At 35.2% G+C, this 61,101-nt stretch overlaps 2 protein-coding genes across 3 annotated transcripts; one reads left to right on the forward strand and one right to left on the reverse strand.

Moving 5' to 3' along the window:
• Nucleotides 1–33,023: 33,023 nt before the first annotated feature.
• On the forward strand, nucleotides 33,024–37,945 carry LOC132303062 (probable nucleoredoxin 1). 2 transcript variants are annotated; one of them, XR_009481067.1, is made up of 5 exons: nucleotides 33,024–33,153; nucleotides 35,073–35,552; nucleotides 35,661–36,140; nucleotides 36,240–36,719; nucleotides 36,943–37,945. XR_009481067.1 is itself a non-coding variant. In XM_059800132.1 (3 exons), the coding sequence occupies exons 2-3, from the start codon at nucleotides 36,267–36,269 to the stop codon at nucleotides 37,624–37,626; spliced, it is 1,137 nt and encodes a 378-aa protein (XP_059656115.1). In that variant the 5' UTR covers nucleotides 35,861–36,140; nucleotides 36,240–36,266; the 3' UTR covers nucleotides 37,627–37,942. The 2 variants fall into 2 exon arrangements, 1 of the variants encoding a protein (XP_059656115.1); XM_059800132.1 differs by lacking the exons at nucleotides 33,024–33,153; nucleotides 35,073–35,552 and having other exon boundaries at nucleotides 35,861–36,140; nucleotides 36,943–37,942.
• A 674-nt stretch (nucleotides 37,946–38,619) lies between these two features.
• Nucleotides 38,620–54,263, reverse strand: LOC132303063 (pantothenate kinase 2). The gene is made up of 10 exons (XM_059800134.1): nucleotides 53,954–54,263; nucleotides 52,883–53,095; nucleotides 51,566–51,612; nucleotides 50,559–50,675; nucleotides 49,645–49,764; nucleotides 49,452–49,546; nucleotides 49,273–49,366; nucleotides 40,529–40,660; nucleotides 39,585–39,697; nucleotides 38,620–39,180 (listed from the first exon to the last, which is right to left on the reverse strand). Exons 1-10 carry the CDS (start codon nucleotides 54,057–54,059, stop codon nucleotides 39,069–39,071), a joined length of 1,149 nt encoding a protein of 382 aa, XP_059656117.1. The 5' UTR covers nucleotides 54,060–54,263; the 3' UTR covers nucleotides 38,620–39,068.
• Nucleotides 54,264–61,101: the final 6,838 nt, after the last annotated feature.

A 61,101-nucleotide genomic window follows, 5' to 3' on the forward strand; every position in this document is an offset into this window, starting at 1 on the left:
AATGTAACACAAGTATTGACTTATTTGTATATTCTAAGGCTATCCTTACGAAAAAGGCTTATTAATTATTTTTTACTAAATTAATGAAAATAATAGATTTATGCATGAAATAAATAATATTCATTCCATATGTAATATGTGATAAGAGAAAATGAATATATATATATATATATATATATATATATATATATATATATATATATATAAAATACAAGTTAAAGCACAAAAAAATTATGAATCATAACATATATATTATATAATATGTATATGTATAATTACTTATGGTTAATATAATTAAAATTTTATGTTTGTTGTGTTTCGGGGAAAAAAATGACAAGTTTTATTTAGATTAAATAAATAACAAATAACTATAATTAAGTAGAGTGGAGGTGCAATGTGAAAAAGTTAGTATTACTTACCAAAAAAAAATTGTGAAAAGGTTAGTACAAATGTATCTCAATGCCTTCTTGCATCTTTTATCAGTTTCAGGCAACCATGAATTCTAAAATTTAGTACAAATTTATCAACTGGACAATTTTATATCCAAATCCATTTATGACCCGTGATAGATGAGTTCACTGGCAGATCCAAGAGTGGGCTTGACTCTAAAAATAAAAAAAATAGAGCAATACTAGCCCACTCCAAAATAGATTACCTCTTCCCATTATGCATTTCTAGATCAATCCTTAGATGAGTTGTTAATAGTTTTATGACCCATTCATGACTTGCCCATTTATAACTCGCCCACAACAACTCAATTGCCACCTATAGTGTAAACATCCACATGGCCGCTCAAAGAATGTTAAATAAAGTCGTGACTGCACAACTGTGTTCGGCACAGTTTTAGAATTGATAACTAATTGAAATATTAATTAGTTTGTGAGGTTCAGATGGAAACATAAAGGATGGTGGGCCAAAGCAGATTAGATTATAATTGAGCATAAAATTATAACATGTTGGGAATGATTTCAACTTGTGATTAGTTAAGCAAGAGTAGGTAAGGCCAAAGTAGATAAGATTAGAATTTTTTTTGTTTTATATATATATATATATATAATTATATAACATGTTGGGAATGATTTCAACTCGTGATTAGCTAAGCAAGAGTAAGGAAGGCTTTGTCATGCAATGGGAACATCCAAAGACTTGAGAGCAAAGAAAGGTACCGAATTAAAAGCACTAAAGAGGACAACAAACTAGGGGTAATAAAAGAACATTATTCTTATGCAGGACCCATTCTTTATTAAATGAAGTGTCGGCCAAGTCACAAATAGTTTAGGTAACAAGACGCCAAATATTGCACTAGTTGTCAAGTCGTACACTATACTACCATCTTTTGTTTCTTTTTAAAAAATCATACTGCAATTAATTTCCACGTATAGTATGCAGTTTATTGTTGAGTTAATTCTGTGATTATTAAGTGTTATTTATGTAGTTCTCGAGATATATATATATAATCATAAATGAGGACTAGCCTTCTAAGACTCTTTAAAATAGTTGGTCAAACTACATGGTTGCAGGGTAGACCAAAAAAATTATTTATATTTGGAGTTATATTCTCTTCTTTTTCTATATAAATGTAAATTTTCAAAAATAAAACACAAAAGAATTAAATTGAAATTATTTGTTACATTTGGTGTGTCCAATTATTTTGACTTGTGTTGTAGCTCAATTTAATGTGTATGTTATGAGTTGTGAAAAAAAAAAAAAATTAATACCATTGCCCATTTTCCATGTGTTAACAGTGTTATTTTCCATGTATGGTATGTGGTTTATTGTTGAATTAATTTGGTCATTATCAAGTGTTAGATTTTTATAGTTCTAATCATGTGTAGATTTATCTAAGTGTTATTTTAATCATAAATGAGGACTAGCCATCTAAGACCCTTAAATACGTATATAAAGAACATTATAATAATATAATATAATATAGGGTAAATTATACAAACCTCCTTTATAGTTTTTCATAATTATAGGCATTCCCCTATGGTTTGAGAAATTACACAGACCTTTTTTCTAAAAATGAAACTATCCTACACGAACCTCCCCCTATTATGGTCAACGCGAGTCAATGACGATTTTTGTTAATGCTATGTACGGAATAAACTGAAATTTCAACATTACCCTACGTCCATCTCATCTCTGTCACACATACAGGTGGTAATGCAATCATTAACCATAATAACTTGAGGGTATTTCAGTAAATTAAATAAATATATTAGTATTTTTGACATCGCGTCACTAGGAAGTGTCGTGACCCATGACTTTTTAACCCGGTGCATAGTGATTTCCCGAAGGTTAATTTGGTAACGGATTCAAAATGCGGAAGCAAATGATAAACTAAGGTCTCTAGGGATATAAATCATTCCCAAGACACCAATGTGACCTTCCATGAATTCACGGAACTTAAAGAAAGGCGAATGAACAAACGAGAGTCAAAACGATTAAAAATCGTCAATTAAAGGCAAAATGGTCAATTCACAATTTGAAAGGAGAAATTGACTCTAAACAAGTCAAATAATTAGAATAAAACCTAACCTAATCATTTTACAACATTCCAAGAGATTCTAAGAACTTTGGACAAGAATTCCACAACGCGCCCTTTCCCGGTTTAAATGAAAACTGATACTGTCCCACTAAAACATGAATTACTCCCACTGTCATTTGAATCTGACAATGGCATAGGTACCATTAGAAAGCTGACTCAAAATCCTTGAGTTTAGGCTCACGAATTTCCCATTTGGATTAGAAATGAAGAAATTATGATCATTTGAAGTTGGAACTTTAGTGCTGAAACATAATAGAGAGACTGTGAGAATGCATGATATTTCGGTTGATCGAAATGGAGTTTCGGTCGACCGAACTGGGTAGAGATCTTCCTGAAACCATGTTTTTGAGGGGTGGTTACTTCGATAGACCGAATTGAGCCATCGGTCTACCGAAATAAGCCATCGGTCGACCGAAATGGCCCTGAAATGTGTTTTTGGCTACTGGAATGTGCATTTTTACAAATAAAAAAGGAACCGGCCGATCGAAACACCTTGAAAAGCTAGTAAAGGACTGTTATATGCCAAATGTGTTAGGGTTCAACCCATGCTTCACATCTCATCATGGATTGGTTCAAAAATGAAAGTTTAAAACTGATTTTTAATAAGATTTGAGTATATAAACATATCAACAACCTTAATATGGATCATTGAAGGTATTACAACAACTCATGGCCTTATACATGTTAGTTACAAGAATCTCATATGCCCAAACCCCAAAGTTGGTTTAAATACATTTCTAAAGCAAAAGATGGTACCAAGTGACTACAAGTACTAGATTAAACATGTTTGGCCCTTGGCCTTGTTACACACACATCCAAAGGGTGTCAAAAGGTGCACTTAAGTGCACATTACATAGTTTGAACAATAAATACATGTTTTGATACATTAAACCAAAATGAAACATGATATGCTAACAAGTGCATATTGCAACATAACAAAAATATTCTAAGTAGTCAAGCAAGCCTAAGAATGTTGTGTATCCCACGATAATGCTTCTTTACCTGAAAAACACCCAGTAACTTTGAGGTGAGTAAACAAGTTTACTCGTATGGAATGAGCATGCAAAGGCTTATTCTTTATACAAAGTTTGCAATTCAATATAATTTAATCCATGCTAATAAAGTGATATTTGAACTTTCAACATAGCACAATGAGATGCAATTTCACAAAGTTATCAACTTGGAAATTAAAATGTGAAATCAAACCAAAGTGGATACTTGGATATTACCCGGATTAAAACCATACTCTTAAGATCACTTTAGGGCTATTAACACATGGGTACCTTCCCCTAGTGCGCACTATAGTGTAGGGAGCTCTCTATCTCCCGTACTAGTCACAAGTCCTAGCTGAGTCATGTTCTTGATAATATCTCAAGTTTCCAAAATCAACAAGTTGAGCAACAAATCATGATATGTGATAAAAATATAATAAAGCTCCATGAATTACATCACTAAATCATTAGATCAACACGATAGAAATTAAGTAGACTAACTAGTTAATTTCTCTAGGTTTCAAGGATTGTTTAAATGATTCCAATTTAATATATAGCAAAGAGTAAGTCATGGCCATGCCATATTTCAAGTCTAGAATAGAATTTGAGCATGGTACAATTAAGTAGAATTTAAATCAATTTATATCAATTAATTCTCTAAATTTAAAAGCTCATTTAAATCATGCCAAATTAATATACAATAAGGATCAAGTCATGGCCATGCCATACATCAAGTCTAAAATGAGTTATATGCAAGCTACCATAAATCATTAGTTACTTAATTTAATACAATCATGCATACAACTTATACATCATTATAAAAACAATAATTGACTTGAATAATAAACTAGAACACTCTCTACCTCACAAGAGGATTGTTCCTCTTGAATCTAAAGGAAGTAAAGGAATTTCAAGTTTTTCTTTTAGGGTTATGAAGAGGAAGATAAGGCAAGGCTTTTGCATTCCAAGCTTAATGGTATAAGGTGAGTGGAAGGAGGTCAAAAAATGAAGTCAAAGCCTTATACAAGCTTTGTCTTCGATGGTGGCTAGGTTGGAGTTCTTGAGAGGAAGAACATAAAGTGAAGTAAAATGTGAAAACCCTAAGTTAAATGTGATGGAATCCTTCACTCACTAGGTGCTCTTGCACTACCTCACACACACAATGTAAGACTAATTGTGAGACCTACACTTGTCATCATCCTAAGTAAACTTCCAAGACTTAATATTGAGCCTACACTTGTCAACCATCCATGCCAACAAGTGCTCCTATCCTAGGCCAACAAATGAGTGAATCTCCACCCTCCATGTGTCATAAGATTAAGCCTCCAAGTGGTTCCACCACAAGATCAGCAAGTGGCACCATAGGAATGTGACACTTGTCACATTTTTCAAAAATTATAAAAAGGTCATTTTTAAAAATATCTTTCAAATTAAATTGCAAAATGGTCCCTAAGACAAAAAATAATTACTTTAATTAATTACACTAAAACCCCAAAAGTCATGAATAATTACAAGAAGTTATGCATCAATACCCTTTACAAGAAAAGTAAACATTTAGCATGCTTTTCTAGAAAAGTAAAAATGCAAATATCATGGAATTTAAATATCATGAATGTATGCAAACCTAAAATCAAATTCGAGTACAAAAAGTGAAGTATGTAAGGAAAATAGGAAACGAGAAAAAGACAAAATAGGGAAAAAGAAGAAAAAAATAATTTTGTTGAAAAAAAAAAGAAGGAAAATGATCGGGTCATTACAACCTACCCTCCTTAAAAGGAATTTCGTCCCCGAAATCGAATCGTACCTAAAAAAGAGAACAAATAGGGATACCGAGAGCGAACCTCCTATTTGAGCTCCCAGGTAGCCTCCTCGACGCCGTGGTGTCTCAACAAGACCTTAACCAATATAATAGTCTTGGTCAGTAAGACCTGTTCTCGTGAATCAAGAATCTGGACTAGACCTTTCTCGTAGGTCACGTCCTCATCAACAACAACATCTGTCCATCGTAAAACATGTGATGGATCTGGCTCATACTTCCTCAGTATAGAAACATGAAAGACGTTGTGAACCCTATCCAGGTCTGGCGGCAACGCCAAACGATAAGCAACTTCACCGACGCGCTCTAATATCTCAAAATGGTCCAATGAACCTAGGAGGCAACTTGCCTGTCTGTCAAAATCTCAGAAATCCCTTACGCGGAGAAATCTTAAGAAAGACATAGTCCCCTACCTCAAAAGACAAGGATCGTTTCCTCCTGTCAGCGTAACTCTTCTGTCTACTCTGTGCGGTAGCCAACCGCTGCCAAATCAATTTGATTTTCTCTGTAGTCTCGATGACAATGTCGGGACCCAAGGCAACGGTATCACCAACCTCGGTCCAACAAACTAGAGATCTATAAGGTCTGTCATACAACGCCTCAAAAGGTGTTATGCCAATAATGGTCTGGTAACTGTTGTTGTAGGCAAACTCAACCAAAGGTAAGTAGTCCTCCCAACTAGCTCCGAAATCCAAGATACAAACCCGTAACATATCTTCCAATATCTGAATGGTGCGCTCCGACTGACCATCAGTCTGAGGATGGAATGTTGTGCTGAAGTGAAGCCCCGTATCAAGAGCCTCCTGAAAACTCTGCCAAAAGTAAGACGTGAACCGCGGATCCCTATCCGAAACAATGGATACAGTAACCCCGTGAAGCATGACAATCTGCCGCACATACAGTTCACTCAGTCTCTCTACACTGTCTGTCACCGTTATGGGCAAAAAGTGAGCCTTCTTAGTCAAGCTGTCAACTATGACCCAAACGGCATCATTTCCTGCCTGAGACCTCGGAAGTCCCGTTACGAAATCCATAGTGATATGATCCTATTTCCTCTCAGCTACTGGTAATGGTTGCAACAATCTTGCCGGTCGCTGATAATCTACCTTCACTTGTTGACAAGTAAGGCATCGAGTCACAAACTATGAAACATCCCGTTTCATACCCTGCCACCAAAACTGTCGTCGCAGATTGTGATACATCTTCGTACCACCAGGATGAACTGCGAGCTGAGAGTGGTGAAAATCCCAAAGAACGTCTTCACAAGAAGACAAAGGAACGAACATCATCACCTTGTACCTAAGACCACCGTCTGAATGTAAGGTCCAACCCTCTACATTCTCACCACCAGAAATCTGAACATGGATGGCCTTCATCTCCCCATCCTCCAACTGAGGCTCAACAATTCTGCTGATAAGTGCGGGTTGAGCCACAAGGCTAAATAAAGTAGCCCGTGAAACATCCTCGTAAGACTGTAAACCAAGATCTGCAAGCTCTTCTAGCATTTTCCATCTGTGAATGGAAAAGCTAGTAAGAATCCCCCATGACTTTCTACTCAATGCATCGGCCACTACGTTGGCCTTACCCGGATGGTACTTTAACTCAAAGTCATAGTCCCCAATGAACTCGACCCATCTGCACTGCCTCAAGTTCAAATCCTTCTGAGATAATAGATACTTGAGACTCTTATGATCGGAGAAAACCTCAAACTTTTCCCCGTACAAATAATGCCTCCACCCCTTCAGGGCAAAGATAACTGCTGCCAACTTTAAATCATATGTTAGATAGTTCAACTCGTGAGTCTTTAATTATCAAGACCGATAAACAACTACCCGTTCTGTCTGCATCAAAACACAACCCAAACCTTCCCGTGAAGCATCACAGAAGATCACATAACCCAAACTACATTCAGGAATGATTAAAACTGGAGTTGATGTCAACCTGAACTTCAACTCCTGAAAAGCAAACTCACAAGCTGTAATACCCCTAATTTCAAAAGGGATAAAAATGAAATTTAAATTTTATTTTTGTGCATTTTAAATTGATTTTGTATCTATATGCTTATGTGTCCAATTGTTTGTTTATTTTAATTCATTGTGTTATTTTTTTTTAATTGTTTGTTTATTTTAATTAAGGGTCTAATTCTTTATTTGTTTGTTTATTTTAATTAATTGTTTTATTTATTTTATGTGTTTTAAGTGATTCGTTGCTTGCTTATTTGATTTAATTAATGGGTTTTATTAAATTAATTATTTATTAAGTATTTAATTTTTGAACAAGGTAATTATGTAATTCCCATTAACTGGGGTTTTAGATACGTTTTAGTTAGGGTTTCTGGAACCGTCTTATAAGCATCTGATATGTAACTAAACTGGGTTACTTTGTGGGCCGACGAAGTTAGGGCTCTGTGGATTAGGGTTTTAATCTAGCAATTATAAATACCTCAGTATATGTTAAACCTAGGGTTACATATTGTCGTAGCTTTTACACGGAAAAGTCTGCCAAATAGAGAGAGTTACAGAGGGAGTTTTGGTGAGAACAGAGCAGTTTGTGAGAATTTTGACTGGGGTTCCAAGGTTTAACCAAGGAGAAGGAAAGAGCAGAGGTTCTAGGAGGTTAGACAAGTTTCAGTGGATGTTGAAAAAACTGAGACCAACGGCAACAAGGGTTTGTTTGCAAACCTATTCAGGCAAGTTCTATCTTCCTTTTTCCCTTTGGGCCGTGTTCTGTGCACCTAGATAATCTCTAGGGTTTAATCAAGCAGAAACTGGAATTGATATGTTTATTATGTGTTATATTGTTGGTCTGTTTGTGTTGAAATCAATATCTGTTACAGTGTATGTAAGTGTTGTTTCAGTTTTCTGTACTTTAAGCATATGGTTTCTATCGTAGCCTTAGTTTTTGTATTTGATTGCAACTCTTGTAGACACAATATAGGAACTCTACTGGGGTTATACAAAACTCATAGGGATGTTATTATTCTGTTTTAAATACGTGTGCAATCTGTTCCGTTTCTATTTCTGCATATAGTTTCAGTTTTGATACTAAAAGCTTGGTAAGTTCAATAGCAACCTTAAGCTTTGTAATTGATTTAAATTACTGTAATCAAACCTTGGAGATGTTAATAGAGTGATAATAAACCCTTAAGATCAGTTTAAGAAATAAACAGAAGGGTAGGGACTAACCAGAGAACGAGCAGATAAGTAAAAACGGAGCAGAGATGAACTGGAGGCTCTCAAGAGGGAGAGAGCCGGCTCTAGAAAGTCAAGAGCCGGCTCTAGAAAGTCATGAGCCGGCTCCCCTTCAGCAAGAGCCGGCTCCTAGGGAATTGGAGCTGGCTCCAATAGGGGAGAGCCGGCTCTTCCATTCTAAGAGCCGGCTCCAATTTGTTTTACGTCCAGAAAGTGTTTTCTAGGGCTCTGTTTGGTGTTTTGAGCACTATTTGAGCTTTTGAGTGATTCTAATGAACTGTAGGGACTTAACAGAGGATCTAAGTAGTTAATTCTAAGTGTTATTAAACTTATTGTTGTATGGTTTAAGTCTCTAAGACAAAGGATGAAGCAGTGTAAAAATATACAACGGTGTATGCTACTAACAGATAAAGGAACTAAATGGCTTGATTAAATTTTAGAAATTTAATGAGACTTCACGGAGGGATTAAATAGTTAATTTTTGGGTGTTATTAAGACCTTAAATTGATTTAAGGTTAATTCTAAATTAACGAATCAAACTGTATAACACTTATGTACATTGTATGCGGTTAGTGGATAGAAGAAGTTTTAAATATTTAAGCTTATTTTTAGGCATTCCAGTGGGATCAAGTCCGAGCACAGACCTGAGGGATACCAGACAATTAATATGTAAACAAGCAGGAATAAAACTGAATTAAGAATAAAATAATGATATGCTGAAAAGAATTCTAATTGTAAAACCTCCTCCAAAAATAAAAGTTTTAATATAAACTAACTTTCCAATCAGTACAACTCGGGAATCCAACTAGTGGACCCCTAATAATCTCAACTGATAAAACTTTACAGAATAAAATCCAAAACTAAAACCAGAAAGAAAAATCCTATTTAGTCGGAAGAGTAACTGACTCACGAACACCTGAAAAATAAAGGCGGGTCAGGCCCACATGCAAGTTCCATCCTACTACAATCCGTACATAAACCCGATACGCAGATACATCCTAGATAGCTCAACAATAGCTATAATAGTCCATAGATATATAAATACACACTATAGGATGCTCACTAGCCTATAACATAGTTCAGCCTGGGTAGAAGGTGACATATAAAACACGTTTTTCAGCGGCCAAGTACCTAGACCTACCAGGGAACATTTGCTATATCTAGCTACTCAACCTTTGCGATATACGCACCCTAACCGTGATCAGGAGACTCAAGCTCGTATCACAATACCATAAATATATATATAAATTCCTTCCTAATGCCGAAAGATAAAACAAGCATCCATTATGTCGTTCAACTGTTTTAGTTGACAGGACATGTATCCATGTAGGAGTTAACTATTTTAGTTAATCCATTCCGTATGTAAGAAGGGGTAGGACTTAACTTTTTGATCTAATCCATCCCTGATATGTCACCGTCCCATACCGGTATATATAATGCAAATGATCCATAAACGATGCACATTCATTAGAACATCAAATAAATTCAGAAACTAGCATAATAGAAAACCGATATTATTAAGATCTTATTATGCATCCAGTATATGATTATAATCATTAATCCTCCAAACAAATTGTTAAAGTATTGATAAACAATTTATATTATCCACATCCATACAATTGATAAAACAGAAGTTAAACAGTTCATCAATTAACATCCATAACCTGTTATAATGATCAGCCAGAAATATGAACTAAATACATTATACTAGATATCCCAAACCATCCTCTCATACTATATTATTTAAATTGCCAAAACAAAGACAAGTAATGAAATCCTCCACAATCCTTAACAGCATGAAAGTTAGCATTTACACCACATGACGTCCCTTTGATCCTCCACTCCAAAACCTGTGCCTGATATAAGATGACACTCTGAATTCCAAACTGTTCATTATATGAAACCTCAACAGTATTCCCATACTAGTCCATTTAGTTCGCTAAACCAAAACTAGCAACTAAAATTCCTACCACTCCTGACAGCATACCATTTAATATCTAAGTTAATACTGTCTATGCCCATATCCTACACCGAACTTTCTGGCCTCCATTAAAGTATATAAATAATTTATATAACATCCCAAAAGTAATTCGATACCAGTCAGTTTAAGTTATTAAAACAAACTTATTAACTTAAACATTCATCCTTCCTTGACAGCATGCCTATTCTATGTTTCTGTTTCCTGATGCCCCTTAAGATTAGCATCCTAGCATAAACCAACTATTTAAGGGTCTTAATAGGTTAATTTTAACATATTTGAAACCCCCTTTAATTTTTAGTATTTGCGTTTAACCCCAGAACTTCAGAAAAATTACAGAAAACACCCCGTATGGGTTTTTTCCCATAGGAGCCGGCTCCCCTTTATTGGAGCCGGCTCCTAGGCTTCTAGAGCCGGCTCCCCCTCATGGAGAGCTGGCTCTCTCTTCATGGGAGCCGGCTCCCACTATTTAGGAGCCGGCTCTCACCCCTGAGAGCCCCTCTCTGCTTCACTGCTTCGTCTTTGCTTCCGGCAGAAGTTCCAACTGTCTGTCCTAAGTTTCTTAAGGATTTTAAGAGTTCAATTTAAGCCCTAATACTCCTAGAAACTCCTTTGATTTCCATAAGAATTGTTTGGCAAAAATCTAATTTGAAGACAAAAACAGTTTATGCAAACAACCAATTCAGTTCTTCTTCGCTTCCGGCGAAGTCCAGTGTCATATCCCAAACTTTTGTAGCATTCTTTGGATTCTATTTAAGTTCTTATAGTCCTAGAACCTCTCATACTCCAGTGTAAATCAAACGACAGAAATTAAACTCCCAACAGAATAGTTTAAGCAACAACGGGTTTAAACTTTAAAAACACAGAACAGATTTCAGAAATCATCTAGCAATGCATAAAATCCGTTTTTAATAGTTTAATTAAGTTCCTGGAGTCTGTATAAGATGCACAGAACACAAGTTTATGGGGAAAGATATAGTCTGAAACTTGCCTTTAGGTTTCGGTTCGAAACCTTTCAACGCGGTTGCTAAATTCTCCAAGACTGTTCCCTCCTCTCATCACTGTTCTCTACCTTTGTTATGTCTTGGTTCAACCCACGCACAATCCCCTTAATTCACCTCTCACCTCTCTTCACATTCCAGAGCCTCTGTTTGTTTCCTTTTCAAGATATTACAAGAATAGGGTTGCAGACATAAAAGAATATATATATATATATATATATATATATATATATATATTGCCGTCCCCAATCCTAAGTCTGCTTATAACTTTATATATATATAGCCTTCTATGAAGCCCTAATCCTAGATCCAGCCTAATGATATGTCGGCTACTATATGAAATAAAACCCTAACCCTAAACTATAAATACAACACACATAATTTTATAAGCTACCCAAAATTAAATTAAAACAATAATCAAATATTTAAATTAACCAAAAATTAAATTAAAACAATTACAATCAATTTAAACAAACACAATTACCAATTAAGCAAATAAAACAATTAAGCTAAACAAATAACAAATAAGTCCAATTATTAAATATAAAAAAAATGAAATACAAATAAAAATTGAAAATTAAATTCCCATTCTCATTTTATCCTTTTGAAAACTAGGGTATTACATTCTTCCCCCCTAACAAAAGGAATTCTGTCCTCGAAATTCACAAAAATCTGAATTAATGACTTTGCAAAATTCATTTCCGTTTTCGTGTGGCACAGCCCCTTTAGATGAGCACCACCCAAATTCCAACACATCCAACCATATACAAGATAAAATGGGAATGGGAATACAATTAATATATTATAGGGTCATTGATGTGTTAGATGTGATCCATGCAGGCTCTGGATGTTAGTTGTTGATTTATTAAATCATCTCCTGCAACTATATGGTTAATTGTTTGGATTTAAATTGCTGAAACACTTAAAAATCTTCTGTAATTATTTGGATATTGGTTTTGGATTTTAAATTATTGTACTATTATTTATAGCCTGTAATTTACATGGTTTTGGATTTAAGTTATTGGAATACTAAATACTATTCTGCAATGATATGGATGGTTGGTTTTGGACTATAAGTTATGTGCTTATTATTTATGCCTTGTAATTTACCTGGAATTATGTATTGGAACATAATTGCTGAATTCTTAAACTTAATTCGGTCAATTATTTGGAATCATATATTGGATTATAATTGTTGAATTCTTATATTAAATTTGACCAATTATTTGGAATTATGTATTGGATTTTAATTGCTGAATTCTCACATTAAAATTCTGTCAATTATCTGGGTTTGATTTTGCATTGTAAATTACTTGCTTATCATTTGAATGTTGTAATTTACATGGATATGGAGGATGGTATGCACCGGTATGGGACGGTGGCATACTAGGTATGGTTTAGCTCAAAATGCTAATTCCTACCTTATGGATTTTAATTGGTGAACAGCTTTGCCTGTTCTATCAATTATATGGATTTTGTGGATTGTATGTACCGGTATGGGACGGTGACATACTAGGGATAGACTGATTCAAAATACTCAATCCTACCTATTTTGGGAAGAAGAGTACGAATTATAAAAACATAATTCTCCTTATATTTAAGTTTGTGCAGTTGAATAAACTGAACGACTTACTGGATCTCTTATATAAGTCTGTGCAGCTGAATAAGCTGAACGATTTATTGGAGTTCCTATGGATGGATTTGAATGGACTTTAAATATATGGTTATGGTACCACGAGATGAGCTTGAGTCTCAGACTCGTTGGTTAGGACACGTATATGCAGTGGATGCGTAGCTAGCTATAGTAGGTTGAGGTGTACCCTGTTAGGTCTAGGTACTCATGCCCACCTTTGGGTACGTTTTCGCATGTTACCTTCTATTCAGGTTGAGACCCCTATTGTAGTTCAGTGAATGTCCCATAGTGTGGATATATATATATGTATGGACTAGATAGATATTGTGAGGTATCTATGGTGTATCTGCGTATCGGGTCACTGTATGGATTGCAGTTAGATTAGAACTTGCTCGTGGGCCTAACCCACTCTTCTATTATTCTTTACAGGTGTTCGTTAGTTCCAGGCTGCAGAGCTTGATCGTGCTGAGCAGATACAGTTGTTCACTCCACCGATGACATAGGAGTATATTTTGTGTGTAGACTTGGGTTTTGTTTTCCGTCTTTTGAGTTCAGTGGGTTATTTTAGGGGTCCACTAGATGGATTCCCGAGTTGTATTGGAGAACGATATGTGTTCGTGGTGAATCAGTTGTATCTGAATATCTTATTTATCAATGGAGTTATTTTTCTGAGGTTTTCAAATATTGGATTACTCTTTTAGTTTTCATTTCAGCAAATTTTATTTATCTCTTTTGATATAATTATTCTGTGTTCGTTAATTGCTAATTTGTTTGATATCCTCGGGTAATCGGGCGTGGGCCTGGCCAACCCGCATCCGGAAATCCGGGGGTATCACACAAGCCTCATTCCATACGAACTTGACCCCCTTGCAGGTAAGCCGAGTCATAGGTGCCGCTAAACGAGAGAAATCCCGAACAAATCTCCGGTAGTAGCTAGCTAAGCCAAGAAAACTCCGGATCTCAAACATTTTCTTCGGAGATTCCTAATCCATCACCGGTTCAATCTTTGATGGATCTACTGCAACACCACCCCTTGACACAACATGTCCAAGGAACTTCACCTCTGGTAGCCAAAATTCGCACTTCTAGACCTTGGCGTATAACTGATTATCCCTAAGGATCTGTAACACTGTCCTCAAATGATATTCATGTTCTTCCACCGAAGCTAAGTATACAAGAATGTCGTCAACAAAGACTACAACGAACTGATCAAGATGGTCACTAAATACACGGTTCATCAAGTCCATAAAAGCTGCTGGAGCATTGGTCAAACCAAATGGCATCACTAGAAACTCATAATGGCCATACCGTGTGCGGAAAGCGGTCTTGGATATATCCCCATCCTTAACCCTCAACTAATAGTAACCCGATCTCAAATCAATCTTCGAAAAACAAGTGGCTCTCTTCAACTAATCAAACAAGTCATCAATCCTAGGCAAAGGATACCTGTTCTTGACTGTGACGGGGTTCAGCTTGTGATAATCGACGCAAAGTCTCAAAGACCCATCCTTCTTCTTCACAAAAAGAACCGGTGCTCCGCAGGATGAAGCACTAGGACGAATAAAGTCTTTAGCTTTTAAATCATCCAATTGACCTTTCAACTCATCAAGCTCTGTCGGTGCCATACGGTACGATGCCATAGAGATCGGCGCAGTATCGGGAATGACGTCGATGGCAAAGACAACTTCCCGAAGAGGAGGAAGCTCCGTCAACTCCTCCGAAAAGACATCCAGAAACTCGCCTACAACTGCTGAAAAAACACAGCCTGAACTGTTGTCCTCGTCAGCTAACACGCTAGCCGAGTAGGACCTGTGGCGACTCCAGCCACCAATACTGAAAATCATCGTCGAGTGGGAATCGCTCCGATCTCCCACGAAGTGAAAACAATCTCCCGTGGGAGTGCAAACAGACACTCGCCCATGGAAGCAATTGATCGTGGCATGGAAGAAAAACAACCAGTCCATCCCAAGAATGACATCAAAGCCCGTCATGTCAAAAATTATGAAATCAAACTCTAAGGTCCGCCCAGCTATCTCGATAGCACAACCCCGACAAACACGGTCCAAAAACACTGGACCCCTAACTGGTGTGTCAACACAAAGGAAACCATCCCGCTGCGTGACCTCCAGACCCAAAGAATGTACAAATGGAGTAGATATGAATGAATGTGATGAACTTGTGTCAATAAGAACTCTAGCCCAAGAACTGAAAACTGGAATGATACCTCGAACTGTAGAAGTTCCAGCTGAGGTATCAACCTGTGGCAGTGCGTAAGCTCGTCCCTGAGCCCCCAACTATTGTGAACTGCCCTGTTGAGCTGACTAATGTCCGGAAGCAGTAGGCGTAGAACCCTTACCCGGATATGAACTGACTGGTGCAACTGGTTGTGGTACTTAAGGCACCCTGAAACCTGGCTGCACAACTACTGACTGTGCCAGTGTGGCCTGTAAACCTGTGCCACTCTATGCCCTGCTCCGTGGATGAGGGCAATCCTTCCTCATGTGACCGGGCTGCTTGCAGTAGTTGCAAGTCCCCTGAAACCCCTTTATCGAAGCTATGGGCTTACTAGCCTGTGACTGACTGGCATGTGGCTGAAGTTGTGGGCAGCAAGGCTTGATATGTCCCGGCTGCTGACAATGGTGACAAATCACTCCCCGGGCTGACCCCGAAGATACTGGGACTGCAGATGTAGACCGAGCCTACTGTGACTATCCCTGAGTACGTGAACTATCCCCAGCCTTAGCCTTCTTCCATTGACCCCCAACAGATACTGATGGAGCCTCTACACATGGCTGCTTATACAAACCCTTGATCCTGTGCTGGTCTCGGTCCTCTGCCTCAACCATTATAGCCCTCTGGACCACCTCACCGTAGGTCCTCAAATCCAACACTGAAATCCATGGCCTAATATCAAGATGTAACCCATCCTGAAACTTCTTTGCCCTGAGTTCATCGGACACTATCATCTCCGGTGCATAGCGGGAAAGAGAAGTAAAACGTGTCTCATACTCAATGACACTCATCATGCCCTAATAGAGACCTGTGAACTGTACTCTCATATCCTGCCTCATAGCCCTCGGAAAGAAGAGGTCGAAGAACAAGGTCCTGAACTCCTCCCAAGTTATCACCCCCACATCGTGGATATTGGTCATAGACCTCCATCAGATATCGGCATCTCCCATAAACATAGAAGCTATCAAGGAGATCCTTAATCAGTCTGTAGGTACTCCCATGTTATCGAGCTTGCGTACCATGAGATCAAACCAAGCCTCTAAAGTAAGCGGATCCACAATCCCTGCAAACTGGTCAATCTTTACCCGATGTAACTTCATGAAATAGTCCAATGCCTCATTAGCAACTGGTGCCGGTGCTGGTGCCGGTACCGGAATTTGCATCCCTGCAATGTGCTAATAAAACATCGCCTGAATAGACTCTGACATCCCCAGAGCCACTCCCTACGCAATCTGCTCCTCATAAGTCGGCACTTGTGGTGGATTAACATTCACGCCACGAACTGGACCCCTCGTAAACTCGGTGTCATCCACCTGCTCTTCAACGCCCTGACGTGAAGACTCTCCACGTGTGACTACCATGATGTTAAACGCACGAAAAGAAAGAGGTCAACAATAATATAAGTTATCCTGACCGAATGTAACTCAAACTATGAATGTATGAAACAAAAAGCATGTCAATGTATGTGACATACAATCAAACTAAAGTAGATAAGCATATACAACATGTTAAACGGATACTAAAAACTTCTAGGTATTTAAGCACATAAGCACATAGACATGTTATCAAACTAAGCACGTAAACATGTTATAATACCAAGTATGTTACCAAGAAACACGTAAACATATTATAATGCCTAAACATGTTATCAAGGACATGTGAATAAATCAAGTACACCAACAAAAGCATGATATGCACCCAAAACCCGTCGTCCTAAAGTTTTCGAACCTAGGACCTCTGACCACTTGTCGTGACACATGTTTTTTTAACCCGGTGCATAGTGATTTCCAGAAGGTTAATCCGGTAACGAATTCGAAATGCGGAAGCAAATGATAAACTAAGGTCTCTAGGGATATAAATCATTCCCAAGACACCAATGTGACCTTCCATGAAGTCACGGAACTTAAAGAAAGGCGAATGAGCAAACGAGAGTCAAAACGGTTAAAAACCGTCAATTAAAGATAAAAATGGTCAATTCACAATTTGAAAGGAGAAATTAACTCTAAGCAAGTCAAATAAGGTAAATACAACCTAACCTAATAATTTCACAACATTGCAAGAGGTTCTAAGAACTTTGGATAAGAATTCCACAAAGCGCCATTTCCCGATTTAAGCGAAAACTGACACTATCCCACTAAAATATGAATAACTCCCACTGTGATTTGAATCTAAGAATGAAATAGATACCATTAGAAAGCTGACTAAAAATCCTTGAGTTTAGGCTCAAGAATTACCCTATTTGGATTAGAAATAAAGAAGTTATGATCATTTGAAGTTAGAACTTCAGTGCTGAAACATAACAGAGAGACTATGAGAATGCATGCTATTTTGGACGACTGAAATGGAGTTTTGGTCGACTGAACTGGACAAAGATCTTCCTGAAAACATGTTTTTTAGGGGTGGTTACTTCGATAGACCGAATTGAGCCATCGGTCGACCGAAATAAGCCATCGGTTGACCGAAATGGCCCTGAAAGGTGTTTTTGGCTACTAGAATGTGCATTTTTACAAATTAAAAAGGTACCAGTCGACCGAAATGGTGTTTCGGTCGACCGAAACACCTTAAAAAGCTACTAAAGGACCTGCTATATGCCAAATGTGTTAGGGTTCAACCCATACTTCAAATCTCATCATAGATTGGTCCAAAAATGAAAGTTTAAAACTGATTTTTAATGAGATTTGAGTATGTAAACATATCAACAACCTTAATATGGATCATTAAAGGTATTACAACAGCTCATGGCCTTATACATGCTAATTATAAGAATCTCATATGCCCAACCCCCAAAGTTGGTTTAAATACATTTCTAAAGCAAAAGATTGTATCAAGTGACTACAAGTATTAGATTAAACATGTTTGGCCCTTGGCCTTGTTACACACACATCCAAAGAGTATCAAAAGGTGCACTTAAATGCACATTACATAGTTTGAACAATAAATACATGTTTTGATACATTGAACCAAAATGAAACATGATATGCTAACAAGTGCATATTGCAACATAACAAAAATACTCCAAATAGTCAAGCAAGCCTAAGAATGTTGTGTATCCCACAATAATGCTTTTTTACCTGAAAAACACCCAGTAACTTTGGGGTGAGTCAACAAGTTTACTCGTAGGGAATGAGCATGTAAAGGCTTATTCTTTATACAAAGCTTGCAATTCAATATAATTTAATCCATTCTAATAAAGCGACATTTGAACTTTCAACATAGCACAATGAGATGCAATTTCACAAAGTTATCAACTTGGAAATTAAAATGCAAAATAAAACCAAAGTGGATACTTGGATATTGCCCAGATTAAAACCGTACTCTTAAGATCACTTTAGGGCTATTAACCTATGGGTACCTTCCCTTAGTGCGCACTATAGTGTAAGAAGCTCTCTATATCCCGTATTAGAACCAAGTCCTAGCCAAGTCATGTACTTGATAATATCCCAAGTTTCCAAAATCAACAAGTTGAGCAACAAATCATGATATGTGATAAAAACATAATAAAGCTCCATGAATTACATGACTAAATCATTAGATTAACAAGATAGAAATTAAGTAGACTAACTAATTAATTTCTCTAGATTTCAAGGATTATTTGATTCCAATTTAATATATAACAAAGAGTAAGTCACAGCCATGCCATATTTCAAGTCTAGAATAGAATTCAAGTATGGTACAATTAAGTATAATTTAAATCAATTTATATCAATTAATTCTCTAAATTTAAAAACTCATTTAAATCATGCCAAATTAATATACAACAAGGATCAAGTCATGGCCATGCCATACATCAAGTCTAAAATGAGTTATATGCAAACTACCATAAATCATTAGTTACTCAATTTAATACAATCATGCATACAACTTATACATCATTATAAAAACAATAATTGACTTGAATAATAAACTAGAACACCCCCCACCTCACAAGAGGATTATTCTTATTGAATCAAAAGGAAGCAAAGGAATTTCAAGTTTTCCTTCTAGGGTTATGAAGAAGAAGATGAGGCAAGGCTTTTTTATTCCAAACTTAATGGTTTAAGGTGAGTGGAAGGAGGTCAAAAAATGAAGTCAAATCCTTATACAAGCTTTGTCTTCGATGGTGGATAGGTTGGAGTTTTTGAGAGGAAGAAGATAAAGTGAAGTAAAATGTGAAAACCCTAAGTTAAATGTGATGTGATCCTCCACTCACTAGGTGCTCTTGCACTACCTCACACACACACACACAATGCAAAACTAATTGTGAGACCTACACTTGTCATCATCCTAAGTAAACTTCCAAGACTTAATATTTAGCCTACAATTGTCAACCATCCATGCCAACAAGTGCTCCTATCCTAGGCCAACAAATGGGTAAATCTCCACCCTCCATGTGTCATGAGATTAAGCCTCCAAGTAATTCCACCACAAGATCAACAAGTAACACCATAGGAATGTGACATTTGTCACATTTTTCAAAAATTCTAAAAAGGTCCTTTTTGAAAATATCTTCCAAATTAAATTGTAAAATGGTCCATATGACGAAAAATAATTACTTTAATTAATTACACTAAAACCCCAAAAGTCATAAATAATTACAAGAAGTTATGCATCCATGCCCTTTACAAGAAAAGTAAACATTTGGCATGTTTTTCTAGAAAAGTAAAAATGCAGATATCATAGAATTTAAATATCATGAATGTATGCAAAACCGGAATCAAATCCGAATACAAAAAGTGAGGTTATGCAAGGAAAATAGGAAACGAGAAAAGGACAAAATAAGGAAAAAGACGAAAAAAAGAAAAGAAGGAAAATGACCGAGTCATTACAGGAAGGGACGTCCGTATAGATTAGTTTTATTCTTAGGAGAGGTCCGAGTAATTTTTCAAACCATATGAGGTCCCTGTAATTATGATAAACCATAACGGAGGTTCATATGTGGGCAAAGTACAGAAAACCCCCCTCGACTTGTAGCCTTTTCTAGTAAACCTCCCTTGTCTATTTGTATGTCATGAGATAATTAATAATATGTAATGACCCAGTCATTTTCCTTCCTTTTCTTTTCTCAAATTTTCACGGATATTTTTTTTTTTTTTTTTCGTTGATCCTTTCTTTTTTGAGTTCAATTCCACGTCACTTAGTGTCGTCTCGAGTGCTCTGGAATGGTTTCTGAGACTCCTTTCCTTAAATTGACAACTTCCTTTGAGGACCGCGTCAATTCCACATTTTTATTTTTCGACACTATTCACCTTCCGTCTTTTTCCCGTTTATCATTTTTCTTTGGATAACCTCACTTTTTGTGCTCGAATTTGATTCCGGCTTTACATGCATCCACTATATTGGAATTCCATGGCATTTTTATTTTTACTTTTGTAGAAAATACATTCTAGTTGCTTACTTTTTCGTAAAAGGGTATGGATGCATACTTTATTATAATTATTCTTGATTTGGGGGTTTTAGTATAATTATGTAAAATAATTATTTTTCGTCTTGGGGATCATCTTGCAATTTAATTTGGAAGATATTTTCAAAAAGGACCTTTTTGCAATTTCTCAAAAAGTGTGACAAGTGTCACACTCTTATTGGTCTACTTGTTGACATTTGTATGGAAATACTTTGAGGCCTTGGATGAGGATATGTGGAGGGTGGAGATTCAACCACTTGTTGACCTAGGATAGGTGCACTTGTTGGCTTGGGTGGTTGACAAGTGTAGGCTTAGGATTAAGCCTACAATGGATGCTTAGATGAGTGACAAGTGTATGCTCCAAATTAAGTCTTGCAATTATCTTTGGGCCACTTTGGGATTATAGTTTAAGGAAGGGTTTTTGTGCAATTAATCATAGATGTGTGTGTTGACCATGGTGTAGGATCACCTAGTGAGTGGAGGATTTCTATTTCCTCCACTCATACTTTTTCACATTATGTCATTGTCTTTCTCACCACAAACCCTAGCCTCTATGGATGAAGCTTAAAGCCTTAAGCTTTGACTTGGATTTTTGAGAACCTTCCATTGATTTCCAAGCTTGACCTTGGGAATACTTTTTGTTCCCCTCATCCTTCTCTTCATAACCCTAGAAGGGTTTGCCATTTTGTGTTGATTTGCCTTGGATTCAAGAGGAACATTCCTCTTGTGAGGTAAGGGATGTTATAGGTTTATATTTTTGTTATCTTGCATGCTATTGATACTTTTACAACTTGTATGCATGCTTTTGTTTAAGTTCTAGACATTAATTTAATTTGATTTAAATTCTACTTAATGGTACCTTGCTTGTATTCCATTTTAGACTTAATATATGGCATGATCATTATGTAATCCTTGTTGTGTATTCATTTGGGATGATTTAAATGAGTTTTCAAATCTAAAGATTTAATGAATTTAATTTGATTTAAATTCTAGTTAATTGTGTTTTGCTTGTATTCCACTTTAGACTTGATATATGGTATGACTATGACTTGGTGCTTGTTATATATTAATTTGGGATCATTTGAATAACTTTTGAAATTTAGAGATTAATAAAATCCTACATGATGATGTCTTACTCATTTTGCTCTTTTGATTTGATATATGTAATGAGCATGACATATAATAATTTGAGATTATTTAGATTTGATTTGAAATCTAGAGAATTTAATTATTTTGTTTAATTAAATTCTATCTAATGGCTCCATGGATCTATTTGTGCTTTAGAAGTTGTTTCTATATTTAAATCATAGACTTGGACTTGTTGTGTTTTGAGTATTGGATAACATTGTTGTTATATTTATATTCATGAGAACATATTTTCTTTATGAAATATATTGTTACCTTGTGCAATGAATTACACACTTTGTAATTGATATTATATATGCCATTTTAGAATTTAAACTCTAAGGCATGGATTGTGTGGTTTCAACTTACTTGTGCGTGGAAGATGATTTCGTGCATTATATAAATTATATATAAGTTGTGAACTTATTTGGTTTATTTTGGAGTCTTGGGACATTGTTGTTACAAGTAACATGGCTAGAGTTTGACTCTAGTGCAGGAAGTATAAGTTCTCCCCAATTGAGATAGTGCGCACTAGATGGTCTTCCCAGCGGGTTAATGCCCGGAATAACCATTGAAGTCTCGGCAGAATTCCGAGTTTAATGTCCAAGTCTTCCACTATTTGATTTCGTATTCAATTCCAAGTTGACAATCATGTTTAATTGTGATGTTGTACATCTATGCATTATGATTTTGAATGAATCATGGTATGCTTTTAATGTTGTTAAGTACATTTATGTTTTATGATTTTTAATGAATCATTGCGAATTTTGATGTTGTTAAGTGCATCTACGCTATAATGTTCAAATGTAGTTTAGGAATGATCATATAGATTCATTTGGAACATAGACGCTAGGTGGCATGACCCACTACAGTTGTTTTCATGTTTTAGATTTCAAGTTGATAACTTTGAGAATCTATATCTTATTGCTTTGTGTGGCATGCACTTATGTTTTCTGGAATTGCATGAATGATGTGATTATGCTAGAAATGATCTAAGGTAGCTTAGGATGCTCCCTGAGTCTCGTTTTGACATAGACGTTAGGTGGCATGAGCCCCTTTAACATGTTTCACCTTAAGGTGATAAAATTGTAAAAATGCTAGGTCGATGTATGCTCATTTCCTACGAGTAGCTTTAAGTTACTCACCCACGTAGTGGGGACATTTTTCAAGTACATGAATCAAAGTTGAGTTTCTCATTACGCTTGGATGGTTTGTGGACTTGAAGATTTCCATTTTTGTAAAGGTTAGTTTAAAATGCCATTTGTAGCCTTATTTGTCAAATGTGTATATTTAAGTCTAAACTTGTAAAGTGTGCCTAAGCACACTTTTTGATGCCTACTTTGTATGTAAGACATGAGGCCAAGAGCCATTAACTTTAAAGATTACAAGTATGTTTTTCCTTAAAACTCAAGTATTGCCATTATAGCTTATATGTGAGAATTTGGGGCTTAGAATGCCAAAACTTATAAATGTATTATGATGAGGCCATAGGCCATTGTAGCACATCTATTTTATCATATTACATACACTTGCATGCTCACTTTGGCAAACAATACCCTTTTTGATGAAATAAAAACTTAAGGGTCATTTTTTTTTAGTTTTTTTACCCTATTCTGTTCCAAGGGCATTTCGGGTATTTCAACATGTGTTTTTTTCAGAAAACTTGATTTCGGAGGGGGTTTCTTCTTTGTGTTTTTCCAAAAAAACGTCATCTTGGCCCTCAAAAACCCATTTTTTTCTGAAAAATCCCTGCTGCCAGGTTTTTGTTGATTTTTATTACAAGTGTACTTGGTACTATTCATCGACTTATTTTTGAAAAGTGTGATGACCGATTCGAAACTTCCGGGGGTCTTGTGGGTGTATTTTAATATTGCATTTTCAATTTAGGCAATTTAAAAACCTCTCGAAGCCCCATTTCCTTTTCTTGGGCAGTAGCTAGGACTCATTTTTATCCTCTTGACCTGATTTTCTTGCGGGCATTTTAGGAATTTTTCAATGCATTTTTTTTGTTTCCGTCTGTATTGCCGGGTAGAAAACTTAATTTTAAGGGGGGTTTATTCTTTGAGTTTTTCCAAAAAAGTCCGTTTCGATGCCCGTTTTTACTCTTAGTTGCAGCAGCACTGGGTCAGCAGCACTGTAGCTGTCGTGACCCTCTTCTTGTTTTTGACCTTTCTCCCTCGTCCGGACTCCAAATCGAGTAAAAAAAATTTTAAACTCGACTATTCTTTTGTTGTCTTTCCAACGGTGTACTCGGTTGTACCTAGATCTTCCTAAATAATTATCATTTTACCCTTTTTGCTTTATACGTCTGTTTTTCGTTATTTTGCCGTTTCTCCTTCGTCCTGACTCCGAATCATGCGATTCTTGAGTCCATCTTGATTAGTTTTTTTTTTATTGTTTCTCCATCGATGTGCTCAGTAATATCTGAATCTATATTTTCAGAGATGACCATTTTGCCCCTATGTCCATTCTTGTCCGTTTTTGAGACGTCGTTTCCGCATTCATTTTCATTGGGTTTCGTGACCTCATTGAGGATCACATTGGTATTTTATAAATGTGTAGTATTCCTAGAGACCATCGTTACACCTTTTGCTTCCGTATTCTGGATTCATTATTGGATTTACGTTAGGTTTATCTTAGGACGCATTGACCTAAAAACCAGGGCCGTCACATAATATGCTAAGAAATCATAATTAAATATGCAACTCTATATTTAATTAAATATGCAAAATAAAGCAATAAAATAATAATAATAAATAAAGAACCTGGACCAAAGTTAGTATTGGATACTATATCCTTAAGACAGATTCGCCCCTCTATGATGTTAACGGACTCAGTGGCGTCTATCTCCCATGATACAACAGTCTACATCCACCAGTAACAGCACTACAAACTCGTAGACACAGCGAACCTCTCCGTGTAATACTCTTTCGGACTCAAAAATGCATCTATAATATATAAATGCTAAATTGGATGCAATCCAAACCAAATGTTTTGGACCAATCTTAATATGGCTCGATGAAATTGGATTAGGGTCTAAGTGGCTCAGACAACTTGGCCTATGGTTTGAACCCACTTGGGTTGGGTTCAAGTCTAGAGAGAGAGATAGAAGAAAATGAAATGAATTTTTTTTGAATTGGTATGTTAGCAAATGACCCTAAAGGGAGGTATTTATAGGAAATAAAGTGCCTTTTCGAGTATGGGTGCAACCATGGGTCATGTTAGTTCAGCACCAGTTGCAACCCTTTAGAAACAAACGTAACTTTTTGGAAAACAGATGCAACCCTTTGGAAATAGATGCAACCCTTTAAGCAAGGTGCCTATTCAGATTGGGTATGTCTCTTCATCATTGGACACAACCATTTATATGTGTCTCTTTATCATTGGACACAACCATTCCAAATGGTTACAATGGTTCACATAGTGTCTGTTTACCAATCGACACATCCACTCCAGTAAGTTGGAATGGTTCACATGGTGTCTGTTCTCCACTAGACACATCCATTCCAATAGGTTGCAATGATTCATATTGAATAGGTTATGTATGTTCAATTATACCTTTTCAACTAACACACCCATTCACATATGTATTGTAATCCAATGCATCCTTACAATTTATTAACCGTTTCTAACCAGTCCTCAACATAGGCACCTATTAATTACTTATGAAACAATTTTCATTCAAAAATTCTAACACTTGACACTCTCTTGGTTGGCCACAGAGACTCTACCACTAGACTTTGCTACTCTTTATGGGTTCTTTATTCCGGACCGTGTGGGATAACTATGAGACTGTGTTCCACAACTCTTTTTGATTTCATTATCATAGCATCTTAACATGAAATTTGTGAAAAGAGATTTCTTCTTATATCTGATTAATCTGTCTTGAAATACGACTTCCCAAAGAACTTACGTTGTAAAGATTCTGGGCATAGCAGTTCTAGCCGCTGGGACGACAGAGTTGGCTTAGGAGTTGACGTTCTTTACGTGATATATAAAATATTAATAAAATATTTTTTATGTGATATATATTAATAAAATATTAGTAGGTATTTTAATCAATTAACAAGATTGATGGCCGGAATAAATGTCGATCAGTTTAGAGAGAGGTCAGTGTAATTTTTAAAATGTAAAAAATACTGTGTGTAATTACACCTAACCTAAAAAAAAAAAAAGTAAGTAAAATTATCCTTATTTTGACTTGTCAATTTAATGAGTATGTTATAAGTTGTGAAAAATAATAATAATATAAATAAAATAAAATAAATAATAATATCATTGTCCATTTTCCATGTGTTAACAGTGTTATTATAGTACCCAAAAAAAACGTGCAGGTGATAATGACCCGACATTCATGGAAATCTTACAGCTTTGTATGCATTTGCAGAAAGGGAGGGGGAGCTAGGGCCAGCAGGTTGACTCCAACACCGGCACCAATTTCAAGTCTTTGCCTTGCCTTCATCACCAAGTATTTTTTGCAAAATTATTGTACTTTAAAAAAGGGCTAATTACACTCACACTCGGACATCTTTACCCTTGGCCATGAACCACCCTTTGGATTTTTTATTTAATCAACTCTTCCTCAGAGATTTGCTCTTTTGACAACCATATGAAAGTTGGTCACTTTTTGAACACCCACACCCCCTTGTAATAAATTGCAGCCAAACAGTTCCTAAAAAAGTAAAAAGAAAAAGACGTTATTACCCTTTAATAAAATAATAATCCTTGATTAAAAATATGAAACTATTTAAATGACTCAAATACCCCTCTTTCCCCTCTTCCTTCACACACTAGTATTTTGTAATTTACAGACACACGCATAAATATAATATGCTGGATCCCTACAGCCTCCGCCGGCATTTTCTGGGTTTGGTCCTCTTCGGCTCCGGCGTGTTGGCATTCGTACCTCGACGGCTATTGCTTTTCACTTTTCCTGCCACCACATCGCCACCCATTTGAACCCACGACAATCCCAATCAAACCCATGACGATCTCAAATCATAGCCACCACTCTCTCTCTTTAAATTGAAAATCAGAAGCAAATCAGAGCTGCATAGTTTATGTATATATTATTATATTTTTAATATAACAAGTTTGGATTGGTGGTGTGTGAATCAAATATCACACGAAAAAAATAATAATAATAAAATATCACATTGCGAGTGGTATTGTCCCACTTTTCTATTTTCATATTACATTTTATTATACTGAATTTAATATTATTAGTACTAACCTCCATCCACATGAACCACCACATCCAAACATGTATGTGTGTGTGTGTGTGTGTGTATATATATTACAGTTATATATAATTAATTATCTTTTTTTTTTTTTTTTTTTTGGGCATGAAAGGGTAGTTTAGTTAAATAAATTGAGTTGTAAAGGTTAAAAAGATAATTTCATAGTCCAAATAGGTCCACTATCAAGTCAAAGGACAATAATGTCAATTCATCATGTGCAGAGGATCACAGGGGTGTCTTTGTTAACTTTATGAAACTTTGGATGACACCTTAATAAAACAAAACGAAGCTTTACGTAATTTAGAATTACTACAGATTTGTGACTTTAGATACATAAAACCCTATACCAATAAGTTTTTTGAGTATTTTGCAGCTACTGGTAAAACAGGTGATAAAACATTACTCGATCGATACCTTCAAAAGTTACCTGGAAGCGTAGGAACTAAAATATGGGAAAAATGGTTAGAAAACCCTAGACGCGATACTCTAACCATAAGAGATAGAGTTAATCATGTATATAACATGTTAAAAGCAGAATGTCGACAACGTAAAGAGTCTAAACAAATCAAAAAATAATTTTATTATACGTGTAGATAAATAGATTTTCCACCCCAATATGGGTGTATGCCTCAGAAAAATTATAATTATAAGCATAATAAACCTAAAAAATATAATTTGCGTAAAAGTAAAACCTACAAGAACTTTCGTAATAAAAAACCCTATGTTAGAACTAACCCTAGGCAATTTAGAAAGCGGCATTGGTATAAGAAGCAAAAGATAAATAAAGATAAAAAAGACAACAAAGACAAGGATAATAAGGTGAACACGTTACCCACAAAAGAAAGACATTGCAAATGTTTTATTTGTGGAGATCCAGGACACATTAGACCAAATTGCCCTCATCGATACAAACAGAATCCTATTAAAAGGATACAAGAAAAGATCAATATACTTGAAGATATTGAAGAACAGATAGAAGAATTATATAAACTAGAAAGTATTTATGACTCTGACGATGATAATGAAAGTATATATAGTATCGAGAGCTTAGATAGTAACTTTGATAATGATGAAGACTTTGAACAAGGGCTTCATTCACTAGAAGATTTCGTCCACACTATAAGCAATCCCTCATGTCAGTATACCTTAGTTAATTTTCAATTTTCTTCTTATAATTGTAAACAGTGCAATACATCTATTAAAAACGGTCATTACTGTGAAAACCTGTAAAACTTTATTATGCCATAATTGCTACACAAAATATGAAGATACGCAAGAAGATATTTTAGTCGAATCTATAAATTCAATATATAAACCATCTAGTCTAATTCAATTCCCAATGACATTAGAATTTAGAGAAAAATTAGTTCAAACCTCAGCTATGCTTGATACTGGAGCATCTAAAAGTATAATTCAAAAACATTTAGTCCTAAACGAAGCCTTAGTAAAATTAAATTATAATGTTAACATGAGCCAGTATAATAATGAAAAACTTTCAATAACCCATTGTGTTCAGAACATTCCGATATTAATTAATAATGAAAAGTTTGTTTTACCCCAGACTTACGTAGTTAATAATATTTCTAGCACCTATGATTTTATTTTAGGATTAAATTTTATAAACTCACTTACCGGAGGATTTATGTATACCCCTACAGGTTTACAATTTTTTAAGAAAGGAACCTTTATTCCATCTAGCAATCCTTATATTCCTCAAAAAGATAAGGGAGCCATTACATATGTTAATACTTTACCTATGACAGAAGAAACGACTGAAAATTTATTTGATGTTTCCGAATTTTTAGAAGATGTTTCTGAAGCCTTAATGTTTCTTAGTCATCTTGATGAACCAAAGATTTTCCTTAATAATAAAGCTATATTAAAAAACTAAACATTGATAATCTCATAAGATTAGCTGAAACCACAGAAATTTTAGGTGAAAACCCCCAGAAACATTGGTATAAAAATAAAATTGAAGCAAAATTAAATATAATAAATCTATAACCATAAAGATACAAGATAATCCTCATACCTTAGATGATCAAGAATAATTCCAAAGACAAATTAAAGAACTATTATTACTAAAAGTAATAAGAAAAAGTAATAGTAGACATAGGAGTCCAGCTTTTATGGTTAGAAATCATGCCGAAATAAAAAGAGGAAAGGCTCGTATGGTTATAAATTATAAAAGATTAAATAATAATACCTATGATGATAATTATAAAATCCCTAACAAAGATGTTTTAATAAATCGAATCCAAGATAGAAAATGGTTTTCTAAATTTGACTGTAAATCAGGATTTTGGCAAATCTAGATGGCCGATGAATCCATTGAATGGACAGCGTTTACATGTCCTGAAGGACATTATGAGTGGTTTGTTATGCCTTTTGGATTAAAAAATGCGCCACAAGAATTTCAGCGTAAAATGGATACTATATTTAATAAACACTCAAAATTTTGTTGTGTTTACATCGACGATATCTTAATCTTCAGTCAAACTAAAGAAAAGCATAGAAAACATCTTGAAATTATATTCAATGAATTTATAACACAAGGACTCATTATAAGTAGTAAAAAGATGATATTAGAAAAACAAGATATTGAATTCTTAGGTTTATACATAAAAGATGGAAAAATAGAATTGCAATCCCATATTGTCAAAAAGATTCTAGACTTTCCTGATAAATTAGAAGAAACCAAGTTGCTACAAGCATTTTTAGGATTATTAAACTATGGTCGTAATTTTATTCCCAAATTAGGAGAATTAGTAAGACCTTTATATTCAAAATTAGGAAAACATGGTCAAAAGTATTTTAATACCCAAGATATGGAGTTAGTTAAGAAAATTAAATCTTTAGTCTCTCAGTTAGAACCTTTACAACTCCCACTTGAAAAAAGTTATAAATTTATTCAAACAGATGCATCAGCTCAAGGATGGACAGAATTACTTCTTCAAAGACCAACAAAAGAATCTTTTCGAGATGAAGAACAAATTTGTCGCCATGCTAGTGGAACTTTTAATAAAACACAATCTATTTTACCCTCAACAGACTTAGAAATTCTAGGAGTAACCAACTCTATTGAAAAATTTCAGATATTTCTTGGTAAAGAATTTCTTATACGAACAGATTGTGATAACATAGTTAAATTTGCAAATAAAGCAAAACAACAGCGGATGTCTGCTAAGAGATGGATTTTCTTTATTGACTGTATTACTGGAAGAGGTTTTAAACCAATATTCGAACATGTCAGAGGAAAAGATAATTATATAGCGGATATTCTATTTCGTTTACTAATCGATTGTTAAATTTTGCAGGAATGGAGATCAAGAGCAACAATAGGTATAGCCTTATACCAGGCACTTCTAATCCTCTTTTAATTATCCAAAACCCAACTCAGCAGTTCCGCGCTAGACATAATCTTTTTCCTGACCAAAAACTTATTTTAGATAATATTTGGTTTTCTCGACACAACCCCGATAGAACCCTCGTCAAAAATTTAAATACCTTAAGTGAATATTTTATATCAACTAATACAGCATATCAGAATTTACAAAAGGAGCATGAGATTCTTATATCTCATTATAAAAAGTTGAATTTAGCCTATCAAAGATCAACAGAAAACCCCACAGAGCTAACCATTTCCGAACAAATAACTAATAAAGATGAAAATCTTCAGAAAGTTCAATTTTTGCAGGTACAAACCAAGCATGCTAAGCTTCTACCCCTCTTTTCCTCAACTTACAGAGAAATCCTAAGACAACAAGTTGAGCTCTTCCCTGATGATCTCAAAGACCTTATCCTTGAAGAGATTAAGTCTGATGGTTTCACCGCATGGGTTGATATCCAAAACTACCTAAAAAATAACAGTCCACCCAAAGGAACCCGATATAACTATTTTTTCCTACGATTTATACAAACAGGCACCCAGATACCTATGTCCGTTATCTTGTTAGATGTAGATCCTATTTTCTTTATTCCTTTGAAATAACTAGAAAAACCATTTTCTCTACCAAAACAACCATTTGTTATTTAAGTAAGCTGTTAAAACTAGGAATGATCTACAGTGTCACAATACCCAAGGATACGCCTTTAGAATATCTTAATTCTCTGTGTAATTTTCCCAACCGTTTAAACCAAGCCATCGCCGTCGAACAAAAAATAACCTAGAATTTTATGCCACAAAGTCCAATTCTCCTTCAAATCCACAGTACTCCCCCAGAATGGGTAAAAGATGGAGCGATAATTTTGGGACAGCATCAAGTTTACATTCATTCTGATCCAACTGAAGTCAAGATTCTAACACGACATGTTGATTTCGCAAATAACTTTCGTGTTGAAATTGACCCTACTACCTTTAACCGTTTGGTGTACTATAAAGCTTATCGACAAATTAACCAAAGTTACAATCCTGGTTTCAGACTCTACGATCATAATATCAACATGAAAATTTTTGTTAAGGCAAGAATTCCTCATATCATTAAGTCTCCTCCAGAGATTGAGATATCCCCGGAAGTCGAAGAAATAATAAACGAGGAAAAGATGCTGTTAGAACAGCTTGAACTGACTTACAGTAACGAAGAAACTAGCTCACCAGACAGCACTGATGAATATCTGGCCCGCATGCACAGAGGAGATATCTCACCAGCTAGCCCAACCGACAGAAATCTGGATAATATGCACGAATTTTGAGGAAAAGCAAATTCTCCACAGTCTAAAGATAAAGGCAACTTCAACATCCAAGAAAAGGTAAATCCTCAATAGTGTACAGTTAAAGCAGATCCACCAAAAGCAGATTCTCAACAGCAAAAAATAGATATAATTCTCCAGAAGAAGACATCAACAGTTCAGCCATAATTTATGTCATCTTATCTCTAAAGCATCTTGAATCTCAACCATCCATGCTGCATCTTCAAACTCAACCGCCGATTCATCCCTCTCTTCTGCTATAAAAGAAGCTTCTCTGCTCAAGTAACGATCATCGAGTTTTAGAGCAAACAAGTCTCGAACCATCAAGCATCATAGCCTTCAGTTTCCAGTGTGTTTTCTTTTGTGACTTCCTTCAGTATATTTCCTTTGTAACATATAGTGTGAGAGTGTATCCATGTATAAACAATGTATATCTATGTATATATTTTCCATGAAATAAATCATTTAGTTTGCTCCTGTTCAACAAATTTCTTTTTCTTATTTAGTATTTTCAGTACTTTCGGGTAAAAGACTTCTGTCGACAAATAGATCAAATATATAGATTTTATTTAGCCAGACAGTGTAGATCCTAGAATTTTCACAGATTCCAACCAGTACAAGCAGTCTTAGTTTAATTTAGCAATTTCTTCTGTGAGTTGACTCGAACTGTTGGCTTGTTGGCCCGTTCTTTGCCGGTATTCAGGCATTTTTACATGGCGTTATCAGAGCGATATCAGGTTCGGCAGTCATTTCTGTGATTTAATTGTTAAATTGATTCTATTCTATGTTATTTTGCATGCTTTTATCTGATCGAATCCGTCTCAATTTTGGTATCAGAGCTATACTGTTTCATTAAATATAATTTATATATGCGATCTTTTGTCTAAAGAAGTCTATAAGTCTTAATTAAGTTACTGTTTAATTTTAATTTATGGCGAAAAATTAAAAAGAAAAGAAAAAAATATTAAATATTTTGTTCAACGACATTGCTGTAATTCTCTTTCATGATCTAAGACTTTTTATTATATTAAAATATTACTTTGGGTCATTTTAGTAATATAAGTTCTTTTGTGGTATAAAGCATAAAGTGAAATCTATTTTAGAGAAATATTCTCTAAGTAACATTTGGGCCTTAAGCCCATGTATTAGTAATTATACCATATATATATATATATATATAATCACCAACCCCAAGCAACACGGAGTTTATGCTAGAGAAGTTCTAGAAACAAATGGCTAACGCGAAAAACGACACCGTCTCTCACGATCTCCTCTCTCTTCTCCCCTCAGAAGAAAGGGACTTCCTTATCCGCAACAATGGTGACCAGGTACAACGTTAATTGTCTTACTTACCATGTTTAATTTCTTGGTTATTTTTTTTTTTTTATCTTGTTATAACCTTCAATCTATGATCTTTCATGGGTAATAATAAACTGATGCATTTCATCATCTTTAGATGCTTTTCTTTTCTTTTCTCAGTTTCCCCAATAGAGGAGAGAAGAGAAGAGAACTAATATAAATTTCTCAATTTTAACTTGTCTTGTGAAATAAACTAATATAAATTTCTCAATTTTTTATGTGAGTGATCTTTTCTTGCTTTTGTTTGTTTTACATATATTGTTCTTATTGGTAGCTAAAAAAGTGCTTTGATATCAAATTGATAAAGACAATACAGAAGAGAAGAAGAAATTAGGGTAAAGAAAATTTGTATCTCATAATTATAAAAAATTACCACTTGAATTTATGGAACCCTATATATATATACATATATACATATCATATACATAGGCAACTAAAATGAAATCCTAATCAAACACTAGTTAACAAATCTTATACATAAGGAAAATCACATTACAAAAATATATATATATATATATATATATATATATATATATATATATATATATAGTGGTTAGATAAATACTCACACACACCCCCACAAATGTCCACTATGGGCTCAAGCCCTCAACTCTCCTTTGAGGAAGAAGAGGTCATACCAGTTGTATTAATGGTCAAGTGCAGTATTGTTAAAGGCGCGCCTAGGCTCAAGGCGCAGGTCTAGCACCTGTTGTCATCTCAGGCTCACTGATATTTACTAGACACACATCTCGGTTGTGCCTCGTCCTATTTGGCTAGGTGCGCCTTCCTTTTTTTTTTTTTCAATGATTGTTCTATCTATGAAGCCAAAAAGGGTACTTTTGGCAACTTAATAAACAAATAAGAAAGCCTAAGCATGTCAAAAAAGGATTTTTTTGTTTAAAAGAATAAACAAATAAGAAAGTCCAAGACCGAAGATAGAAAGAGTGAGACTGTGAGAGCAACGACGAAGCCCTAGTGGCAGAGACGAATGACGAAGCCATATCAGTTCTTTCTTCTTCTTCCTCTTCTTTTCTCTCTTCTCCTCCACTCCTCTCTTCACATCTTTGTTTACTTCTTTCTCTCCGTCTAGTTTTTTTCTCTCTGTCTATTTTTTTTTGGGCTCTCTTATTTTCTCCTTTTTCTCATCTACTTCTATCTTCATCTACTTCTTTTGTCTCTGCATCTTTTTTTTTTTCTGTTTTTTTGGCTCTATTTTTTCTTTTCTTGTTAACAGTTTTTTTTAATAGATTTATTCCTTTTTGTACTCTGTTTTGCCTTTCAAGAAAACAAATTTGTGCTATGTTTTATGGTTCTTGAATGCTTATATAGTTGATGGATTTACTTTTTTATATTTGATAGTAATTTTTAGAATATTGATATGACTTGTGAGATATGAATGCTATTATGGTCGTTTAAAATTTCAATTATGCGCCTCACTTCATTCAGGCGCACGCTTTGCCATGCGCCTCCCGCCTAGGCTCCAAAGGACCTCTAGCGCCTTAAGCCTTTAATAACACTGGTCAAGTAGTTGAAAGGAAAATCTCAATAATAATAAACTAAATATAACTCGTAATATTTTCACTCTCCCCATATCCAAGCATTGGTGACACTCCCGCTTGCAAATCATGTTTTGATCTCTATAACATAACCACCTACTTGGTGCCAAATCTGAAAAAAAAGTGGATACATGTAAATTAAAGGAGCTAACCACTAAAATGATAAGCTTCCCGCACTTTTATCTCCTTGTGATTGGAATTAATGGAAAAGTGGAGTGCGGATATTATTTCCAAATTTAAGCTGTAGTGTAGTGTAATTAGTGCTATATCAATTATACTATCTGTCAAAAAGAAAAATTATATGATCTATTAAATGGATGTGATATTTGCAGGCTAAAATAGGTAATTTGGTTGGAAAGATAGTAGGGTTATATTTCTCTGGTTCATGGTGTGGTCCATGTTGCCATTTTACCCCAACTTTGGTGGAAGTCTATGAAGAACTCTCAACTAAAGGTGATTTTGAAGTCGTCTTCATTTCGTCCGATGAAGATGATGAATCATTTAATGGCTACTTTGCCAAAATGCCATGGCTTGCCATTCCATTTTCTGATACTAAGACGCGTAAACGCATCAAAGAGTTGTTTAAAGTCAGTGGGATCCCTCATCTTGTTATCCTTGACGGTACTGGTAAGGTTTCATCTGATCAAGGGGTTAGAGTTATTAGAGACTATGGTGCTGAGGCGTATCCATTTACGCCCGAAAGAATCAACATTTTGAAAGAGGAAGAAGAGGCCGCGAAGAGGGAACAATCCTTGAAGTCTATCTTGGTTTCTAGCTCCAGCGATTTTGTGATTTCAAATGATGGTAATAAGGTAATGTTTTTGTTCATTTATTGCTAACACTGCCCTAGGCCTAGTTTTCGTAGTATGTTCAATGAGTCCAATGGCATTGTCAATGATCTTCACTATGTTTATCATCAGATTCCTGTACCAGAGCTTGAAGGAAAGATGGTTGGCCTGTATTTCTTCGTAAGTGCTCATGGAGAATGCCTTGAATTTACCACGAAACTTGCAGAGGTTTACAAGAAACTCAAGGAGAAAGGAGAGAACTTTGAAGTTGTATTAATATCTCTAGATGATGAAGATGAAGAGTTCAAACAAGAATTTGGAAAGATGCCATGATTAGCCTTGCCTCTCAAGGACAAGAGCTGCAAAAAGGTTGTCCGATACTTTGAGCTTAGAGCGCTTCCTACACTTGTTGTAATCGGTCCAGATGGGAAGACGCTGCACTCCAATGTGGCTGAACTTATTGAAGAACATGGTGTTGAAGCCTACCCTTTTACACCGGAGAGGCTTGTTGAGCTCGCTGAGATAGAGAAGGCAAAACTTGAATCACAAACTCTAGAGTCAATTTTGGTCTCTGAGGATCGTGATTTTGTGATTTCAAATGAGGGTAATAAGGTAATGTTTTTGTTCATTTATTGCTAACTCTGCCCGAGGCCTAGTTTTCATAGTATGTCCAATGGCATTGTCAATGATCTTCACTATGTTTATCATCAGATTCCTGTACCAGAGCTTGAAGGAAAGATGGTTGGCCTGTATTTCTTCATAGGTTCTCACGGAGGATGCCTTGAATTTACCACGAAACTTGGGGAGGTTTACAAGAAACTCAAGGAGAAAGGAGAGAACTTTGAAGTTGTGTTAATATCTCTAGATGATGAAGAAGAAGAGTTCAAACAAGAATTTGGAAAGATGCCATGGTTAGCCTTGCCTCTCAAGGACAAGAGCTGCAAAAAGCTTGTCCGATACTTTGAGCTTAGGGCGCTTCCTACACTCGTTGTAATCGGTCCAGATGGGAAGACTCTGCACTCCAATGTGGCTGAACTTATTGAAGAACATGGTGTTGAAGCCTACCCTTTTACACCGGAGAGGCTTGTTGAGCTCGCTGAGATAGAGAAGGCAAAACTTGAATCACAAACTCTAGAGTCAATTTTGGTCTCTGAGGATCGTGACTTTGTGATCGGAAAAGGTGGTTCTGAGGTATACTTTTTAACTTCTCTTTTCGGAAATCAAGGGTTTTCTGAAAATTGTTTTCCGATAGCATAGTTAAAAATAAAATATTAGTTCTCTAGAAACTGTTTTCTCTCATTTTCAAAATTCTGAAATCAAACCGGTTCCAAATCTTAGTAAATGTGTATATTGCCAATTACACAAAGTGGTGTAAGTGATGGAACTTTGGTGTCTGTGGTTTGTTCTTGGTTAGGTCCCTGTATCTGAACTTGTTGGAAAGAACATCCTCCTCTATTTCTCAGCACATTGGTGTCCTCCATGCCGCACTTTTCTGCCTACACTTATCACAGCCTACCACGAGATTAAGGCAAAAGATGATGCATTTGAAGTTATTTTCATCTCAAGTGATCGCTATCAATCCGCTTTCGATGACTTCTTTTCAGGCATGCCATGGTTGGCTCTCCCTTTTGGTGATAAGAGGAAGGCGTTCCTCCAGCGCAGGTTCAAAATCAGAGGCATTCCTGCTGCCATAGCCATTGGAGCTAGTGGCCTGACAGTCGCTCCAGAAGCCAGGCAGCTCTTACAATCTCATGGCGCAGATGCCTATCCCTTCACCGACGATCATATCAAGATATTGGAGGAAAGGATTGATGAAATTGCAAAGGGGTGGCCTGAGAAGGTGAAAGACGAGCGCCATGTGAAGCATGAGCTCACACGCACTCGTAGGAATGGTTATGTCTGTAACGGCTGTAGGGAGTCGGGACATGGTTGGTCCTTTTATTGTAAGGAATGTGACTTTGATCTCCATCCCAAGTGTGCTCTAAAGGATGATCAGAAGATTCAGAAGGAGAATGGTGAAGGGGGTACTGCAAAAGCGGAGGGGGGATGGACCTGTGAAGGCGGTGTGTGCCGTAAAGCACGAGGAAGCCATATCTAGCATTTGCACAAGAATCATGTAGATTACTGTAACAGTTTGTGATGCTCTATATAAGGGGTCTTTGTAGATTGTGTGAAGATGTGTTTGGGAAGTGAATAAAAGTGTGAGACATCTGTAGATTGTGTGAAGATGTGTGTGTGTGTGTGTGACGATGTGTTTGGGAAGTGAATAAAATTGTGAGACATGATTGGATCATGATCTATAAGTACTAGTTGTTCAATGAAACTTGAAATTGTGTCTTAATGTTTGATTGGTTTATGTTCTTGATCTGTATTCTGTACCTGGAGCTAGAGGAATGTGGAGTTTAGGTTAGCTCATATTCAGCGTTAACTATCTTGTTTAGTCTTAACAGGTTATATTATGCAGATTAAAACGAGAACTTGGTTGTGATTCAGCATTTGTTTTCCACCATTGCAATGTTTCTCCCACAAGCTAATGATTACATAGTTCAGAACAGTCCATTACACTAGCCCAATAAAACGATACTCCAGCTTGAATAGCTCGTGGTCAACTCAATTAAAGTTTGATTTTACTAAGAAAACGAGCTGAGCTCGAGCACATTTTTGACTGAATGAGATTAGAAAGCTCAGTCGAGTCAGCTCGGCTCGTCTCATCTCACCTCACGACGAGTGAGCTCTGAATCTTTCAATTAATTTGAAATGTAATTTTGACACGTTCTCACAATTTTTCAGAGGTTTTACCTTCAGAGAGGAGGCTTAATTCTTATGTTAGGTGCAGTTTTGTCCTATGAAGCTGGATCCACTGTTGTAACAGCACCGTTCTGTGGACAGCTAAGATCATCCACACCTTGATCTTAGCCGTCCCCCTAAACTATACTGCACGACAGCAGAGGATCCGTGACATCTGTCCTATACATCGTACAAATGATTATATATATACCTGTTCACAGTATTCTCACCTCTTCTGTACAAAAGCATCAAGTAACTAAAGAAAAAAGAATAAAATTAGAAAATGAAAGATAGACAAAAGAAATGTTTGTAGACTTGCATGATATTATTGAATTCCCATCATATTCATATCCTCGTATAAAAAGAACAAGAAATAAGTTACAATGCTTCATCTTGAAAAGCTATCCTCATAAAAAAATAAAAAGAGAGAGAAAAAGAGCGAAGGGGAAAAGCACAACACTGCTCCAGTAAAGTGGGAACACTGGGAAGGTGTTCTTGTTTTATGCAATAGTATAAATAATTCTAATAATTTGTATTCGATGTGTTTTGTGGTCAAGTAGGTGTTATCAATGCTTATGGGTTAATCCCATAGAACAAATCTAGGAACAGGGATAGATTATCAGACAGATGTTATGGAAACATTCCATGTCATTGAGCAACGCTATGGTTTTATTTTCATTCAAATTCCCAGGTAGTGTGGCTGCGAATCTTATCTCCCACGTCTGAAGTATAATGCTGTTTTCATTCCGCTAACTAATTGGCCTTCAAGTCATCAAGACCGTGATTTTCATAGCTCACGAACGCACCTAATGCTCCAAGAAACCCTTCATGCCGCAAGAACATTGCCTTTGCCTCGCCTTTTGACCTGAGAAGCAGGAATATATTCGTTCAATTGAAGTCCGTGTGAGAAAAATGGACATGGGAAAAGTAAAAGAAAGAGAAGCAATGCAAAAGTGTTCCTGACGACGACCAGGGTCAGAAAATGTGGAGCAAGTAAGGAAGAAGGATCAGGAAGAGCACAATGGCATTTTATTTCATTAAAAAGGAAATTCAAAAATCTATTTTGTCTGCACGCATAATGTATTCAGAAATTTTAAGATTTAATATGATCTTAAATATTTGGCAGCAATTTTTACTAAGGATGCACTTGTGCCTTAAAATGCTAGAGTGCCAGCTTAGATTTCACATTTTTATAAAGAGCAAGGAAAAATAATTTACAGTTACTACAAGACCAAGTATCAAAATATAGAATAAGCTCCCCGTAGTTACCAGAAATTAACTGCAACAGCAATTGTGTCCATTGTATAAGCATGACCCCGAATGAAAAATCCTCCAAAAAATATCCGCTTGAGTCCAAAACGGAGCGCATTCAAATAAGAAATCTGGGGAATGAATAATAAGTAAACCAATATCAGAAACTCTATTTACCGGAACAAAAATATCAGAAACTCTATGGTATTAAAAAAATAAACCTGGAAGATTATTAAGAAATTGATTTTTTATTTTTGAGATAAGACAACAAGAGGAGATCCCGTGATAATAAGTTTCAATAAGTGCATTTTGAATGAAAAAATTATGACAATGAAATTCCACATATTTGCTCATCAAGTTCTTTGCACAATGACTAGATAGGTGAAGATTACTGTGACAGATGTGTTCCTCTTTCCTTTATTAACACTGAATTATATAATGTCACTTTTCGGTAAATATAAGAAAATGAACTTAGAGAATTCAAATGTTAAGTTTACTGATGAGAGATCAAGTAATAAATCAAAATAGAATATGAACAAAATGTTGCAAAAGAAGAAAAGGAATTGTCACGTAGAAAGTATATAAAGGGAAACGATAGAATGACTTCACAATGTGCAAGGGAATTGAGATATCCCAATTTGTTGGTTCAAATGCAAAGGGCCAAATGCCACTAGTCTTTTTAATTGTAGGATTATCTTTTCTTGCTTTTTAATTGTAGGATTATCTTTTCTTGCATATGTAGATTATAAGGAGCTTTCAAGAACTCATGCTACCCATTATGCAGCTTATAATAGTTCCTGTAACTACATAAAAATATAATTCATACAAATATACGTAGCATTATATGTGCGTCTCATATATGCTGACACATAAATTTCATCAGACCATTTTCTAGCGTGAGAAGAGCTGCTGCTCAAAATATAATTCATTGCTTGAGAGAAAGTAGTCTCATTGTACATTACCTGCCCAATATTATTTGAAATCATTCTTAGGAGCGATCGGGAGATATCTTCAGGTCTGTAGTCTTCAAGTTCTTTATTCTCAGAAATTGCCTTGCCAAAGCTACAAGCAATTGTTGTTGATGTGAGGCCAATCTGTTATCATTGGAAAAATAGTTTGCAATTAATCATTATAAGATGTAAAATGAACATGGAAACCAGTAAGTTCTCATCAACCACAATTAATTGGGACTTAAGTTACATGGACACTTCAGCACAACTGAAGTACAAATACTGAACTAAAACATCCACAAAAATTCTTGTAATACACTTCAAGATCTGTTCTTCAACTGGCACATATACGACTCAAGACAACTTACACTTTCAACATAATAGTGAAAGTTTTTGGCCGTAGATGTAAATAGAATATGATGTATAAAGCAGTTTTTTAGCATTTACTGAATATGTTGTGTTACATGCATTAGGTCCATATCAGATCTTTCAATTAGGTGTCAAAATTTAGATATCTGTAACCTAAGCTAAACAGCTGACATATCCAAGTCTCATCAAACACATTGCTTCCAGTATCATGCTGCGATGCAAAAATACTACAAGACATGATCTTTTGGTAACAACATGAACCATCTCGAATTTACTAAACAGCTACTACAATCACATAAATAACCTGCTATAACTCATTATACACAATAGATAATTAATACATGTCGACTTGGTACTATTTCTATTTATTGTATGACCCCGCTTCCTATTTCTATTTATTGTTTTGATTCACGGGGTCCCCAAAGGTGTGTCTTAGGCACCACCTACTGAACAATTTGCTCACCCCTTATATTTAATATTTTTCAGGACATGGATGGCAAGTGGCGGACGACGCTCCTCCACAGGGTTCGTAGACCGTTTTGACATACTTTGTAATTATAATCTCATTTTATTATTATTATTATTTATTTATTTATTTATTATTACTTTTTTTTTTTTTATAAACCCAGAATGACACGTATAATATGTATTGACATAGGAAAGAATGGGGTTGTCCCTAGTTGGCCTCGAGTTCGGTTAAGGACCCGGCTAATGGTTCGGAACTAAGGGTTCGGGTCGTTACAAGATGGTATCAGAGCAATGGTTCGAAAACCAGTAGGACGACGGGTAGAGGCCTACCTCGGCTTGTGTGGAATGTGATTGCATAGTTTACGAGTTTATGTGTTAAAATGTTTAATTATTTGAGAAGTATGCTTAATTGCTTACTTGTTTATATGATCACATGCCTACTTGTTTAAATGCTAAAATCTTTATTACATAGCCATGTATGCAGTATATTTATGTGAGGTAATTGAAAGCATGTTAATTGCGATGAGATGATAGGTACGACAAGTATGATAACGACAAGTGGTAAGCACGGTGTGTGTAATTTTATTTTAAATGATAATGTGGCAAATAGTGAGTACGGTAGGTGTAAGTATGTCTCGTATGGTATTGTGACGAATATTTAGGCATGGTTATGCAAGTATTATTTTTTTAAAATGAAAGACGGGGTGTTTATTTACTTTTAAATTATGGGACACGATTATATCATGGTATGAAGTACGATTATTATGTATGTGTGATCACATGTACGGGATGGTTGCTAGTACGGTGGGGGTCTTTGTCACGGCATTGAGGATTGTGTAAGTTTGACTTGAGTAGGCGAGGAGCTCGGTTGCTCCAGGGTTGTTTGGGTGCTGGTTCTTGTCGAACTAAGGGCGTGGTCTTCTAGCTCGTGGATTGAGCTATTTGGCGTGTAGTCATCCTGATCTTCTTAGTTGCATTTTGTGTGGTGCTTAGAGCACGACTTTAGAACGAGTTCATATTTCATGGCAAGGTGCCCTTATTGTGTGTGAGTTTCATGTTTTGGTGTATGGGTTCTGGTGACCATGGGGGTCAAATGTACGAGTAAGGGTGTCGGTATGACCTTAGGAGGTCAGTGTTTGCAACTTAGGTCACGGTTTGGTGTGGAGGTTCTTTTCAAACCGGTCGTGGTAGGTGTGACGGGGGTTGTTTGAATCACGAATGTAGTCTATGGACTGTAAATATGTATTTCGAGCATTTTGGAATGGCTTAAGGAAGTGTGTTGGTTTGATTGTCGTGGGAACTTGTTGGATTCTGTAGGTCTATGATGATTCAGGACCAGTTGCGGAATGTAGATCATTTCATGGTCTTGCAGGAGTCTGTTATAGAGGTTAGTTTGTCGAGGAGTGATTCTCATTTTGGATAGTTACAGGAGCGTGTTACGGGTAATCGACTCTCAGTGAGACGGTTGCATGGCTCAGTTGATGAGCGGGGTTTTGGGTTGGTGCAGCTGTCTAGAAGGTCTCGAAGTGAAGTATGGTGGTCAGTTTTATCTGTGTAGGGCAGGGTTACACGACAAGGTAGGTAGTATGAGGTCACTGGAGTGCTTGGTTATTTATGGATGAAGTGATAGCCGGTGAGTATTTTGTTATCAAATGAATTATGTTCTAGAATTTGAAAGCTGTGGATTAGGGTTGTATTTCAGATTAGATCTGGAGTATCAAGAGATAGTGCTTGAGGATTCGAAGAGATAGACTAATGATTGGAGTGATTGGGACGAGGTTGATCTTGTAGATTAGTTGGTAGCCCTATTTGATTTTTGTCGGGGCCAATAATGTTTTAAGGAACGAGAATGAGGAAAAGTAACAATGTTGAACTTAGGGTATGAAATTTCCTTGTTTGGATGCGTAGATCGCTTAGAAAGAGTGGTTCGATGTTGTCGGTTAACCGTTAATGATTGAGGGCATCGTTGATGGTATTAAGGTGACAATTGGTTGTTGAGCATTTGAGATTTGTGCTCATTTTGTTTTGAAGGTTTGTCGGCATGACATTGCCGTATAGAGGTTCTTTTCAAATGATAAAAAGTGGTTGTTGTGGGGGAGTATTGAGAGTAATGCTTATTCTTTTGTTATGATGGTATTATTTTAAGGATGTTTAAGGAATAATTGCTTAGTTGTGGCTTGATGGTCTGGTGGGGTGATAGGTTGAATCGTTGTTCTGAATGAGTGACAGTAGAAGCGTTATGGCATGATGTTTAGCGTTGATGAGTATAATGGTTTCAGGTATAATCCAAGGATGGATTAAAATTGTGAGTGTTGTTGTATGTTATCCGGTAGGTAATGAGATTGTGCCTAGTTGAGGCGATTGTGGACGGCTTAGTCTTTAGAACCAGCGAGAGTTATGTTGCCGGATAAACACCTTTTTCTTTTAAAGAGTCAGTGGACTGTTGTGACTGAGGTCACAGGTCTTATGTGCACGGTGTTCGAGGTAGTGTCATTTTGAAGGGTGAAGGTGGAATGGGTGGTAAAGAGTCATTTTACGGCTTAGAGGTTGTCATTTGGGAGTGACGGTTTCTAGATGGGATGGGACACGGTGTCCGAAAGGTTTTTGATTATTTATAGTGATCGAGTATCGTGAGCATTAGTGCTCTTATCTGGATGGTTTTGGTTGGCATAAGTATTTCGGTGTAGCATATGTGACGTTCCGTGTTAGTGTTTGACGGTCCGTCAGTGGCAAGGTCGCCTAGAATTATATTCGTAGTCTCGTATGTGTTTCTAGTTGGTTCTCCTCCTTGTGTGTAAGGAGTTCATTTCATCTCAGATGAGATTGGGTGTCCACAGTTGGACGAAGTGAGTAGCATGTGACAAGGTGTCAGGTGCATTCAGATGTGAGTCGTCAGTCTTTTGTGAGAGTAGGGTTTGTTACCCTTTCCGTTTGTTCTAGTCCTGGCAAGTATGTCGTTTATCGTGAGCCTTGTTCTCCATTTAGGAATTGTGCGTGTCCGCAGATAGACAGACCTACGTGTGGTTTCTTATGCGGTTAGAGTTCACCGATAAAGGTTTGGTTGAATGGGTTGACTCACTTCCACGGAGGGAGGTGGAGTCTTTGGTTTTTGTAGTACTTGTTCTGAGAGTGGTCTTGACCGGTGGTGTGTGAGGCACGAGTTGCTGAATAAGGATTGTGTGTTTCCGGTGCCTGGTACGAGCGGCGATGGCTAGGGGTGTGTCGTGAACTGGAAGTTTAAGGATGATTAGGTGATGTGATGTAAGTCATGTACTTGGGTGTTTTTCTAGACATTTGATTCGAGCGGTGTCTTGAGGTTTTAAGCATGAGATGGTTTTATTGTGTGTTTTAACAAGGTAAGAATTGAATCGAGTAATGTTATGAGTTACCTGGTGTGGATGTTATGAGGAAATTAGAGATCTTTAGTAATGGTTGATAATTGTGACGTTTGGTGCTATGTTATTTTTGACTTGCTACGATTTGCATGATTGAGGAGCTATTGAGATTTTTTAGAGTCGGTGTGTGACTGTATAGTTATTGAGATTATGTGGGACGACGGATGGATAGTGAGTGGATCTCTTGGTTGTTTTGTGGACTATGTGAGACTGTGTTTGAGGTTTGGACGTAAGGACAGGAACGGCATCTGTGCTGAGATCGGATCGAGGATGAGAATGGCCTAGCCAACCATTTCTCTTGAATCAGTCCCTCTTTAGCACGATGTCAGGTCAATGGTCAAAGATCAATGATTGTTTAAACTTGTCAGGGACAGCGAGAGCATGGTACTGTGTGTCGTGTCGGTGTAACAATGTAGATTCAAATGGTTTGTCTCAGGTGACGAGGTGTGTTAGGTGAACCATGTGTCCGATAAAGGGTTTACAGTACGATCATTAATTATCGAAATTCTTGTTATGGTTTTTCCTATTGGGACTTCTTGTCTCACCACCCTCCAGTTTCAGGTACCGAAGATGGACAGGGATCGTAGATTCGGGCTTAGGCTGAAGAGTTGGCATTGAGGATTTATTTTATTTATTTGGGGAATTTTGTACATATTTGAGGAAATTGATTTTGTATAAAAGAGGACAGTTTTCTTATGATAACGGGATTATAATGATGTATTTGTATTTGAATGAATTGAGGATTTTATTAGCCTGTACTCAGCCGGAAGTGTGAGTGTAATGATGATGTAGACGGGTGTGAGTGGGCGAGTGTGTAGTACTGCTCAGTTACCACTCGTAACCGGGTATGTGTGGGCGGATGGCGTTCACCGGCAACTACTGGATGGTTGGTTAGTGTGGTTGGGCAGGTAGCCCAGATTTGTTATTGTTTGTTTTTTTTAGTGGACGGGTGACGCATCGACTAACTATCACAACGGTTACGGAGTATGTGAGCGGGTGACTAGCACTAGCAGCTACCACAACGTCCTACATATCACTGTATTTCACATCGTCTGGGGTAAAGATTTATAGATTTGGTTTTGTGGTTATTGGTGTTTTCAGGTATACAGACTATTGGATCTGAATTTCAAGGACGAAATTCTTTTTAAGTGGTGGAGATTGTGATAACCCGAATGTTTTTTAGAATTTTAATTTAATTTATTTTACGATTTTTAGTGATCTTAATTAGAGACTTCAGTTTTATAATTTTGTTGCATATTTGTTGGTGGAGCAGAATCCGAGAAAAGAGAGATTTGGGTTGATTTGGTTTTTACACTTGTATATATATATATATATATATATATATATATATATATCATTTAAAGGTTGGATAGGCTGGTTGCCGAAATTTGTGTGAGAAAGAAATTTTGATTTTTTTTAATGATGGCTTTTTGGCGCGGGTCCCACTATGAGTTTTGTTTGACCAAAACTCTTTTGGTCTTGATTTGTGCACGTGGGCTACTATGTGGTTGGTGATGATATGTATGAAGATTTTTAAAGATTTTATTGGTTTTGTGCTATTGTATCTATAATATATATATATATATACATATATTGTGTCAGATGGTGATAAAAAATAAAAAAATAAAAAAATAAAAAAAAATAAAAGAAAATTAGAGAGATGGCAGTGTGAGAACCGAGAGTACACAGAGAAAGAGAGCTGAGACGGAAAGAGTGATACAGAGTGAGTTTGCAGATAGATGACCAAGAGTTGAGGATAGAGAGGAGCTGAGGAGGCCCGAAGCTTGAAGTTTGATGAGTCTTTTCAAGGTAGGGGTCTCTAATCCACAAAATTTTGCACCTTTGTGAGTTAATTTTATTTAATTAGTGTCCTAGCATGCTAATTTGTGTTGATTTTACTCTAAAGTGATTTAATTGTGTATATGAAGTATATGATTTTATGTGTAGTTGATGTTGTGCAAATTAACATACTTAATTTGAATTGATTGCCTTGAAAATAATTTTATTGTTGTAAATGAAATCTATGATTATGTGTATTAATTAAATTGTATGAAACGCATGAGTGTAAATTTCCATGCCATGATGTTTAAGACCTTGCTAGAAATTGCTATGTAGAAGCATGTTAAATTGTGCAGTGGAAATTTATTTATTTTCATAGTAATGATAAGCATGTGACATGCATTCATAGCATTGGGCATGGAAAAAGGGTAAAATGACTTGAAACAAATGGAAAAGAAATTTTTGGGGAAATGATTTGATTAAAGTGTTTTTGAGAAAACCCGGTCGCCGCGGAGTCACCAAAGGGCCGGTGTGTTAATATAGCCTAGAGGGAACTAAACATACTACCCTAGCATGGTTGAGCTATCTGAGCCCTAAATGACGCTGCGGAGGTACCAAAGGTCAGGGACAATAGCCAATCCTTCTCTCGTGTTGCTGCGGAGTCACCAAAGGGCGGGTTATATTAACAATTTGTGAAGTGATGGATGTTTTTCTGAAAATGGGGAGTGACATGCATGGCATACATTCATGGCACAGCGTTATTATTTTGGAATTGGAATTAATGTTATGTTCCCTCCCGGCACAGTATGAGCCCGCTTCCTATTTCTATTTATTGTTTTGATTCACGGGGTCACAAGAGCTGTGTCTTAGGCACCACCCACTGAGCAATTTGTTCACCCCTTATATTTAATATTTTTCAGGACACGGATGGCAAGTGGCGGACAACGCTCCTCCACAGGGTTCGATGAGTTCGTAGACCGTTTTGACATACTTTGTAGTTATAATCTCATTTTATTATTATTATTATTATTATTATTTAATTATTTATTTATTATTACTTTTTTTTTTTTTTTTTATAAACCCGGAATGACACGTATAATATGTATTGACGTAGGAAAGAATGGTGTTGTCCCTAGTTGGCCTCGGGTTTGGTTAAGGACTCGGCTAACGGTTCGGACCTACGGGTTCGGTCGTTACAGAAATTTATTTAAACAATGTAACACAAGTATTGACTTATTTATATATTCTAAGGCTATCCTTACAAAAAAGGCTTATTAATTATTTTTTACTAAATTAATGAAAATAATAGATTTATGCATGAAATAAATAATATTCATTCCATATGTAATATGTGATAAGAGAAAATGAAAAATATATATATATAATACAAGTCAAAAGCACAAAAGAATTATGAATCATAACATATATATTATATAATATGCATATGTATAATTACTTATGGTTAATATAATTAAAATTTTATGTTTGTTGTGTTTTGGGAAAAAAAATGACAAGTTCTATTTAGATTAAATAAATAACAAATAACTATAATTAAGTAGAGTGGAGGTGCAATGTGAAAAATTTAGTATTACTTATCAAAAAAAAAAAAAAAAAAATTGTGAAAAGGTTAGTACAAATGTATCTCTATGCCTTCTTGCATCTTTTATCAGTTTTAGGCAAGCATGCATTCTAAAATTTAGTATAAATTTATCAACTGGACTATGCTCCCATTACATGAGAGGTGCCTGGGTATGATTCCCACTCACCACACTTCCTTTCTTTCCGAAAAAAAAAAAAAAAAAAAAAAAAAATTTATCAGTTTTTGCATGCATTCTTGCATCTTTTATCAGTTTTAGGCAAGCATGCATTCTAAAATTTAGTATAAATTTATCAACTGGGCTATGCTCCCATTACATGAGAGGTGCCTGGGTATGATTCCCACTCACCACACTTCCTTTCTTTCCGGAAAAAAAAAAAAAAAAAAAAAATGAAAAAAAGAAGATTGTTGGGCACCAGTGGGTTAGAAATCCGTTGCATGAAGTCTATAAAACGTAATCATCATTTTGGGAATTCAGAAAATTAATTTCCTTCACTATTCATTCATATAGGGGTCATCGCTTGGATGCTTTATGCACAAGTAAAAAATGCTCAAGGCGTCAAGCGTGAGAACACGATTTCGGATCCTGAGAACATTCACTTTGGGCAAATAATGCCAAAGGTTAGATTTTTATTCAGTTTATCCTTTGCAACATCCTCATTTAATGGGGTACTACACTAGATCATGACTATTCATTCATATAGATGTTAGCCAGAAATCAACCCTATTTTTCTCAGGGAAACAAAATTTTAGTATAAAATGAGGGGAAAAGAGGTAGAGAGGAAGATATTTCCTCTAAAAGTGGAAAAAATATATATATGATTAAGAACAAAAAGATCTCCAAAACTACGTCCATAAATCGTAGCTCCTCTTTTGGAAGGAAATGGCTCCTAAGTTTGGGATCTGAAAATCTAAATAAAAATAATGGCCTAAGACCACTCAATTAAATCAGATAGCCACTTGACACCATATTACCAATTATTTTAATTTTAAGGCTCCCTTAAATTCTGGACCCAACTCACACTCTGCAGATATTGGCTGCTTCCCCCCCTAGATATATATTGCATAATGAGTTATATTGCACCTTATAGTTCACTTGTTTCCACGGTAAACAACATTGCAATAAATTGTATTGAAAGATAAAGTACCTTTGAATAGTCCATTCCCCCATAGATGTCTCCAACAAGCATGTCTATCACTCTGTTATTACCACAATGACTCAACTCCAGCAACTCATCAAAACTGAAAAGGAAGTAAATTTATATTAAAAGGCAATTCAAATGAGCAGATTAACAAGACACCAAAGTAGGAAAACGATCATAATAACCTCTTGCACTTGGTTAAGAGCCTTCCCAAACCCCAAAAAGTGCCTCCACCCACACTTGTTCCACTAACTCGCTCAAACTTTCCATTTCCGTCTACCTATATAAGGACAGCTGACAATAAATTATAAAATTCAAAAAGGCTTAGATGAATAAAATACAATCAGTAATTGGAATAAGATATATGTTGAGAATAACCTTTATCATGCTAACTCCAGACCCGATATTTACAAGGAGATAGGGGTACAAATCGTTGTGGTCAATCTGCACATCTTCCTCCTTCCCATCCATATATGAAAAAGCTTCAGGGTGGACTGCCTATACAACAAACAGAAAGAATGACAATTGACACTGACAGAAAACAAAGAAGAAAAAAGTAGCAGCACACTTGCAACAAGCAATGCATTTAATGTATAAAAGAGTGAAGGTAATTTTTAACATCAATTATGAAGCTATACTAGGAACAAGCACTAACCATGTAAGTAGAGAATATACAGCACATCATAATAGAATTCTTCTATTTAAAATATCCCATAACCTTCTACCCATCTGATGTCGCAGCTCCATAATTTGGATTTAGTAGCCAATCATGTTTAGTGGTCTGCATGAATACCAGTCCTTTCAAAGATAGGACCCTTACACATATTCACTTATTCAGTAAGCATGCTGAGTGGTTACTGCTCCATAACTGGAGCCACTGCCCCCTCTAGATGCTGAGTGCTGCATTCATTTCTCAGTCTATTTTTCATTCTATTGCTACTCATCTATCACAAGATCATTATTTCTGCTATAATTGTGTTTCAAACACATTGCTTTTAATTGTCCAACGTTCTGCACCATAATATTAATGAAATAATTCAGGAAAAAAAAAATAGTTAATGCATAACTGGCCTCATAATTGTGTTAAAACTTTTCCTTCAACATTCCATCCATCCTACTCTAATTCTATGGCAACATCCTCATCAATCTCTCTTTCCTAAGTTTCCTTATAGATAATCGACCCAAGATAGCATTAAAAACAATAATTGTATTTCCTTTTAGATAATCGACCCAAGATAGCATTAAAAACAATAATTGTATATACCAAAACATGTGCAATATTAGGATCTCACCTTGAGCAGAAAGTTTGATCCAGCCACAAGACAATTCATTTCATCTACTTTGTCAAGATTAACACCAAGCTTCTCTTTAAATAGGTCTGCGAACTTGTAAGCCCCACCACCTGTGGCCTTCACAAAGATTTTAAGCAATTAGTACGTTTCGAATTATGTATCATAAACATAGATGTCTTATTGCAAAAGAATGAATTACTCGTATAATTATAGAATATGGGTGTGCTTAGTAATCCGATGAAATTGAATTTTATACTAGTTTCAAAGGACACATCCATCAATTTGAACAGGTCACTGGAGAAATTGGAACGACCATCACAAATTAATGGTAATGAAATTTTATGACCATCTCCATTTTAAATATAAAGTGGTGCTGAAAAAAAATAAAAATAAAAATAAAATTCCATAATGGGGCAATTCAACTTTTAGACATCCAAATGCCCCAAAGACTAGCATATTTTCTGACACTCACTGTGAAAATGCTTATGGCAGCTCAAAATTATAAGAATAGCCAGGAAGTAAAGAGCTCAGCCATTGGAAACTATATATTTCAAAGTTCAAATTTTAAATTTGAATATGTAAATTTAGGGTATAAAATAACTTGAGAATAGAATGGATCAAAGCTAAAAGGTGAAAGGCTTTTTACGATGAGCATTGACAGAAGGTTGAAATTTGCAAAAATGTTGAATCAGTTAGCAGTTCAAAACAAAGCATGATCTTTGAGTTAAAAGGTCAATATTCTTGCTACCTAATAGGCTAATATATTAAAATGTGACTCATAAATAAATTATTCCAGTAAAATTTTTCGATTTCAGTAGGAAAGCCCCTACTCAATTGTCGAACGGAATACTGATACTTTCTTGTCTTGTCAATTACTACATTCTGGTCATTGCCTTTGTTATTATGTAATTTTCAGTATCATATGATGGCAAGAATGGCAAGCTTGGAATCATAGAATAAAACAAATAGTAATTGAAACTCTTCAAAATCATAAAAACAAACTTTACCTTTATAATGTTCTTGTCATTAAAAACAGCCTCCTGATGCCAATTACCTGAATTCATCTTTAGCCATAAGAAAATCAGAAGTAGAACCAAGACACCAACATTAACAAAATCGACAACAAACATGAAAGCAACTTCAAGGAAGAAATAGCTCAAATAAGTATAGACCTCAAAAGAATAAATCCTACCAGCCTACTTGGGAGCAACTAATAATTTTTACTTTTAAATTTATTTTTGTATTTTGCTAAAAAAGAAATGATCTTTAATTAGCATTGACCACTAAAATGAACTTTGATGGCCCACTTGGAATACATATCATTTTCAACCTTTGCACTTTTTGCAATTACCAAATATAGCGTACCATAGTACCTTTTCACAAAATCAATTCCCAATTAATTGAAAGATAATTTTGTGTAAAATTCAGTGTTCCAACTCTTAATCATATTCACAAGGAAACTGTTATAGACAGTATGGTTGCTCTCTTTAAAAACTAAGGGAAGATCAATTTATAGAAGTTCAGAAAATAGAAATTCTAGGAAATATCGCACTCGCAACCTCTGACACATACTTTACTTTATACTTCTCATGGAGACATGCTGTACTCTTGTCTTTTACAAATTATCTCTAGTGATTTTGAAGCACACTACCACTGTTAAATGAGCTAAGTACAACCTTTGGTTTGAAATTCAATTGCTTGACAAGCCAAGCTTTACAAGATGCTTCACTTGTTGACTTGATTAAGCCCACGATAGTTGAGGTAGTCATCAACTTTTAGACAAAAACCTTCTCCAACGAAAAGACAAAAAGAAAAAGAGTTTGCAAGAACCATAGAAGTTCCAAAGATATAAATATTTACTGTAGATACTAATTTTTACCGCAAAGACGGGAGTTTCAGGTTCAGGTACAGACCCAAATGGTAAATTAGGCGGCAGATCGACCAGCTTATAGAAAGCTAATAAACAAGCTGGAGTCAGTCTAACACATAAGAAGAAAACTTAAAGAACCTGGTTGACCTTTTACTCAAGTCTCAAAAGTTCAGTTCAAGTTCAATCGGCACAAAAGCCAGAGTAACAATAAATGGCTTGCCTAAGCTCGTCAGCTAGAAAATTTACTCAACTCACTTCCAACAATGCTTAAATTGAATGGATTAATAAATAGCTATGCTGAGCCTGCCAGCACACTCAAAAAAGACTGAAATACAATAGTGTGGGTCAGAAATCACTCTTCCTTGAATATGGTTCCAAATTTATCTCAAGTTTGTTAAGTGATTCCATAAAAAGTTCCAATTGGAATTGGAATAATAATATGAAAGAACCATACCATGGCGATGAAGTTGCTTGGATAAAATAAATTCTAAGCAGTCATTGATCTTGGTCGTTTCAAACTTTGCAAAATGGAGTTTCCCACCAAGGACCGGACAGTTGATATCATCGTTGGGGACACCCAAATCTTCCTTTGGAGGACTCTTCCCCTCCTCATCATCAGCTGCACAATTATTATTACTTGACAAATACACCAACTTGATGAGAGAACCTGCCAACAAAACCAAGTTACCCCAATGTAGTCAAATCTAAAGAAAACACTAGCAAGATCACAGAAAGGTCAAACTAAACATTCCTCAAAAGCATAAGTTTTTCACAACAATATTTTTACTAATGCAAAATTGAGAAATAAATTGATTAAAATATGTGCTTATAAAAATACACCTCTTAAAGGCATAATATTGTAGGATTCATGGTAACAGGAGCAAAACGACATCACTGGCAGTCTCACTTCCAAATTGCAAAAGCTTGGTAGAATGGCAAAAATAATCGATGAGGAAGAAATGGGGTTTCATTTAAACTATGATTATGAAAAGTAAATCAGTAAAGTAAAACAGGGTATGTGTCACCGTGAAAATTGGTTCATTTTGCTTAGTATGATCACTACCTGAAATCAACCACATACTGCAATTTCCCAATTAATGAATATTTAGAGCAAAGCAAGGTCCAATCAATTAGGTTCAGAAACTTTCCATATTTAGCTAAATGTCAAATTTTGTATCACATAGCCTAAAAATTAAATGCATGGCCATGGAGTTCTGAGTTGACTTGTGATACCCCAACCTTGCAAGAAACAGTAAGTGTTCAAAAAAAAAAAAACAAAATCAGTCTGTGCCAAACCCAACTCGAAACAGCTCAGAAGGAAGTGAAGTAGGAGGGAACAAGGCTAAACGAAGTCGTGTTGCGTTGGTTAAGCACAAAATTCAGGTAAAAGTATTGTGGAAAAGAGACGAATAATCAAAAGAAAATTCAAAGAATGAGAATCAAAGTCCAATATGAGAAATCTATATACATATATATTACACAATGAAGATTCACAAAAACAAAATAGATAGAAATTTGATTTCACCTCCAATGTCCAAAGCCAGATGTGAAAACTCATCGACGGATGATTTCTGCATCACAATCTTTGAATCTCTCTTCTCCGAAGTCGCTTGGATTCCATTTTCCCCCATCTCTCTCTCTCTCCCTAAATTTTAGCTCCCAATAACATGAATTTAAGCTGTTCAAATCAACTTTCTCTCTCTACATATTATATACACACACATGTATGTATTGTGAACAAGTAAAGTAATCAGACCTGCAAGTTAAACTGCAAATTCGTCTGCTTCTACCTAACCCTGGTGAATGGAAGGCCTCACAGACGAGTAGGACTTTGGAGACAATTTCAATGTTGTTTTGACTTTGCGATTTCAACATCTTCTTCGAAAAGGGCACTATAAATGCTTGCGTGTCAGTCAGGGATTGAATGGTATGATGTACGCGCGAAATGGCTATTAAGGATAGCATTACTGTTTGAGGGGTAATTTAGTATTTTGATATTTTTTTTTTTAAACCAAGTCAATTATTTACATGGATAAAATGACCGAAATACCCAACGCTCACAAATGGGCGGTCAAATAAGGCGATGCGCATGTTATATCTGCTGCGTAGGTCGTAACTGCCATTAACCTGATTGGTTGTCAAAATTGAAAATGATAGTGGCATTATGATAGTGAGGATGTGTGTGTGACCAAATTAGAAAGAGTAGGCTAATTATTCATTTATGACAAGAGTCACCTTGTTTTGTTAGTATTTTATTCTATTTTATTTTATTTTGAAAAATTTATAAAAAAAAAAAAATTATTTTACTTTTCAAATATCTCAAAAATTTATTTTAATTAATGAAATGATAAATTTTGTCACGTTAAAGACTCTCCTTATATCCTTAGTTAGAGCAACTCTAATAAAATCTCTAAAATTTAGTTCTTCCCATTTGTTACGTCATAATTTTTCAAAAGTCATGTCAATATTTTTAACAGTTACGTCATTTTGGAGTCTCTAAATTTTAGCTATTGCATGTATTTTAATAGTGCATTTTAGCTCTTCAAAAAAATATTAATATTTTTAAATTTATAAAAAATAAAAAAAAAATTGTAACTTTTTTCTAACAGATATATTTATAACCGCTATATTTTATATAAACAATCATTTATTCATCTCATCATCATTACATTCATCTATATTTTTCATCTTATACAAACGGCTATATTTTTCCTTTTTAAAACTTTTTTTGTTCAAAAAAACCTTTAAGGAAACAGTTTGGTTCAATTGTATTGAGGAAAAAAAAAAAAGTCCAAAAACTGGTTACAAGAAATTATATGCACAAAAGTTATGTTATAGAGAATTATATACACAATATTTATTTATTTATTTTACAAGGCAAGAAGATATACACAATATTTATGTAATATGAAATTTTAACACCAATGATGCGAGAAGTTATATAGAGTACAATATTTCTCTCTCACGTGTAATTTCTTTTTTTACAAGTTCATATTATTTTTAAAATATATAAAAGTTTTACTTACACAAGAAGATAGTAGGAGGGTTCTATTCAATTTTTTATATTTTTATTTATTTACTTTCAGAATAAAAATACTTAATTAAAATTTGGAGGTGCGAATATTTGTTACCAAAAACACCAAAAGCAGCCCATGATTATGAGTTTTATCTATCTACCAAAAATATTTGACCAACTATATGTGAACAACAAAAACAATCGTTAGACTTCTCTCTTCTTTTTTTTTCTTCTTTTTTTTTTTAGGTAAAAACAATCGTTAGACTTGTACCAACCTAAAATCCACGAACATTTTTGGTTGGTCTTCACATGCATGTTGACTACCACCAATAACGCGTGTCAACGGTCAACACAAGCATACTCTACCAACTCCCAACTAAAATAAGTTGTGCGCAGTGGACTCTCCAGACTTTGGGTCCGTTTAATGTAATGTTTATGCTGCTTTTTTTCACAATTATGGAGGTGTCGTTTTGCGGATGGTGGTGTTCAAGTCTTTTAAAGTTTCTTCTGTTGGAATTTATATATATATATTTAAATAATAAAAATTATTTTATGATCTTATGTATTACGTTTTTTAAAATAAGATTGTAATGTGATTATTGATACTTGATGAAATGAATTGTATTTTTTAATTTGGTGATCTAATTGGGAGTATGGTTTTATACCGTTGGACTTAAATATGCATATTTATAGAGAAGTCGTCCTCCCTATTTTTGTTATATATAAGGGTGTTAAAACCCTTATTTAGACCTATCGTATCTACAACTTTCCGAATGGAGTAAAGCGCACTATTTTTTCAAATTTCTCAAAGGATCATAAGGAATTCTCAAAAGTATATGTGCGTTAATCATTAATTAGGTACGAGCCTAAATTACCTATTTAATTAATTGTAATATTCTTGATTTTTACATGTGAATTATTTATTTAAACCTAACCATTGGTATCAAGTTAGATTTATAACTTTCTATTGTAGAAATCACGAGAAATAATCAATTTATTTAATTTGATGAATTATCTATATGGTTTAGCCTCTATGAGTGCGAAATATTTATTAAATATCCAACGCACCTAGACTTCCTAAGCCGTGAATGATAGATATATACATGGATCTGATAGCCCAATCCATGATGTGTTGGCATTATATGTGGTGACAGATTTCTCACTGTTGTTACTAGTCTTGAAATAATCATTGATAGTGTGAATGTAAGCCTACATGATTAGACATCCATGGCAGGCAGAATCTGTTTGATACATGAATATTTATTCATTCACTCAAAAAGTTTGAATGGTTTATCCATTTATTTCTTTTGAATTGTGCATTAAATATAATATTATATTTAGATTGCAAATTTTGATAATAAAAGTAAAACATTACTTGATGTGACCATATGTCCATATGTATGTCTACGAAATCATGAACCATGATAGACTGTGTGGATGGCTATATATATACACACCTACACTTTTATGTGAACAAAGTCACCAATCTAGTTGATTTATAAGTTATAGTGAATAGGGTTGTATATGGTTATTTTTTTTTGTTAATAGCCAAACAAGATAATTGTATTTTAAAGTTTTAATAGCTGTTGTTTATAGTTTTGACAACTCCACCTGCTTGTGTGCAAGCATTCAGACATATACAGACTCCTAAGGATGATGCACAATACGTACTATCATGGTTTTGGTAGATGGCTTAAAGATTTCATTATTTTATTGTTTATTAAATAATAATTTAATATTCAATATTATATTATATGTGTTTTTGGATTTTTTAGACATCATTGTTGATACTTATACTACATGTATCGATATAAGGTATATATTTTGAATTACATGTACAAGTGAACATTTAGTTTAGCATGAAGTTGTGTGACCATCTAGCCGTGCTCTATGTTCAGTATTTTATTAAGTAATTCATGATATTTGTTTAATTTTAAGTTGAACAATTTATAAGGACTTGCATGCTATAAACAAGCAATATTAACTTGATTGATTTAAAGATTCTAATACTTTAAATTGTTTACCAAATATATAATATACATGTATCAAGTTTTGTTATTTTATTTTAATTAAAGTATATAAAGAATTAAGATTTTAAATCTTAATTGATGTGCATGTTATTATATTGTTCACTGTAATTTCTTAGTATGTTTGATGAGGCTTAATATTATTTATGTTAAAGCTATTTATATTACGGTGAAATTAAGTGTTCCATAATATTTGGGTTTAGTTTATGTGCATTATAAAGCAATTGTTTAACTTAAATAAATGGAACTTCAGTTTAGGTTTTTCCTTGGGGTTTAGGAAGACCGGTAAAGTAACCGTTTCAAAGGTAATAGCTAAAGTGGGTGCTGCCTGCCAAAAGGTAACACGCTCATGGAGGTTATTATTTTATTAAATTTTAAGACATTGGTCTTATTGAGGTCTCACAGTGCACTTACCTACATGAGGACATTTGCTCTGCCAAAAGGTGAACAATGTCTTAGTGTGGGATAAGTGAGTAGAATATTTGAGAGTGCTTCGATTATAACTAAATAACCCTTTTGCCAAAAGGTAGTGAAAGTGTTTAGCAATAATTTAATTATAATCAAATAGGTCTATATGATATTTTATCGCAGGTTTGGGAGGTAAAGTAAAATCTAAAATTCTGACAAAAGGTGATTTTTAGATGACATTTTATCTGTTCCCGCAGGGTGGACAGTTTTGCACATAGTAAAACACCCTAAGAAATTCAGCTTAAAACCCCAAGTATGAATTAAAGTAATAATCTCTGAAGCTATGACATATTGTTTTATATGTTATTTATGTTGTGTTATTCAATATAACATTTATTCTGGTTACAAACGCTTCTGTAATTTAAAGATAGCTCATAGGGATTGAACCATTGAATGGTTAAAATTATATTGCCTAGAAGACGTGTTTTGATATTATATAGGGTTTCTTAGACCATGAGTCTATGTTTTTTTGAAGAAGAAACCCATATGCCCAGTGCAGAGTCTTCTTAAGTAGAAAATTGTTACATTTTTTATGGACTAAAGGTACTACCATACCATTAGGTTAATTTATGCTTCTATTGGTGATACTATTCAGGGTGGTATTCTAGTTTTCATACTGCTAATGAGCTTCTTGATTTTATCAAGAAAGAGTTAATGGACATTAAGAAGCAACTACAATACTATTATCTAACATGGTTTATGTTAGTCGGATATGATGGCAATGGTTTAGTGAGGGAGTACATCTATATGATGTGCAAGCTGGTTATGATATGAGGTAGTACAAAATCATATTTGATGAAAAGTTATTAGTTCACATGGTGATCTATTCTCTGCTTAGGTTTTTCCAGCTTTTCAAGGTGAATTACAATTCACAAGAAGTTAAATATGGCATTAATCAACTGTTAGCACTTTGTGTGATTGAAATAGAGCGACTCAAGGGTGTTAAAACTGAATCAGCTTATCTTGCGGTGATAGTAAGAATAGTTTCAAGAAGAAACTAGGCGGCAAAAAAGTGTATAAGGCTAATAAAGAAAGGCAGAACAATACATGAAAAGACATTGATCATGGAATGATAAATGTTAGTTCTGTAGAAATAAAAGGACATTAAAAGAAAAAGCTATTGTGGTGGAAAAGAAAACAAAGCATGAAAGAAAATTGTCATATTAATATTTGAGCCTAATTTGGTAAAAGTATAGGTATTGACATGGTGGATGGATTCGGGTGTGATCCTACTTGTTTATTGTTTTTCTATAGACTCGATACCTTCCGAATAAAATCGTGCTTTGGTTAGAGAGGATTCATCCATGCTATGCATAGGATATTGGGGAATGTCTCTCAAAAGAGACTTGAACGCTTGGTCGAGAATGAGATTATTGGACCACAAAATTTTATGCGTTGGTTGTGTCAAAGGACAAATGCTAAGAAACGCAATTTTGAGGCTAGTCGGTCATTTGGTTTTTAGACTATATTTATACCGACATTTGTGGTCCATTTCTTGTTGTAGCTCGTTTGCAGCAAAGGTATTTCATTGTCTTCATTGATTGGTTCTCAAGGTATGATTGTATACTTAATCCACCAGAAGTCCGAAGCACTTGATGTGTGTAAAATCTACTAGACTAAAGTTGAAAGATTATGGTTTTAAGATCAGACTAAGGTGGTGAGTTTTAATAAGAGAATGATAAGGAGGGTGTAAATAGTAGTATTCTTAATACATACTTAAAGAGTAGGGCATTGTGCCACAATACACCATTCCTAGTTTTCCTGAACAGAATAAAGTTGCAGAAAAGAGAAAGTGTAGGGATGTCTATAGGACATAGTTATATAATGCAGATATTAAGGAGCTTAATACTCAAATTACCAATGATTATTTTATTAGACATCTTGAAAGATTAAAGAATTCGAGATTTTACTGTCCTGTAGACCTATGGAGATTATTGGAATATGTCATGCATATTTAATAAGAGTGGTGAATCCAGTGGGAGTTTAAGATATTGTAGTTTCTTTTTGCAGAAAGGTATTTTCAGCATCTACTCTATTTATTCCAGGCTTCATTTTACTTTCTTTAGTGGTTTCAGTTAAAGCTCATATTCCTACTCTTTCAGTTTTTTCTCCTTTGCAGATCTTTCTTTCAGTTTCCAATCTAGTTCCTAAGCTAGTTTAGCTTAGGAGATTTTCTAGAGCTTGGAAGTATGCTGTAGTTGGTAATTTTGAGATGTCTGGTGGATATAAGACAAAAATTGATGGCCAAGTGCTTAAACAAAAGTTAAGTGTTGATTTCTTTGAGATTTTCTCCAACTTAATTAAAGGATTTTTTTTAAGAGTCATCATTTCATTATCGCTCATTTATGGCTTAAGAAAATTTTACAGCAGTAGTATCCAAAATTTTGATACAGTGGTTACTAATTGTAAGTTCAAAGAGAATGTTATGGATAAATGCATATACCTCAAGTTCAGTGGGAGTCATTTTGTTTTCCTTGTCATATATGTTGATAATATTTTGCAAGGTAGTAATGACATTCATGTGATACATGATATTAAGAATTTTATGTAAAGTTTTGACATGAAGGACATGGGTATGCAAAGTATGTCCTTGGCTTTAGAATCCACATAGATCATGCTACTGAAATATTTGGACTTTCTCAAAACGCTTATATTAATTAAGTATATGAAATTTTTTAAAGGTGACCAAGCGTAGTAAGCCCATTGACATAAAGTACATTTTCTAGCGTGAAAAGGTTAAGGTTTAAGTACTATTAAGATTTCCCAATATGGTTATAGAAAGATTGTTACATGTCATCTCACTAAAGGTCTTCAGCCAAAGATAATAAAGTATTTATAAAACACGTGATTCGGATAGGTGTTCGAGAGTCATTATGTTATGATGTCCAGTATTTCTTTTATATATGTTACATTGCAGTTAGTTTCTTTATGCCTTATGGTGATAGTTATTTTCCCTCCAGTTTACGCCTTATGGTGACAGTTATTTGCATCCAAAATAAAGTCATGATGGATAATTATTATTATCTTGATATATATGGTTTATGCACGTGCTATTATGTTTGCCTAGAGTGATATTTCACTCATGAGGTTGTTTGGGTTAGATGTGAGATTGACACCACATCGATAAATCCAAAATAATTATTAAAGGTTGTCTGAGAGTGA

This window comes from Cornus florida, unplaced genomic scaffold (assembly GCF_030987335.1).
Source record: "Cornus florida cultivar Cherokee Brave unplaced genomic scaffold, ASM3098733v1 CherokeeBrave_3.0.0_Hap2_Chr04, whole genome shotgun sequence".
NCBI classification, from domain to species: domain Eukaryota; kingdom Viridiplantae; phylum Streptophyta; class Magnoliopsida; order Cornales; family Cornaceae; genus Cornus; species Cornus florida.

Coding starts and splice junctions, on each gene's coding strand:
- LOC132303062 (XM_059800132.1), top strand. CDS start 36,267: ATGGTTGGCCTGTATTTCTTCATAGGTTCTCACGGAGGATGCCTTGAA. Junction 36,720..36,942: donor TCGGAAAAGGTGGTTCTGAG/GTATACTTTTTA, acceptor GTTCTTGGTTAG/GTCCCTGTATCTGAACTTGT.
- LOC132303063 (XM_059800134.1), bottom strand. CDS start 54,059: ATGGGGGAAAATGGAATCCAAGCGACTTCGGAGAAGAGAGATTCAAAG. Junction 49,367..49,451: donor CTCTTAACCAAGTGCAAGAG/GTTATTATGATC, acceptor CTTCCTTTTCAG/TTTTGATGAGTTGCTGGAGT. Junction 39,181..39,584: donor GCTGTTGCAGTTAATTTCTG/GTAACTACGGGG, acceptor CCTGCTTCTCAG/GTCAAAAGGCGAGGCAAAGG.